Raw genomic sequence first — 72089 nt, 5'->3', positions numbered from 1 at the left:
GAGATGATCTAAAATTTATCTAGTACATGATTGTTTGGCTATTGTCTCCCCCATTAGACTGTGACCTCCATGAGAGCAATGATTATGTTTTCCCTTTCTTTGTATTTCCAGAACTTAGTATAGTACTTGGAATGTAGTAGCTGTTTGATAAATATTTGTTGACTTGACTAGAATAAAAGGTCTTTGAGGGCAGGTGACTCTTTCACTTCTCTATTTCTATCCCCCAACACCTACCTCAGTGTTTTTCATATCCAGGTTGCTTGCTTATTGCTTACTTACATGCTTGATTAATTGACAAGTAGTCATGCAATTTCTGCTTGCAGACCTCCACTGATGGTAAATTAACTACCTGCTAAGGCAGCTCATTCCATTTTTGAACAACTCTAATTACTATTAAAAGTTTGAAATCTACCCCCCTGTAACCTCTACCCTTTGGTATGACTTCTGCCTTCTAGATTTGAAACTAGCCCATAGTGACTAGGGCTTTGATCCACCAAGATGGAGATGAGGCATGCCTCTTCTTACCACTTCACAGTCCTCCAAGCTGACAACATCGTGCAAATACTCCCAGGTTGCCACCTCCAGGCTCTAATTCCTGTGGCACTCCTTCCTCAGGTCATTCCTTTTCCTCACGTTTCTACGGGAATATGGGATAGAATCTCTGTAATGCTCCAACTTCACCTATTGACATTTATATAATGACTTAATATTATCAACTATGTTATTACAATTGGAACTTTACAACTACCTTGGGATGTAGCTATTACAGGTATTACTATTCCCTTTTTACAGCCAAGAAAATTGCAACACAAAAAGGATAAGTGAAATGCACATGGTCGCACAATTAGGAAGCAGCAAAGGTGGGATAGAACCCAGGACTGACTGATCCCAAGGCTAGACTTCTGTCCAGCAGGCTTTTTCCTTTTGTCCGTGACTCCTTCCACACTAACTCCCCATTTTAACCAAGTTAATTATAATATCTGAGACAGGCCTTTCTGAGAATCTAGCAGCATGCATCCTTCACCTTTCTACTCACCAGGTTGTACATAATATGACTCAACAAGGCAGTCGCCGCTATGTAGAACAGTATGAGCAGCTCTTTTTTTTTCTTAGGTGAAGCACTGCAGCAGGGCCAAGTGTAGTGGAGGATGACACCACAGCAAAAAGAGGGGAAAGAGAACAAGAAGAAAGAAGCAGGGAAACAAGGCCTCGTGCTTCCCCATTGACAATGGCCACCTTTAACATCTTGGGGGGATGCAGCCATATAACCCCAATACCATCATGAAGGAGAAGCACATGAAAAAAGTCTAATGACTGTGGCTCTCAGTGCCTCCAGCTCAAACACATTATGTCCATACAGACCAATGCAATGGCAAGGGGGCTGTCACAGAATTGGGTTCATCATGTTTGCAGTACAGGATGAGAGCTAGAAATCAATGTGGTCAATGTAGTGGTCAAAAGAAAGCCTGAGAATCAGATGGTACAGCCCCCTAGTCCCAGGCTCTGTGGCCCATGATGATAGGTAATGCAAAAGGTTATGCATGGCCATCTAGCGGTCATATGCTTTGGTAGGCAAGAAATGGTCCACACAGCCCCCCAAAGCAAGAAAAACGTATCTGAGCTTTAAAATCATGAAAAGAGATGATTATTTCCTTGACTAACAAGGTTCCCAGAATCATGAGCAAAGTGACCAAGTTGAATCTCTGAGCAGGACAGGTTCTTGAGGCAAAAGTACATGGGGTTGTACAGGTGGAGTCAGTTGTATTGTCGGGATGCTGAGGACATTGCCCATAAGAGCAAAACAGTCAGATACAGTAGTAATAGAAGAATGGATTGCTCGCAATGCAGGCCAGAGAAGCTCACAAAGACAAATTCACCCACTGTTGTCCAATTCCCACCAGATTTTGGCCAGAACTAGTGCACTGTAGCAACCCCAGTATAGGGAAAGGATTTCTCTCAATAGGGTAGAGAAAAATAGAAGCCATAAGCATAAAGGTGAGAAGAAATTCCAGAAATTCATCCTTTTCCTGACCCCAGGAGGGAAAGCAACACAATTGTTAACATTACTTTGATGAGCTGGTAGTGGCCAATGTCTTCTTTCAGTGAGATGAAGGACCACCAGATATTACTATCTTCCCTTTTTCTATAGCCTCTAGATATCCAGACATTACTACCTGACTGGCTGAGGGTAAGAAACACTGACTTGCCATCCACCTCACAGTTAAACTCTCTTATTATAGTATGAGCTCCTTGAGAACAGGGACTCTATTGTTTTCCTGTTTATAGCCTTAGTACTTAGCACAGGGCTTAGCCCCTAAATTCATACATATTTATTCATTCATTCCATTGGCTCCCTTGAGATTCTTGATTTTATATTCCTTCAGGTGAATTTTACTCTCCTATTTTTAATTTTATAAAGTAATCTTTTAGTAGTTTTATTGCTGTGACACAGAATCAAGTAATTAATCTATGTAATATTTTTATTATATTAGCATGGCCCAACCATGAGCGGTTAATTCCTCTCTGATTAAGACTTTACATGGAGTGTTTTGTAATTTTATTCATATGATTACTACATGAGTTTTGGTAGGTAGACTATAATCTATTTTATACATTCATTTCTTTTAACTAAGTATAACTGACAGAATTTTAACACTGACTTTATCTAGAGTATCTCATTGGAGTTGGAAAAGATTGTATGAACTTGTTTTGAAAAACATTTTGATGACTGCATTTCAATTGTATTCATTTCCTTTGTAATCATATGTATTTTGTTTTATGCATTTAAAAACATTCTTTCAAGACGGCTTTATAGGCTTCAGCAAATTGCCAAAGGGACCCATGACACAAAAAGGGTAAAAACCATAGGCACCACAGGCATTATTATTCTCATTTTAACAATGAGGATTCAAAGGCAAAGAAAACTTAAAACGTTTAGCTTGGGATCATTGAGCTAGTAAATGACTTCAGTGGGACTTACACCCTATACTTCCTTTCTCCTAAGACAGGTCTTTAGAGATTCACTACATGTTGTTGTTGGGTCATTTCAGCTGAGTCCAACTCTTGGTGACCTCATTCAGAGTTTTCTTGGCAAAAATACTAGAGTGGTTTGCCATTTCCTTCTCTAGCTCATTTTATATGTGAGGAACTGAGGCAGACAAGGTTAAGTGACTTGCTCAGGGTAACACAGTTAGTGTCTGAGTTTGGATTTGAATACATGAAGATGAATCTTTCTGATTCCAAGCTGTATCCACTGTGCCACCTCACTACCCTTATTTACTACATATAGCCTGTCTTTTTGCTTCTGTGCCTGAACCTTCCCCTGCTTCCCTTTCCAAACAAATTTATTATAGTATCTGGGGGATGATGGTCTTTCATAGGGTCTAATGGCATGTATCTTCTTCTTTCTGTTCTCAGACTGTAGTCAATGGGGCTCAACATGGAAGTAAACATTGTGTAGAACAATGATAGCAACTCATTTTTCCAGCCTTGTTACACCTGACTGTCCTTCCCACACTCTACAATCCAGTTGAACTGGCTTTCTTTCTGTTCCTCACATATGGCACTCTATCTTCGTATCTTTGTGCCATAGTGCTAGCTGTCACCATGTCTGCAATCCATTAGATTTGTTCTTTGTCTTCAAGACATAGCTCAAAGACTATATTATATATAAGTCTTTTTAAAGACCCCCTTCCAACCTCTAGTGCTCTTCCTCCCTAACTACCTTGTATTTAAGTACTTTCTGTAAGGTTTGGTGCCTTTAAGGTGCTTCCCCTTCGTGTGGAACACTTTATAGGTTAGCTAAGAGTTCAGAGTTCTAAGAGAAATAGTTATTCTTACTCTGATTCAGATAGTTCTTACTTTTTTAAACATATAACATTCATTTTTAAAATTTTCAGTTCCAAATTCTCTCCCTCCCTAAGATGTCTTAGGCTGGGAAAATGTCTCCCTCTGACCTTTTATTGGCTCTGCCACTCCAAAACTTGATTTGAGGCATCATTTTTAAGTTTTTAGAGGGGAATGTTGGGAGATTTCAGCTGGGTAACTGCCTCAAATCCATTACCTGGGCTCTGCCTATTTCTTACATTTTTAGTGTAACAAGTTTGCAGAAGTATCATATAAAGATTTTATCTTCAATAAATATAAGGAGGTTGAGAATGGAGAGAGACAAAATAAATTATTTTAATTGAAAATATTAAAATAAATTGTAAAATTCAGAGAAGCATAAGAAGTCATAAATCATGTGGATTGAAGCAAGGAGAAAGAAAAATACAATATACATAGTAATATCAATGACATAGATGGAAAGATCAAAAAAAATGCAGTTGTACAATTGTTAATTCTCTAGTTATGCCTCAGAAAAAGAGTATATAACAAATAATTTCCTTTCTTCTTTAAAGAAACTGATTATCAATGTGGAATACTACATGGAATACTAGACATCATTGCTGTTTTTAATTAATTTTGCTTCATTGCTTTTTTCCTTTTTCTTCCAAAATCTTGGTTATAAGGAATAGTTCATGTTATAGAGAAAAGTAGAATAACATGTTCAGAAATTAGGTAGGTTCAAAAACGTAAGCAAATGGTAAAATAATAAAAAGTAATGTGTCCGGTATAGAACAGAGCATTGCAGATGTGGCCTTACTATAATAGCATATAAAGGCATGATTACCTTATGCATTTTTGACACTGTATTTCTACTCAAGGTAATCTAAAAGTAGGCCAGTTTTTTTTGTGTATTTCCTCCCTAACTTCCCAAAGGCCTGATCCTTTCTTTTTGTTCCCAAGCATCATTATACTATACCTGGTTGTTTCCCAAAGTCTAGAGTAGAATTTTCTGTTGTAATAATTCCACATTAATAAGACTCTATTCTAAAATCCTACACATTAACAAAGTTCTCATCTAGTTCTTTAAGATGATAGACACATCATGCCATGCCTCTCCCTATACCTAACACATATTACAAGTATACAACACATAAATATTCTAGGTATCACTACAGAGCAATATAAACATGTATTCACATGTTAGTCATAATTAAAAGGCTATTTTTTCATGTGGTAGGAAAGGATATAGTAACCCTTGGAGTGAAGAGACAATGCTATATTTAATGACAGTGAGACAGTCAGGATCTGAAGAGTTTCCTCTTTTGGCTACATTCTTGAGTGCCCTCTTCACATGCTTGTTCCTCAGGCTACAGATGAGGAGATTAAGCATGTGGTTTATCACAGCATAGAACACAGACACCAGTTTCCCCTGCTTCTTAGAGGATTTAGGTGTCATATAGTTGATGATTGCTGCCCCATAAAAAATAATGACCACAAGGAGGTGGGAGCCACAGGTGTAGAATACCTTGAGTCTCCTTGTGGTTGTCTTCATGCTTACAACAGTCACTATAATAGAGCCAGGATCCAGGATCAGAGTCATGGGGATGAGAAGAATCACCACTCCCATGAGGAAAATGGCCATCTGTGAGCTACAGGTGTCTGCAGATTCCAAGGTCAAGAGGGGTGGGGACTCACAAAAGAAATGAGCGATTCTATTAACTCCTTGGTAGGGAAGTCATGTTGTGAATGTATTGTCAACCAACATCACTAGAATACCACTGGCCCAGCAACCCAAGGCCAAGTGGCCATACAGTCTCCATGTCAAGATGAGAGGATAGTGCATGGGATCCCAGATTGCCAAGTACTGGTCATAAGACATCACAGCTAACAGTGCACACTCTGTACATCCTAAAAAGAGGGAGAAAATAAGCTGAGCTGTACAATCTAAGAAGGAAATAATCTTCCTCCTGGACAACATGTGGGCAAGAGCTTGGGGAACAATACAAGTAGAGAAGCACAGGTCAGCCAAAGACAAGTTGCAAAGGAAAAAGTACATGGATGTATGGAGCTGTGAGTCAATCAGAACTAGGGAGATAAGGAGCAGGTTTCCAAGTGCAGTAACTGAGTAGACTATCAGAAAGAATATGAAGAGTAGGAGTTGGGTTTGAAGGTCATCAGAAAGTCCCAGAAGGAAGAATTCTGTCCCCCAAGTCTTGTTGGTGTCCCTCATCTTGTTTTTTGGTTCCTTAAAAGAATTGCAAATGTTGGGTACAAGACTGTAACCTATAGAGTCATAGAATCCTAGTATTAGAAGGGATCTTCAAAGTCCTATCTCCTACCCAGCTATCAAAAGCTGTACTGATAGGTGGTCATTGAACACAATAATAAGCAGTAAACTATCACACCAGTAAGCCATTGTATTCAGGGGCAGTTCTAAGTGTTAAAAAAAAAATGCTTCTTATATTTAACAGAAATCTTCCTCAGTCTGACCACCCATGCCACTTTACCCTCTATATATGCTTTCTTGGTAATTTCATCATCAATGACTAACTATTATCTATGAAGATGAGTCCTACATCTATATATCTAACCCCAGTCTCTTAATTATGCAGTCTTACCCGTTCCCCTTTGTAATGTCTGAGATGCTATACAAATTCTTCAAAACCCTTTGCATGTTATGCAAATGAAATCAAACAATCAATAAACATTTATTAAGCACCTACTATATACTAGGCACTGTGCTAAGTAATGAATGCAGATACATACAGATATAGACAGATTGCCTAGAGTTCCAAACAGGAAGCTCACAAATTCCTTTTACATACAAATGCCTGGTTACCCTCAGCCTTCTCTGCTTCCCACCTACCCTAATACACTCCTAGCTCTTCAAACTGTTACGATGCAATTACCTCATGGCCAGTGTGAAGAGCTATTTGACACTATTCTCTTCCCTATCACTTCCTTTCTAACTACAAAGGAAGATCATGCACACTCAAGGCTCCCCAATTTTCCTCTGACATTCACTATTACACAACAATAAATTTCAATAAAGGTAGTATCTTTCTCTTACAAACATGTACTTCTTCTGGGATTTCCTCCTTCCTTTCTTGCTGAGCTGTTATTCAGTTGTCTCAGAAAATCCATCTCTTTGTATATCTGCCTGTTTCTCCATATCTCCCTTTTTCTGCCTGTCTTTGTCTTTATCTATCTTTGTTCCTCTAGCTCTTTTGTCTACCCTCTTCTCTCTCTCTCATGAAAACCCCTTTTATTTGTGAGACCAAAATTAGGACTAATGAGCTTATGAATAATACAAGTAGGTCATTTATGTCAAGCAAAAGGGAAGTGATTATATTTTGACATAAAATTAGATAAATCAGTGCCATCAACATTCAAAGCTCTTGAGACTTCCTGGAAAAATCTCCTCAGAATCTCCACAAGCATCTCTATCTACCTCCTTATCACCTTCTCATTAATTGTTATTCCTCATTCCCCAAGTTGGACTGAAAGAAGAGATATAAGAAGGCAGATATCTTTCTGTTTCTTTCCAACATTGGGGACTGTAAGTGTGGAACACTGAATATAATCTCAGACTTTCTGGTTTATATTGGTTAGTTTTGTTGGACTATTGTTCTCTCTTCTTTTTTTATTCTTCATTTTAATGAATAGTTCTCTGGGCAGAGGAAAGGAATGGTAGAATGCAATGGGAAATGAGAGTGATATAAAAACAAAAGCTCTCAATAACAATTAAAAATAAGTTGGTGACATAAGTTAAAAAAAGAAAGCAATAAATTGCTTTACTTTACAAATATTCTGCTGTTCAGATTCACTCAGGTGAAAGTACCCCCAATTAATTCAGCTAAATGAGATCTAATTGTCCTTACTAACCACATTATGAAAAGGAATTCTTCTTGGTGGGTAAACAGGATGGAGAAAGGATAGGGCAGTGTAGGAAAAGTTACTGAAAATTAGAAATCCTGGGTTCTGGTTCTGGGTCTGCCTTGGATTTGCCCCCTACATGAAATAATTCTCACCACTCCCTTTCCCACTTCTTCCTACTACTAATCTAAACTTAGCTTGATCAGAATCAAGGCTCTATAAAATCAGAAAGGTAGATCCAGAAGAAGATAAATCTCTAACTTGCCTTATCTCTCTGATATGATGTGAGGAAAAAGAACAGAACAAATTCATAGAACCATAGGTTCTCACAGTTTGATGATACTTCATAACACATCTAGTCCAATCTATATCTGGATAGAAATGTTCTTTACAGAATCTCCAATGAGTTATTAAATTCATGCAATTATGGAGAACTCACTATCTCATGAAACAATTAATTCCACTTTTGGATACTGTAGAAAATCATTACCAAGATTGAACAAGAATTTGCTTTTCTGTAGTTTTTGTCTATTGATCCTAGTTCTGCTAAGATTGAGTTTGAAAAAGGCATAATTTCTCTTCCACATGAAAACCCTTAAAATACTTGATAGAAGCCATCACTTCCTTTCTATTCCCACAAGTTTCTTCTCCAGTCCAAATATTCTCAGATCTGTCAAAATGTCCTCATATAGCATTGGTATAAGCCCATATTCCATCATGGCTAATTACCTCTAAAAATATTCCACCTTGTTAATATACTTCCTAAATGTAGTCCCCCCAAGTTGTGCACAATACTACAAATATAGTCTACCCAAGAAATAGTAAAGTGAGAGAATATGTTCTCCTGCTATGGACTTGTGCTTGTTTTCCATATCACATTGTTTAGTAATACTGAGGTTTCAATCCAGTAAAACCCAAAGTCTCTTTTCATGAATAACTTTTCAACTCATATCTACTTGTCCCTCCAATTGTTTGAACCCAAACATTAGACTTTAGATTTGTCCATATTAAAGTTCATATGAAAGTCATTTGTAGGGATCATGGGAAGGAAACTGGGATAGCAATTTGGTAGATATGGAGTCTTGCAATGAAGAACAAAGCTGAAGATGCTAAATCACATGATCAAACTCTCCCTCTTTCAGCAAACCTATTTTCTTTTGCTCTCCTCTTTCCTAAATCTAGTTTTCTCACCTGGAAAGCATTTCGAATGTTGTAAAGAGAATTCAGATGAGAAACATAGTACAAATGAATGAGAAATAGCCAATGAATGAGTTGGTTGACATAGAAAGAGCAGGGATCTTGTAGAGAAAGTAAAATGCTTAGTTTAGTCTTGCGAAAGGACCACTAATATAGCAAGAAGAGTTGGGAGAAAGAAGAAGTGTGGAAAAGTAAGTCAAATTATCCCTTTCCACCAGCAAGTCTCCTTGGTTCTTCCAAATACTTGCCTTTCTAATAAGGCCTGATTCTTTGAGGATGGTCTTGATATAATGGACAATGGTTTAAGACAGTGTCTAGAGCACTTAATATGCTCTAGAGAGGGTTCCTCCTCATTAGGTAGGCCTGGCGCTTTATGCTTTTTTCAGGGTGATTCACAAGTGATATCAAAGGGAGACATTTTTGTATAGCTGTTTCAACTCTACATCTTCAGCTCTAAACTCTCAATCTCCTCTCTTTTCCCTTCCTTGTAGTCTCTGTGGACACATGGTTAGGTATATACAAAGGCAAGTAAGTGACTAGGTATGCAGCCTCATATTTTTTTTGACATGGATTTATCACTTTTGAAAAGAACCTGTGAAATCCATATTTCAGAGTTGCAGGTTTGTTTTACTAAGAAAAAAAGTCAATTGAAAGGTTCCCAAATCATATCAACTAATGGAATTTTATTGCCTTGATGTTGTGGTGATATTTGGACATTTTGAAAAATGAATTAGAATCAGCAGATTCCAGTACTGAAGCTATTTTAACCCAAAGTATGAACCCTGTACTATTCAGCATTTTAATCAATAGTTTGGATGTCTGCAACATCCTTGACAAGTAATCATCTAGCTTCTGCTTAAAGCCTTCCAATACTGGCGACCTAATACCTGATGAGGAAGCTCATTCCAATTTTCCAACAGTTGTTGATTTCCAAGAAGATTATTTTCCTTAGACAATTGTAATTTATCTCACTACAGCTTCCATCCATTGGTTCTAATTCTGCCTTTTGATTGATGAATCTATTGTAGGGTGGGCAGGGCTTCATTCCAGGCACCCATAGGAAAGACATGTGCTTTATCTGTAATCATTGTGTCCACAATTCATTTCATAATCCTCTTTTAGCCCACACTGTAGCACAATCACCTCTAGACTTCTGGCCCCATGGTCTCATCCCATGATCTCCTTCTTCCAGGATCAGACTTGTTTCCCAATTCTAACAGAAGCTTAGGCCTGACTCTCCGAGGAATGCACCATCCACATTCCTGTAATAATTCCACCTGGGGTCAGTCTATTTGCTGTGGTCTCCCCTTTCTAACTGAAGTTACCACAAGCACAGATGTAGTGAGTTACAATCCCACCCTCCAGTACAAAAGACGCAGTTCTAGTCTCTCTTCCATATGACAACCATTCAAATATTCGAAAATGTCCCCTGGGGATCTAGGTGGTGCAGTGGATAGAGTGCTGGGCCTAGATCCAGGAAAATCTCTCTCCTGAGTTCAAATCTGTCCTCAGAAACTTACTAGCTGGGCAAGTCACTTAACCCTGTTTGCCTCAATTTCCTCATCTGTAAAATGAGCTGGAGAAGGAAATGGCAAACCACTCCAGTATCTCTGCCAAGAAAACCTCAAATGGGGTCACAAAGAGTCTAACACAACTGAAACAACTGAACAACAATAACGACAATCATGTCCACTAATTCTTTCCAAACTAAAGATGTTCGTATCTTTCAAATAACCCTCATGTGATATGGTTTCAAGTTTTCTCACCATCCTATCAATCTTTCTCTGAATACTCTGTACTTTGTCAATGTCCTTCCTAAAAGTGATGCCCAGAATTGGACATAAATTTACTTGATTTGGTCTGCCCAAGTACTAGCTATTCAATCATCTTCCTCACTCTGGGCACTATATCTCTGTTAATGCAGCCTTGACAAGATTCATCTCAGAGAAGAGGATGCATAACTATTTCTAGCTTTACCTTTGTCACAGAAAGCAAAATTCAAAATTCACTATCATCTGGCATTGGGATCCCATGTGACAAAATCTAGATAAATCTAGGAGTGCTGAATAGGGCTACAATGCGGTGTATGATACAGGCCTTCATTTATTCAGAAAAGGCAATAAAACAGAAGTCAGATAATCAACTATTACATGGCCTAGCCAGTAAAAATAGATCTTTTCAGATAAGGCCTGAGTAGTACAATCTTTATGCTGGATTCCAGGGAGCTAGTAGAGCACGTTTGTATCCCATCACTTATTAAACTTGTTCCCAGAGATCAGGTTAGATTCCTCCACCTTGCCCTACTACAGGAATTTCTACCCACAAATTATCCAAAAACCATCACTTTTTCACAGGCTAGTTTTCAAATGAAATGTTCTTTTCTCACTGTGTACCTTTCACTCATCTAGGTACAAAATTATGTCTTCGACATTGTGTGATCTTCCATCCTGCATCTCTTTCCTGGTTTTTTGTTAGTTTGAGAATGTTCACAGATGCCTTTTTGCAGATGAAAAAGCATCAGCAAGACAATAATATCCTTTATTTCAATAAGATCAAGTCAAACAATCTGATTCATGCAGTCTTGGAAAAGAACATCATTAACTACTCTGTCATTTGGGTTACTATTACAGTCATGAATGCAGCAATCATCCAGTGGTTGGTGATCACACTACCAGATAGTCTACTGGGCTACAATTGCTCTATTCTCATGTGACATTGCTCATGCCGTCACGTGTGGCTTCAGTGAAGAAATAATCCTCCCTCCCTCTAGGACACATAAGGGAAAGTCAAACCTCCAACTCATTGATTATGGTCCCAGAAAAGACCAGAGGCACAGTAAGTTGCCAGACTTCACTGCTCTTTACTAATGATAATGATCACAACCGATATTTATATAGTGCTTTTAAGTTTTCCCAATGCTTTACAGAGTTCATTACATGTGAGCCTCATAGCAACCTTATGATGTAGGTAGTACAGATATTAATATTACCATGTTATAGATGAGAAAACTTGTGCACAAAAAGGGTTAGTGACTTGCCAGTGCTCACACCTAGCTAGGAAATGTCAAAAATGTGATTTCAATCCACTAATCAATCAATATTTATTAAAAATCTGCTATGTGCCCAATACTGAGCAAAGCTTGGGAATACAACTACAAAGAAAAAAATAATTCCTGTGTCCAAAGAGTTCACATAATTGGAAAGACAACAAGTATGTATAACAGCATATGCATAATAAATATAAAGAGAATAAACATAAATTAATACACAATAGTTAAATGCAAGGTAGTTTGTGATGGAGGACACTAGCAATTTGCAAGAATCAAAAGAGGCTTCATGTAGAGAGTGGTAGTTAAACTGTATTTGAAGGAAGAGAGATTCTGTAAGGGAGAGGTAAAGAGAGAGTACATTCCAAGCTTAGGGATGACCAGTGCAAAGGTATAGAGAGTGGAGTACCATGCCAAATGTAAGTAACAGAAAGAAGGCTCATTTGACTGGACCAGTGAGTTTAGAAGGGGGAGTAATGTACAATAAAGTTGGAAAGATGGTTTGAGGCCTGGTTGTATTGGAATTTAGAAGCTAAACAGATTGGGAAGCTGAAAATACAAGTTGTCTCTGCTTTGGTCACAGCAAACCTTGAAAATCAGGAGGCAGCATCCAGCTGGATACAGGCTCTGTTCTCCATGATGACTAGATACTGTGAATGATCATACATGGCTACACAGTGGTCATATGCCATGATATGGCACCTAGCAATCCCAAGGAAAAAATCCTTCTGAGTTGCACAATCAAGAAAAGAGATAATTGTATCTTTAGTTTCAAGGTGACTAGCATCATGGGCACAACAACCAGGCTGAAGCTGCCAGGGAGGACACATTCTTTTTTTTAATAATATTTTATTTTTCCCAATTACATGCAAAGGCAATTTTTAACATTCATGTAAAAAATGTTTTGAATACCAAATTGTCTCTCTCCCTCACCTGCCCCCTCCCTAACATGGTAAACAATTTGATATAGGTTATATATGTACAATCATGTAAAACATTTCTATATAAGTTATGCTGAGAAAGAAGAAACAAACCAAAGAAAAAAAACACATGAAAAAAATGAGAATAGTATGCTTCAATCTACATTCAGGCTCCATCAAATTTTTTTCTCTGGATGTGGTTTGCATTTTCCATCATGAGTCTTTTGGAATTGTCTTGGATCATTACATTGCTAAGAAGAACAAAGTCAATCATAGTTGATCATCTCACAACGTTGCTGTTACTGTGTACAGTGTTCTCCTAGTTCTGCTCACTTCACTTTGCATAAATTCATGTAAGTCTTTCCAGGTTTTTCTGAAATCATCCTGCTTGTCATTTCTTATAGTACAATAATATTCCATTATAATTATACACCACAACTTGTTCAGCCATTCCCCAATTGGTGGACATTCTCTCAATTCCCACCCCCAAAAAATAGCTACTATAAATATTTTTGTACATATAAGTCCTTTTCTTTTTTTCAAAAAAATCTCTTTGGGATATAGACCCAGTGGTGATATTGCTAGATCAAAGAATATGTACAGTCTGATTGTCCTTTATGCATAGTTCCAAATTGTTCTCCAGAATGGTTACATTAGTTCACATCTCCACCAAGAGTTCATTAGTGTCCTAATTTTCCCACATCCTCTCCAACATTTATCATTTTAGGACACATTCTTGAGGAAAAAGTACAAGAGGTTATATATGGCAGAGTTAGCTGTGGTGCTCAGGATGGTAAGGAAGTTACCCATAAATGTTACAAAATAAGTGGTAAGATACAGCAGAAATAGAAGAATCTGTGGCTTGCACAGCAGGCCAGAGAAGGTAACAAGGACAAACATACTCACTATAGTCCAATTCCCCCAAATCATTCTCTTGGCCAAAGGTGGTGTGGTGTTCAATTCCCAAAAGGTGAAAAGACGCCTCTCAGTCCCAATAGGCTGGAGAAGTTACCAGCCACTGTCTATATCTCTATTATCCCCTCCATAAAGAAGACTTCGTGTGAGCTTCCATTACTCCACTGTCACTCTCACTCCTTCCTCAAGTGTCTAAAGATCCAAACATCTGCATCCCTTGAAAGATAAACATCTTTCAATGGCAAGAATATAAACTGAACGCTGGACCTGTAAAGCCTTTATGACCTAAATTCTGTCTCCACAGAAGATTAATGGGAATAGCTGCACCTTTGTTCTTTCCCCCTCCTTATCCCTCGGTCTGTCTATCAGCAGCGTGGAGAGATGAGGAAGCCCAGATTCAGGAAGAGGCTTGTGTGAAAACTGTTGAGATCAAGCAGGGATTCTTTTCTGTAAAACAAAAGTTAGGAAGCACAGAAATCAGAAAGCTTATTCATCAATCAGCAACAACATGTACTGAACACGCCCTATATTCAGAGCCTTAGACTAAATGCTGTGAAGGGTACAGAGGAAGGAAAGGGTAGATTTATTCTACCACAGAACTCTTTATTGGATGGAGAAATAGTTCATTCCTTCAGGAAGTGCAGTCTAATGGTCAGGCACATAAAAAAATAGGTGAATGATCCTTCGTTGTATCCGCATGGCAAGATGTACCATTGGACTCAGGAGGGAAACTGAGATACAAACAGAAGAATAGTTATTATTCACATCAAACAAATTAATATTAGTCCCAAGACCATGAGGAAAATTCATTTGTCCTGAGCAGCAGTCCTTCTTCATTTAATCTGCCAATCAATAAGAATTTATTAAGTACCAATTGTGATTGAGGCAATTTTCTTGATGCTACAATACAAAGAAAAAAACTAATCAATCCGTCTCACAGTTTCCAAGAGTTTACATACTATCATAGGAAATTATATATATATATATAAATAGATAGATAGATAGATTGATAGATATGTAAAGCACATATACCCAAATACTCAAATGGATCTATGATTTCATCATTACCCATCCTGTGTACTTCTAGTCCATGTCCTTCCAAAAGTTTGCTACAAATATGTTGCCACATCTGCAACATACTGGGAGCCTTTTTCCTACTCTCATAAAATTGCAAGAGTTTCAGAGGCCATTTACCTCTCATCCCTCACTTTTTCCATGTAACCAGCCTATCTTCTTTTTCTATCCCGCAATTCCTTATTGACATCCTTTATTGCTATTTCTCAAAGCTTCTCATTGGTTATGTGTTGCAGCCATTCTATTACTCTTTCTGTGATGCTCATCTTATATTCTAGGCTTCACTGCCACACAGCAATAATGCAAGAATGTTTGGATTGGAAAGATGGATCTGTGGTATCATGGAAGCTTTGGAGTCAACAAAAGTACTTTATGATTTCCCAAAAGCAATTCAGCACACTCTCCTTTTTTAGTTCTGAAACTAGATCACTGTCCATCTATACCATCTGTACTATGTGCCCCAGATACAGATTCTATTGAATCAGCTCTATAAGGGGTTAATTCAGATGGATGTTGAAATCTGGGTAATAGACATTGTTTATTCATTTGTTCTCATCTTGTGGATGGACAGGTCAGACTCCTTTAAGGGATTACAGATGTTTTCAAGGAATCTAAGCAGTGTATCTGGATTTGATGAAATCAAAACAATATCATCTACAAACAGGAACATCTGAAAGACCTTACGCTCCACAGAGATCCCTCCTTGATGTGGACACCATGATATATGTCTTCAACCACACTTTATTTTCCTCCAACTCATGAATAACTTTCACATTAGTAATAAGTCTTTTCCCATGTGTTAAAATATAGTCAGTTTTGTTCTTTGTGGTGTTGTTTAGTGTGTGCCATGTTCAGTAATTGTCAATTCTTTTTTTAAAGAAAGTGTTCATGATAAAGAGGCATGAGGCCACAGTATAATCTACAAGCTTTTGGTCTTTCATTTCTACCCCCTGAACTATACTTCCCCATACATTTTCCCCTAGCTTCACCTTTCCCAAACTTTGCATTTAAATCACTAAATATTAGAGTATATGACATTTTAATTTTTTTTAATCAATTCCTTCATAGAATCTCTCCACTTTTATCTTCAACAACCAAATGTTGTGCAAGCTGCAATTATTTTCATGGTGGCCTTTTTACAAATATCTCTGGAGAGTTCTACTCTGGTGTATCTTCCTGGCATGGAGATGATCCTGGAATCTCAAAGGCTATACAAACAGAACATGAGGTCTGGTAGGTTCCATCATGCTGGAAAGGTTCTGAATATAGGCCTAGGAAAAGACCTAGGTAATCATAGGCTGGTCACCTAGTAACTATTTTTAATTTTTTCAGCTATGGAAACCCATGAAACTAACTAAATAAATAAAAAGATTGCTCTCTATCCTTTGTGGCCCCCTTCTGCTTGTGAAGTGATGATGGTAGAGTGGTGGGGAAGAGGACAGAGAGGAGTCAAGGATAATATAGTCTTTAGACTCTCAGCAAAACTCAATTTGATTATTGGTACTCTAAATGTGAGATCCTTGGTAAATCACCAATGAATGGACATCTTGCTGGAGAAAGTGAATAATATCCACCTTGACATTTTTGCTGTAAATGAAACCAGAAGTAATATGGAAGCTGCAGTTAAATGGCATAATGGCTTCTTGGAGAGGCTTAAAAAAGGAGTTGGCAGATTTTTTACTTGCCCCAAAGCTACAAGAAATATAATTTTATAGGACCTTTGACCATTATGTATACAGTATATATGTGTATCTACATATACCTATGTTTGTATATTTACATATAAATGTAAAAACTGAAAAAGAATGATGTGTATGGGGAACAGCAAGTTGACAGTTTTAGGAGAACTAAAGAGAACGTAAAGGGTAATAACGTATAAGAGGCCTTGGGAGATAGAATGGAACCAGATTATGGATGGATTTAAATGTCAAATTGAGTATTCTTTATTTGACCCTCTAGGCAACAGGGAATCATGGGAACTTCTTGAGGAGGGGGGTGACAGTGGCAGAACTCTGCTTTAGGACTGTGACTTTGGCAGCTATGTTGGCTATGGATTGGAGAGGGGAGAAACTGGAGACAGAAAGATTAGTTAGGGGGCTATTGCAATAGAAGAAATAAATAGCAATGAGAGACTGAACAAGGGTTGTAAGTATGTGCTTACAGAGAATGTGATAGATAACAGAGCTATCTTGGAGGTTACAGACAATTCTGAGTTTGCAAACATGGGTTTCTAGAAAAATGATGGTACCACTGACAGAATTAGCAAAATGAAGAATGTTGTCTTTGGGCCAAAATATGAGTTCTTCTTTAGACAGGTTGAGTATGAGATGTCTTTGAAACATCCAGGTGAAATGTTCACTAAGCAGTTGCTAATGTAAGACTGGAACTTAGGAGAGAGAGTCAAGTCTACATATGTAGATCTGGGAGTCATCTACATAGAGATGATGTTTGAATTTGTGGAATGTGCTAAGATCACTAAGACAGAATATAAAGAGAATAAAAGAGAGCTCAGGACAGAACCTTGGTATGCTTCACCAGTTAGGATACAAGACACAAATGATGATCAAAAACTGAGAACAAGCATCCAGACCATTAGGAGGAGAAGAGAAGAGATATAGTCAGACCTGTGCTTTAGGAACTTCAATTTGGCAGCTATATAGAGGACAGATTGGAGAGAAGAGAGAATGATACATGATGCTTCATTGTCTCCTCCTCATAACATCCCTAGCTTTCTTCAAAGCTCATCTCATGTGTCACTACCACCAGGAAGTCTTTGGGGATTCCCTAAATACCAGTGCTATCCCCTGAGCATGCTACTTCACTACTCTAGTAACACCTCTTTGTATATTCTTTGTACATATTTTTAATTTACTTCTTTGTGTGCGTTTTGTTTCCTCCAACAGAATTGAAGCACCTTGAAGAGAAAATTGCGTATTTCTAGTCCCAATCATAGTACCTAGAACAAAATGGCTACTTTAACAATGCTTGTTCATTTGAATTGAATTGTACTGTATGGAATATGAATTACTATTAGCCACATGAAAAAGAATAGACTGCAAAAGAGGAGCGATATAATAATTTCTATAAGAAGATATTTATTTGAGGAAATACAAAAATAAGAGGAGGATTATAGGGGAAAGATGGAAGAGAGCATTGAGGACTAGAAAAAGAGAAGAAAAAAAGAGAAGTGATGCTGTGATAAAAATGACTTAGGCACAAAGAAGCGACAGATGCCTTCAAGAAATAGATCACCAAAGAACCATAAAGGTATGCTATATTAGTGATGAGGACATGAAGTATCTGCATATCTTCTGGAGCTTATTATCTGCCAAAATCAGGCAAATTAATAAATTATTAACTTCCTATAATAACCACTTCATGCTTTAAAAGGTAAAAAAAAATGCAATATGAGGAATAGCTATTCTCTATTCAATTCCGACTAAGAAGGAAGAAGTACTAGCTGCTATTTAGATGATGAGATCCATTGGGGAAAGGGACAGCCTCCTGACAAAGTTAAGTATAGAGAAGGAAATGGAAGTTTGATATCTGACATATACCCCAGGGTTGAGAAGAGTAGCTCCCAAAAGTCCTTCCCCTAAAGAATAAGTAGATCATTGACTAAAATTCTACAAAGGAATTCAGCTCACTTTTTCCATAGATATATGAAAAGTTCAAAAAATTAAATTCTGAAAAGACAATCACAAGTGATTCTGCTGAGGAAGAAAAGGGAAAATTGGATAAAGGGGCCATGGTGAATACATAGGTTAGTCACTGACCTAATCATATCTATAAAAAACAAGCATAAAAAAGGGAAGCAAGGTAGGAAACTGAGGATGAATAAATCTAGAGTGGCATGGTCCTTGTGTAAGAATAATGAGCTCTAAGACTCAGAATGAATTTTGGCAGGTGGTGAATGCTAAGGGTGACAAATGGATCTTTTAAAAAGAAATGGACTTGACTTGGAAGTCAAGAAGACCCTATTCAGAGTGAATACAACAATGATAATGGATTATCTGAATTAGTATTATCTGAATTCAGTATTAGCCTGAAGGGAAGTCTTTATTTTAATGTACAATAATTCATCTTTTGCCTAGTGCTATTCAGCCTTTTTTTGGTCAGCTACTTGGATCTAGTTATGCTTATCAACTTTGTAGATGACATAAAGCTATGAAAGATAGATATCATGCTGAATGACAGGGATATGACCCAAAAGAAATTTCTTAAGAAAAAAGATAAGCTATATCTTTTAGAATAAAATTTAATTAGGATAATATAAAGGTCTTGTGCTTGAGTTCAGAAAAATTAAATGCAGCAGTGAAGTCTATATTAGAGAAAAATTGTATGAAAAATACCTGGAGATTTTAATGAATTTCAAGTGCAATAGATATATACATATACATATACATATATACATTTATATGTATATGTATATATATATCAATAGTAAGAAATGGAAGTTCAAAAAACTGGATATATTTAGATAATAGGAGAAAAATTTAGATGGGGCAGTAAAACTGCTTACAAGTATTTGACAGATTTTCTTGTGGAAGAGGAAGTACACCCATTCTGCTTCACTCCAGGAGGCAGAACTAGAAGCAGCAAGTAGATGTTCCAGAGGTGTAGACTTTGGATAAGTATAAGAAAAAACATAATTGTTAAAGCTGTCCAGTGAAGAATAGGATGCTTTAGAAGGCAGTGTGTTTCACATTACTGGTGGTCTTCAAGCAGTAGTTGCTAGCATCTCAAAAATGTTTTACAGGGGATATTGTCTTAGGTGGATGTTAAGCTAGAAGATTCCAGAAATGTTACTCAACTAAGATATTCCGTGCTTCTTTCAATGAACCTTTGTATTCCACTTTTCAAGGACTCTCGTTATCACTAAAATTAATAAGAGTACGGATCATTTCATTCTTTGCATTTATATCCCCAGTGCCTACAACAGTGTATCTATTTACTAAATGATTGTTGATTACTTTGGTCATCTTCCTCTGTATGTACTATAACTTGGCAGTGTCTCTCTTTATATGTTGCATTTAGTACAAAATCTAGCAATGTAGAAGTGACCTTAGTGTAACAATATACAATGGCACCAGGACCATACACCTTTTGAACAATATGTAAATATGCATAGTAGTCTAAAATCAGGTTAGTCTTTATGCAGCTCCCTAATCACTTCCTAAATGCATGGCTGTCTCTATTTCTTCCAAAGAATCATTACAGCACAACTGGTTTAATATCCTGAAATGTAAAGCAGAATTTCCAGGGTCTATGATAATTCTATAGTAATAATATTTTCCCCATGGAACTTCAGACTAGCATAACTCCACTCAGTTCTCTAATGTGATAGATGTATCACGTCTATCCACACCTGAGGCATATTACAGGTATAGGATACACAGATGCGCAGCATATATGATTTCTCTGTGACTCAGTCATGAGGGAAAGTCCATTTCTTTCCCAGAGGCCATAAAACAAGCTTTGGAGGTAAAGGGTATTTTCAAATCCAATTATAGTTAGAGCATCAGAGTTTGCAGAATAGTCTCTTAATGGCTACATTCCTGAGTGCTTTCTTCACGTCTTTGTTCTTCAGGCTGTAAATGAGAGGGTTAAGCATGGGTGTTATCACTGAATAAAACATTGACACCAGCTTCCCCAGCAACTTAGCAGATTTGGGTGTCATGTATGAAATTATTCCTGACCCATAAAAAAGAGTGACTACAAGAAGGTGGGAGCCACAAGTAGAGAATGCCTTAAGTCTCCCTGAGGTTGTCTTCATCCTGACCACAGTCACTATTATAGAGCCATAGGACACCAGGATCAGGGATACAGGTGCAAGGAGGATCAATACACCCATAAGGAAAATGGCTGTTTCTGCACTGTGAATGTCTGCAGACGCCAAGGCCAGGATTGCTGGGGGTTCACAAAAGAAATGAGCAATCCTATTGTCTCCTTGATAAGGAAGCCTTAGTGTAAATGTTGTATCCACCAAGGACACTAGAATACCACTAGCCCAGCACCCCAAGGCCAGGTGGCCACACACCCTCCCCGTCATGATGAGAGGATAGTGCATGGGATCACAGACTGCCAAATACCTGTCATAGGACATCACAGCTAGCAGTGCACACTCAGTACACCCAAAAAGGAGGAAGAGAAGAAGCTGAGCTGCACACCCTATGAAGGAAATGTCCTTCTTCCTGGACAGCAAGTTGAACAAGGCTTGGGGAACAATAGTGGTAGAAAAAAAGAGATCAGCTGTAGACAAGTTGCACAGGAAAAAGTACATGGGTGTATGAAGCTGTGAGTCAGTCAGAACCAGGGAGATGAGGAGCAGATTTCCAAAAACAGTAACCAAGTAGACCACCAGGAACAATACAAAGAGCAGCAGTTGAGTCTGAGGGTCATCAGAGAGACCTAAAAGAAGAAATTCTGTAACCCAGGTCTGATTGGTCTGGCTCATGTTCTTTTCACTTCTTTAGAAAGGAGCCAACAGGAATTTGATGTGTGGATATAACCTGCAGAATTATAGAATCTAGTGTTGGAAGGGAACTAAGAGGTAACTAGTACAGTCTCCCACCCAATGACAAATCGGTGCCCTGATAAATGTCCATTAAACACTTTCAGTGATACTTAATACACTGTCCCAAAAGAAAGACATTCCATGGTTGCACAGTTCTGTTAGAAATTACTTTCAAACATTGAGGTCAAGTTTTCCACTCTATAATTTTCTACTATTGATATTAGTTCTGTCTTCAATCTTCTGGATAGATGTTCATTAAGTACTTCCTTTGAGAAGTAGTGTGCTGTATCATAAGGAAGGCTCTCCATTGTTGTACAGCTCCAATTATTGGACAGTATTTCTTCATGTCCAGCTGAAGTCCCCCATATTGTAATTTCTACCCACTGATCTATCTTCCATCACTTGATCCTGCATAGTCAATCTAACCCCTTTATCACATTATAGCCTGGAAAATATTTTAATACACTTTACATGTTTTCCCTTAGACTTTTTTCCAGGTTAATTGCCACTATTACTTGATATATTTCTAGAAATTAAAAAAAAAGACAAGAAAAGAATTTAAGGAAAGAAAAAACAAAATTGTCCCCATTCAGATGACATGATACCTTATATAGGGAGTCCCATGGATTAATTAAAATTAATTGAAAACATTAATAATTTCAATAAAGAAGCAGGGTGTAAAATAAATCCACATAAATCAACAGGCTTTCAGGATATTGTTACCAAAGCACAGAATAATTTATAAAAATAAATTTCATTCACAATAACTACAAAATGTATAAAATATCTTGCAGTTCACCTATCAAATCACATTCAGGACTTCTATAGATACAATCAAAAACATTTTTTCAGAAATAAAGGAAGGCAAATAATTTAGGAGATATTAATTATTCATGGTTAGGCCATAATAGTATAATAAAAAGGATAATATTGCCTAAAGTACTTTAATGATGTAATGCCAGACTGATCAAACTACCAAGGGGTTACTTTGTAGAATTAGACAAAATAATGACAAAATTTAGCTGGAAGAATAAGGGGTAAAAATAAATATGGGAAATAATGAAAAAGTAGGAATTAAGGTCTCTTAGTTCCAGACCTCAACTTATACTATAAAATTGTGATCTTCAAAAATATTCTATTTGTTACTGGTTTAAAAAGAGGAAGCATGGCATAGAGGTAGAAGAATCAGGGGGGAGGGACGGAAAGATTTGCAAGGAGGAAGATCGCATGCTTGTATGGGGAAAAGGTCCCATTGAAGAGCATTTCCATGGGGACAGGGGATGTGTAGAAGATGGCACTTCACAGTGGGTTCCATTTACGGTAAACTTTAATTTGGGAAATCACTTTCTTTAAAAGACATTTGCACTTCAACCAGCATTCTACTCAAAAGAAAAGATATATGAACTCCTATAGGCAGTTGATGCCCAGAATGTGTGGGGAATGAGGCACAGAGCTAGAGACAAAATAGCACACAACCTTTAAGAAGGATATTAACTGTGGTGAGAACAGAGTTGAGGCTGAGCAGTAAAATTTGGGAGTGAAAGTAATTTCTACCTTGCAACATTACCTTCATCCAAAACAGCTTCCATCATGAATTGATATTTCTAACATTGAGGCATAGCAGAAAACTGTTGGAGAATTTAGATATGTGTGAAAGATTTATGACATCTTCCCAATGGAAATATTAAGGAATGTACTTATTTTACAACATCATGTGGCACTTATATAAAAGTAGACCAAGTGCTATGACACATAGAAATCATGAATAAATATAAAAAGCAGAAATACTAAAAATATTATTTACAAACCACAGTGAAATAAAAATAGTGACTACTATGTAGAACACAAGCAAAAGATACAGACCTAAATGGAGAAATTATAACCTGATTAATGAATGGGTCAAAGAAAAAATGGAGGGCAAGATCTATAAAAGAAAAAAAATAGAAATTTTCCAGGGAGTCCAAACCCAATGTGTCAAAAACTTTTGATGCCAGCAGAGAACCAGAGAGAAGAAAGAAAGAAAATAAGGTTATAACTCACAAAGCAGGGGAAAAAAATCAAAATATATCAGATTGGCAGGAAGATAATAAGGAGTACAAAGCAAAGAAAAACTTCCTAAAATAAGATTAAATAAAAGAAAATTAATAATAATAAGCTATAGAGGATGAGGAAAAGATTTTGGTCACTTAACTGAGTGGAAAAAGAGAAGGGACAAAAAGGGATAGAAAAAGATAACTAAATATATTGAGGAAGGAAAATTTGATAATTTAAGTAAAATTTTAAAACTTGGAAAAAAGTTTTTAATAGGAATGAGAGAGGTAGGATGGAAGTGAGACAAACATAGAGACAAACAAACAAAAAATCCTATGGGAATCGATTAGCCTCAAAGTAGCTTAAACCTAAATAACCATGGGGACAAATTACCGATGAAAAAGAGTAAAGGGAATTTTTTTAAAAAAGCAATACTAAAGAAGTTAGTAGGAGAAAACTGAAGCCTAGCAACTGTAAAAATAAATAATTCAACAAAATGAAAGGGAATGACAAAATGAATAAGAAAATAACAAACTTGATAATCTATAATGTATGAGAAACTCATCTGAAAAGGAAAGATAAATATAGAATTAACATGGGAGGCCAGAACAAAATTGATCATATATTAGATGAATTTAGAAAATCAGGAATCTCAATTATGCTGTCAGATAAAATCTCACAATATCAATAGAGATAATCTATATTATACTTAAAGGAAACTATATTATACTCAAAGGAACTAAAGACAACAAATAAATACTAATACTCATCTTATATGCACCAAATAGCATAACAACAGAATTCATCAAGGAAAAGTTAACTAAATGGCAAAAAGATATAAGTAGTATTGCAATAATTGTAGGACATTTTAATGTTACTCTCTCAGAGTTATACAAATCTAATAGAAGGATAAATAGAAAGGAAAATAAAGAAACTAACAAGAAATGTTGGAGAAGTTAGATATGTGCGAAAGATTTATGACATCTTCCCAATGGAAATATTAAAGAATGTACTTATTTTACAACATCATATTGCACCTGTATAAAAATAGACCAAGTGCTATGACACATAGAAATCACGAATAAATATAAAAAGCAGGAATACTAAAAATATTGTTTACAAACCATAGTGAAACAAAAATAGTGACTACTACATAGAATGTGAGGAAAAGATACAGACCTAAATGGAGAAATTATAACCTGATTAATGAATGGTTCAAAGAATAAGTCATACAATTAATAAATATATGAAAAAGAATGATAATGATGAGACAACATACCAAAACTTCTGGAATGCTGAGTAGTCCTCAGTGAAAAAATATACATATATATGTATATATGTTTATATATAAGGTACATATGTATTTATGTTGAGAACATATGTTAACAAAATAGAAAAAGAGAGATTTAATAAACTGAACAAGCAATTAATAGAATAGAATCATGAAATAAGCACAAAAGAGGGATTTTTTTCAAATTATAGGAAAAGTAGATAAACCAAAAGACCAAATGCATATAAAAATTGACAAGCAAAGCCAAAAAGGACAATCTTGTTATTACCTTCTTAAATTTAACTATCTTTTTTTCATAATAAACAGCATAAAAAGAAATTCAGTTTTATATACAGTCCTCTTTTTTGTTTTTCTTTATGTATTAGAATGTTTGTATTTGTGTATATGTTCATGTTTCTGGATGATCATTAAGTTCAAAGAAAAAAATAATTTCAAAATGAAAAATTATCGAACTATGTGTAAGACCTTTTGAGGATACTACCCATGAGAGTTTCTGGGACCATTCCTTTCCTGTAAGTAATGTCTATAATAGTAGTAACGGAACCCTGCACAAATATCCTGAATACATATATAATCTGTCTTTGGCCATGCATACAGGAAGTAATGACTACAGGTACTGTGGAATATGCAGTTTTCCCAAATTCCTAATTTTCAGGATCTACTTTGATTTTGATCTTGAAAGAATTTGGGAGAGGAAGAAAAAAGGTGTTATGACAAGAAAGAGGAATTCATAGCAATTGGGTGGACATGGGGAAGCAGGTGGCACAGGAGATACCATGCTGTTCAGTAGGTGAGATAGGGACAAGTTACCCTTTGGAACAACTTGCTGAGAATTAAAACTGAAGATGTATGGCTGAGCTATGCTTTACAGAGCTAAAGTGAGTGAGAAGGAGAAATAATGAATCCTCTCTCTTTCTTTCCCCTCTCTCTTCCTCTACTAGAAAGAAAAGCAGGTTTCTGTGGCACTAGTGAAGGTCTTCACTACAGCTCCTACTATCCCATTAAAGTTGTTTGAAAAGGGCAGAGGGAGCTTTAGGAACATTGCTATTTCCCTGAATGTGCACTTTTCACTTCTAAACCTTTAAAATGCAATAATACTTGTTTACCAATAAAATCTAGGCTATATATTATATTTTAGATAATCTCCATAGGTAAAATTAAAAGATAAGACTGAGGACTTTTTTTTTAAAAGATGAGAGATATATGTGTTTGGTAAAGTTGGGCTAGAGAGTTGGAGTCAAATAGAGCTGTAGAGAAGCAGAGATCAAAGCCAGTGTTATATTTCAAATCACCAAACTAGAATTACTAGAAACCAAAGATGTCCCAGATCTATTATTTGTTCCTTTTGTGAAAGAGCTCATTAAGGGACAGCTAGGTAGTGCAGTGGATACAGCACCAGCTCTGGAGTCAGGAACACCTGAGTTCAAATCTGGCCTCAGACACTTGACACTTACTAGCTGTGTGGACCATGAGCAAGTCACTTAACCCTGATTGCCTCACACACAAACAAAAAAATCACTAATCCCAGCTGCTTTCTAGGAGTGAAAAATTATTTTCAGTCCAAGAAGATTTAGGAGGCTTGTCCCCATTGAGAGATTCCTTTAAGAAATTTCAAAGAAACATTACTAAGAGAAGAGAAAGGGACAAAGACCCTCACAAGCATGGTAGCCTAGAAGGATGGCTTCAATTGACCTTGTTTAGTTAGCTATCAGAATTTATCAGACTTTAGCAATCAGTAGCAAAAGTCATTCATTAGCTTTTCCTGATAAATAATTACATTGTGAAATTATGTTTCTGCCTTGATCTTTCTAAGTGCCTCCTCGATGTTACATGGATGAGGCTGAAACCAATACAAAATATTTCTGTCCATTTTGTCATCTTCTATTCAATGAGAATTGACTTTTGAAGTTGGTGACCAAGACATTAATTCCAAGGTTTTCTTAAGGACCAAATAAAATAATGGTTGTGAAAATGCTTTGTAATCTCTAAGGTGTTTTACAAATGCAAATACAGGCACTTCTCAGAATTGTAAAAACCGAGCTCCAAATGCTTAGTCCTTCTCTGCCTCTTCTACTCCTCACTCTTTCTCCTACCTTCCCTGATCTTCACTCAGTATAGCAATATTGCTGTCACAAGCCAAAAGCACTATCTGAAGGTCAGTGTGGGGAGCTGCCTAACACACTCACTTCCTTGAGCCTTCCTTTCTAAGCTCAAAGGGAGGTCATATACACATTAGGATCCTCTCTTTTGCTCTGACATTCACTATCACAGAACAATTCATATTAATGAAAACGATGGCCTCTCTCTCTTTCTCTTTCTCTCTCTCTCTCTCCCTCTTGAGCTCCCTTCATCTTTTCTCTCTCATTCAACTATTTTCTATTTCTCTAAGAAAAAAATCTCTCTTTTTCTGTATGTCGCTCTCATCTCTACCTCCATGCATCTCTTGCCATCTGTCTCTATCTTTTCTTGCATGTCTTTTATTGCCTCTTTTTTTCCTTCTCTCTCTTTCCTCATATTTGTGAGTGGAAATAAAATTCTTTACCTATGACTACTTGTGCACCTGATAGTTTGAACTGAAATGTAGAGCATTTATCCTTACTAAAATTCATTTTTTGAAATTCCTGTTTTAGTTTGCCAAGATATGATTGAATACCAATGATATCATTCAACATGCTTGCTACCCCTTTATGTTTTGTATTATTCAAGAATTTAATGATCATTCCATCAATAGCTTCATCAAGTCATTGATTTAACATTAATCATTACAGGATCAAGGGTAGTTAACTGAGACATTCTACTTGGAACCACCCCTGTCTTTCACCTCAGTGCTGACACTGATGTTTTAATCTCTTGTATTTGGTTCCAGATGCTTGACCAGTTCTCAGTTAATCTAACTGTACTGATCAACATTGTTCCATGTTGTCTACAAAGATATGGTAAGAAATTTTGTCAAATTCCTTGTTGAAATTGAGAGATCTAGTAACCCTGTCATGAATAAAAATGAGATTAGCCCATCAAGACTTGTTCTTCATAGAACTTAGAATACTTGGTGATCACTGTTTATCATTCTAAGTGCTCATAAAACACCCTTTTAAATAATAAATGAAAGCACTTGTTATTAGTAAAGTTTAGGTTCTTATTGTCAGAAAAGTAGCTTCAGGACAGGAACCCATCAAAGCAGCCTGTTCTCTGCATCTGCCTTTCTTGCTCTCCAACTTTTTTAGGGATAGGAATAATTGGGAGAATCCCTCAAAATGGTCTCCCACAACTTAACATAATAGGTTTGCCTTTCATCCCTCCAAATGCTAACCAGTTCTAACCTTATTTATTTTATTAGATCAGATGAGAACAGATACTTTCAGGGCATTATGACCATAAATGGATTTGTATTTCTTGACAGGGGCAAGCTTATGGGTTCTAAATGAATAGTGTGATTTCTTGAGCATGTGGAGAGCACTACCTGATCAAGAAACGTGGGATTGAGAGGGAATCAATATTACTCTGAGATAGCTATTTCTGACTGAATCCAATTTACTGAGGCTTTCCATTTTATATGAAGGACATGAACTTGCAGGATAATAAGGAGGTTAATTCCTGGCTTTGGCAGGTTAGTAAGAGATAAGAGTTACATTAACATCCATCTTTCTCTGGGGATGTATATTTGGAGAAGATCTTGATTTAGGTGCCTATGAATCTCTCCCCAGGTCCAGGATGATTCCCACAAGGATATTTTATCAAGCATCCACTTTCCTCTCACCTCATCCACCACATGTGACATCAATAGAACTGTAAAACTGTAGAATTGTAGATATGGTCCCAGTGAAAGAAGAGTTTGGAAAGCAGTGTAACTTTGATGTCTTCTTTGGTAAAAGGACAAGCTGAAACGAATATACAGAAACCAAAAGAGAACACTGAAGTTTTTTTTTTCTATTCTGAGACCTCTACTGCTCCTTACCTAATCATCATCCCCACTTTTGTCTTCCAAACCTGGATCCTTAACTTTTATTATCTATTTTATTCACTTTTATTATCTATCCACACCTGAAATTTTAGTCTTTCTTATGTCCTCCTTGCTCCCTCAATTCTGGCATCCATTTGTCCCCAGACAAGCCAGAGAGGAAAAGAAAACCTAAAGCAATTTTGAGAAATAGGTAAGATGAGAAAGAGCATAGTATTTATGGGACTTATGTCTGACATTTGGGAAAACTGTACCAGAGGGTCTTGATATCATTTAAACCACAATTTTCTCATTGGAATATCTTCAGACCCTTAAGGACTAAGTGACCCAAAGCTGAATACATTGGCTCTTCTTCAAGTACATAATATCTGAATATCTATCATAAAGGTTATATGGTCAGTTATCCTTTTACATAGCATCTCCATACTGAGCAAGAAAGGTGTGGGGGGTTTTATGGTATGGGGTGATGGTGATGGTGGTGGTGGTGATGATGATATGTGTGTGTGTGTGTGTGTGTGTGTGTGTGTGTGGTGTTTTCCTGAGGGAAATTAGGGGACTAAGTCCCTCAGTTTGCAGGGCAAACCTCTTCTTTGGCTAATAGCTAATGGAAATGAAAAGTCAGGGAAATGGTCATTATTCTCTAGACCAGTTTTATCAGAAAGAACAAAAGCATGGAAAATCCCCTACATTCTGTACTGCATCCTTGGTAATTAAGATAGTTTTGATTACTGTCTGAACAGCCACTCATCCTTTGATATAAGTCATCACCCAAATTCACTCTGGAAGATTTTGTGCTAGTGTGGAAATAACCTATATGGATCCACTGCCAAGGGAGAATACTGGTATGTCAGACTTACTGTTGGTTGATATTGAAACAGAAAGACAAAGACAGAGAGATACTGAATCTAAATTCCCTTGAAATATCCTATATCAAACTTCACTTCTTTCAGTAACCCCTTCCATTTCTCCCCTCTTCTGTCTATAACCTCACTTCCTTACCAGGAAGACAGAAAAGACTTGGAAATTATTTCATAAAGAGTGAGGATATTCCAAGTGTGGAACATATAATAGATCAATGAGAAGTACCTGTTGGAGTGGGAAGAAGTGGAAACAGTAGTATCTTCTGTGAAGGCAAAGAGTTCTTGTCCTGTTTGGGTATAAGTGTCAGAAACAGAGAAGAAACATGGGTTCTGAAAGAAGTGTGTTGGGGAGGAAAGAGTAGCAAATTGACTTAAATGCCCTTTTCCTATAAACAAGTGTTCCCAAGGACTTACTCTTCAAACAAAAAATGATTTTATGAGGACAACCCTAATGAAATGATTTGTGGTGTGGGATGGTCTCTGGAGTATCTATTATGCTCTGGAGGATTCTTAAATCATTAGGATTGATCTAGAAGTGTTGTTTCTTTTCAGAATGGTTCTCATATGATAGCAAAGAATACATACTTAGTACAAGTAATAAAACCTACATCTCCAGCTCCAAATTAAATTTCTTCTCCCCTTCCTTCTCCATATTCTCTGTGGCCATATGGGTAGGTCACTGTATAAGTAATTAAGTGAACCAATGTGGGGTCTACTAAATTTTTGCTTTGATAATGATAAATCAGTTTATTGATGAGTAAGTACTTTTTTAATCCAGATCCCATATTTCAAGGTTTGTTTTACTATGAAAAGCTTTTTAAGGTTTACAAATCATACCATTTTGTAGAATTTTATGCTCTAGGTGCTTTGGTGATATTCAGATAATTTGAACCATGAACTAGAATTAGAGGATCTCAAAATTGGGTCCTTCCATGTCATCTATGCCAATGCAAAATATGAATTTGACCCACAATATCTCTCAGAAAGTGACCTACTTTCTCTTGCCTGTATGTGACTTTCTATCTCCTCTGTTCATGCCGTTGCATAAGCTGTATCCCCATACCTAAAATGTTCTCCCTTCTCACCTTTACCTCTAAGGGTATCTATTTCCCTTCAAGACTCAACTCAAGTGCCACCCCCTTCCAAAGATCTTTCCTGATTCCCCTGGTTGTCAATGTAAGATCTGGCAGCACAAACTGATTTTCAAGACCTTAATGGTACTAAGAGATTAAAAAGAATTGTTAGAGTATCCCTTAACATATACTTCCTCTTATCTTCTCTGTGACCATAGTAATTATGTTGAGAGTTTGATTTTCCTTCATGATTTTCCTTCCCATCCTTAAGAAGAGGGATTCTATACAAACATGCACAATATTTACTTATTTGTTTAAATATTATTTCTCCCAACAGAATATAATCTCCTTAAGGGCAGGAACTATTTTATTTTTATATTTATATACATTAGAAGAAAGGCAGGAAGAAAAAGATCAGAAGTTTTAGAGTTACAAGAGAGCTTAGAGACTATAAAATGACTTGACCAGAGGTACACTGCTGGTATATGTATGAGGTGAAATTTGAACCCAGGTCTTCCTGATTCCAAGGCCAGTTTTTTTCTGGAATACACCTATTTAACTCAAATAATGATGGGTAAAATTAGACAGGGAAGTCTTGAGACAAGCTGTACAGTCCTTAATTTGTGAAGAGAAACCAATCTAAGAGGAGGTAGATATTCAAACTTTACCTGACATGTACATAGCTTTGCAGACCATGTCTTGAGCCACATAACTAACTAACAAAACAATAATAATTCCAACAACTGATGGAAGATGACCCTGCTGCTACAATGATTGTTCAGTTTCCCTAGAGTACTCAAAGATAAGAGAGTAGATCCTTATGGCCTCCCCTAGGAAACTTCTTCCCACAACCAACTTTAAAATATCCTATTTACTACAGATTAGTCTCCCCCTGGAATGTCCTTCCTTTTCTTCAGTGTGGGTGACTAGTCTTCAACTGCTCTGGACATACCCATGATGTCTTCAATTTTGTGCAGTTTTCTACCCTTATCTGTTTCCTACTAATTTTGGTAGTTTTGTAGTATTTACAGATTGATGCCTTTTACATAAACTAATCAATATCAATGTAAGACTTATTTCATTGGAATTGTCAGACATTTTCACTGTTGCATTCTTTGTAAGAGTCAGAAGTTAGGTTAATGAATGTGACAGTTTACTATTATAAAGACGAGTGAAGCAGGCATCAAGTAATTGTGCCTGAGAGATCATTGGGCTTAAGGAACTATTGCTCTCTCCTCATACAATATTGTGTCTATTTATTCTCCATGTGTAGTTTTGATGCAAAAACAACTTTCCCTCCTATAAGGACTCATGATGGAAAGTCAAACCATCAACATAACTACTGTGGTTAGAAAGAAGACCACATCTGCAAAGAGCCACAGCTTCTTCCCAGGTTTCATTTCTTTTTTTTCCTCAATTACATGCAAAAACAATTTTTAACATTCTTTTTTAAAATTTTTTTATTTCCAAATTATTTCTATACTTCTCCCCATTGCCCCTCCCGAAGAAGGCAAGCAACTTGACAAAGATTGTACATGTGCAGTTATGCAAAATATTTTTCCATATTAGCCATTTTACAAAAAAAATGCAGACAAAAATAATCCAAGAAAAATAAAATTTAAAAAGTATGCTTCAATCAGTATTCAGACTCCATCAATCCTTTCTCTGGAAGTAGACAGTATTTTTCATCACAAGCCTTTTGGAATTGTCTTGGATCACTGTATTGCTAAGAATAGCTAAATAATTCTCAGTTGAGCATCATACAATATTGCTGTTACTATGTACAATGTTCTCCTGCTTCTGCTCACTTTGCATCAGTTCATGTAAATCTTCTCAGGTTTTTGTGACACCATCTTGCTTTTCATTTCTTATAGCACAATAGTACTCCATTAAAATCATATACCACAACTTGTTCAGTCATTCCCCAATTGATGGGCATCCCCTCAGTTTTGAATTCTTTGTCACTCCAAAAAGAGCTACTATAAATATTTTTGTACATACAAGTCCTTTTCCTTTTTCTTTGATCTCTTTGGCATACAGACTTAGTAGTGGTATAATGCACCCCAAATGTTCATATGGAATATTTGTGCCCAACCTGTGGTATAGCATTCCTAGCTCATATTGATCTGATCAGCCACAGTCAGACACACTGTAACTTAACTCTAGCATGGAGATATCATTTTGGTCCTCTTTGAGAATGAAAGATAACAACTAACCAACATATGGGTCCTTTTCCTTTTTCTTTGATCTCTTTGGCATACAGACTTAGTAGTGGTATTGCTAAGTCAAAGGATATACAAAGTTTTACAGACTTTTGGGCATAGTTCCAAATTACTCTTCAAAGTGGTTTGATCAGTTCACAACTCTACCAATTGTGCATTACTGTCCTAATTTTCTCACATTCCCTGCAATATTTGTCATTTTCCTTTTCTGTCATATTGGCCAACCTTATGTGTGTGAGATAGTACCTGAAAGTTGTTTTAATTTGTATTTTTCTAATCAATAGTGATTATTGGTCAGAGGTCCAGGGTCACAGAGCTAGTAAGTATCTGAGGCCAGATTTGAACTCAGGAAGATGTGTCTTCCTAACTCTAAGCATAGCACTCTATCCACTGTGCCACCACTGTGCCTATATCCTTTGATCATTTATAATTGAGAAATGACTTGTATTGTTGTAAATTTGACTCAGTTCTCTATATTTTGAGAAATTAGGCCTTTTCCAGATAAACTTGCTGTAAAACATTTTTCCAGCGTTGTGCTTTCCTTCTAATCTTGGCTACATTGATTTTGTTTGTGCAAAAGATTTTAATGTAAACAAAATTATTCACTTAAAATACTGTAATGCTCTCTATTTCTTTATTCATCATAAATTTTTCCCTTATACATAGATCTAACAGGTAAAATATTCCATGTACCACGAATTTGCTTATGGTATCACCTTTTATGTCTAACTCATGTACCTATTTTGCTCTTATCTTGGCATATGGTATGAGATGTTGTTCAATACTTAGTTTCTGCCAAATTGTTTTCTAGTTTTCCCAGCAATTTTTGTCAAATAGTGAGTTCTGTCCCAAATCCTTGAATCTGTGCATTTATGAAACAATAGATTATTATGGTCATTTACTATACTGTATTATATGTACCCAATCTATTCCATTAATCCACCACTCTATTTTTTAACCAGTATCAGATTATTTTGATGATTATCACTTTGCAGTACAGTTTGAGATCTGGTACAACCAAACCACCTTCCTCCACAATTTTTTCATTGATTCCCTTGATATTCTAGACCTTTTGTTCTCCCAGATGAGTTTTGTTCTTTTTTCTAGCTCTATAAAATGTTTTTAGTAGTTTGTTTGGTATAGTGTTGAACAATAAATTAATTTAGGCAGAATTGTCTTTTTTATTATATTGACTCAGCCTTCCCAATGAGCAATTAATATTTCTCCAACTGTTTAGATCTGATCTTATTTACATGAAAAGTGTTTTGTGATTGTGTTTATATAGTTCATGGGTTTGTCTTGGCATGTAGACTCTCAAGTATTTTATATTGTCTCTAGTTACTTTAAATGTAATTTCTCCTTCTTTCTCTTCCTGCCGGACTCTATTGATAATTTATAGAAATGCCGACATGTTAGGTGGTTTTATTTTATATCCTGCAATTTTATTAATATTGTTAATTTCAACTAGTTTTTAGTTGATTCTCTAGGATTCTCTAAGTATACCATCATATGATCTGCAAAGAGTAATGGTTTTGTTTCCTTCAATCAAAGGAACATGGAAACAATAATTGATTCACCAGTATGGGGTCAGTTTTCAGATAAGACATATGGGTTGCTTTAGATGTAAAATTATGAGAAAAAAATATCTTGCATCAGTCTTCAGATCTGAATGGGTTTCTGGTCAGCATAACCTAGGTCCTTATTTATAGGTCTCTAAGCAACAAGTAAAGGTGGTACAGCTTCCCAGACACACAAGGCAAGGTTCCAACAACGTGATAAAATTTTCTCTCAATTTCCATAACTGATTAAAGTTTTCTCACAAGACAGAAATTGGACTAGACCCATAATTGAATAGAAAGGGAACTGAGGTAGATCCAGAACTGAGTCACAAGATAGAGTCAGTGCAGTGCACTCAATTCCCATAATTCCCTCAATTCCTCCCCTTTGATTCCTGGAGAGGGGATAGCCCTCTGTCCCACGAATCACTTATCTATGGGTTAAAACTATGAAATTTTTCATAATCAGACTAATTTGAGAAGGGAGATTTACATGTCACCAAGGTAACCAACAAAACTCAGTAAACATAAACACCATGAAACAAAAGGTCAAAGCAATATAATGATGATCATCAATATTAAATAACACCAAGTCTCCTTGTATCCTAGTAACCTATTCCCAATATTCCTTTAATCTTCACATTTTATCTTGAGCCTCAGGTGTCCCATGAAGTTGTCTGATTCCTAGAAATATCATCTCTTGGATATCCTGCACTAGACCTTGTCCTTAGGACAGCTCTGACAGGAGCTCTTCTTCTCTTGTTCCAAATCACTTGTTGAGATTCCTAGGTAAATCTGCTAAAATTTTCCAGCAACAAGATTTAATATAATTTGGTACAATCTCTTACATTTGGTTCTCCAAACCTGAAGCTTCAGAAAATTTCAGTTTTTATATACCATTTACTATTTCTGTTTGTACCTAAATCCTGTGTGTTATATAAGAATCTTTTTTTTAATATTTTTAAAAAAATTTGAATGTCTAACTATAAAAGGAACTCTTCTGTCTTTTATAACTATTGAGGGTAGGGGGAATTTCACTTCACAATTACAAATACAATTTTGGATTTAATACCCTTAATCCAATTTTGAGAATTTATTACTAAACATACTCAAATCCTGAATTTCTCATTAGAAACATTTGGAAGCTAATTACATGCATATGTTTCTAGTCCTTAGAGAAAACTGTTGCTTTCTCAAAATTTACTATTCCATTTCATTAGAAAACTTTTATATTACATCTTTTTCTTATTACTTTGTCTAATCCCCCCTTAAATGGATGTCATCTTTATATTATAATTTGACTACAAATACAGATTAAAATTGAAAGATTTTTCATACTTACATCCTGTTATAGTAACTTAGAGATGTTCTGGTATCTATTAATGAATAGATTTAGTATAGCACTTAGAAAACTTCTACTACTCACATGTCCCAATTACAGAAATTTTCTATGAAAGAAAAAGGAGAGACATAGTTATAACAGTGTCAAGACTCATTCCTTCAAAGGCACAGACTGACCTGACATATACTGTAACGGGGTAAAAACTCCTCAGCTCTGTTTAATTCCAGGTATGAATCATATCTGAAATCTAATCATGTAGTCACAGGTGTCATAAACCAGGCTCAGAATTAACCAAGAGGAGAAATTTCCTATTCCGAGAGGAAATAATACAATGGAGAAACTGAGTCAAAAGAATACTATCTTAGGCCATGCCAAGGTCATCCCCTCAACTTTTCCCAGAGAGAGACATCTACCTATAACAATTCTCAGACTGCAGCACATGCCATTTTCTCCTTCACTGGTGGCCTATTGGCTGCATGACAATTCAGGTAACCATTACTGTAATCAAAACTCAAAACAGTATCAAATTATATTCCCAAGGGTATTTTCCTCAAATAGCAAAATTTCACTAATTATGGCTTAGGGCTTGAACATTATTTATTTTCTCATGTTTCCCTAATAATTACACTTCATTTATCCTTTACTTATAAATTAAAACTAACCACATTCTGAGGTTTCAGACATACAGTGAATATCTGATAGTTAACTCATATTGGTGTATTAGAATAATATCTTTAAACAACCCTATTTTAGTCAACTTATTTTGCAAATAAGTTGGAGGGCTGATAAGATCTTATGATCCAGCCTGAATACAAAGTCTCAAGGGACTCCTAGAGAAAGATATGTTCAATGGTCTGTGCAACGTTTCCCCCAAGGAGTAAATTACTATGATTATGATTGTTATTGTTGTTGTTATGGGTTTTAAAACAAAATATACCCCATTAAATATTAACAGATTTAAATCTTTTTATTGCACTTGGTTTTTTATTAATTAATTAATTTTTAGTTTTCAACATTCACTTCCACAAGACTTTGAGTTCCAAATTCTCTCCCCATCTCGTTCCTCCCCCCACCCCAAGATGGCACGCATTCTTAATACCCCTTCCCCTAATCTTCCCTCCCTTCTATATCCCCCCCATCTCTTATCCCCTTCTTCTATCTTCCTGTAGGGCAGGATAGATTTCTATACCCCATTGACTGTATATCTTATTTCCCAGTAGCATGTGAAAACAATTTTTAACATTTGTTTTTAAAACTTTGGGTTCCAAATTGTCTCTCTTCTTCTCTCTCCATCCACCCTCATTGAGAAGGCAATCAACTCAATACAGGTTATATATGTGGAGTCATGCAAAATACTTCCATAGTAGTCATTTTGGGGAAAACTAACTATATTTTCCTTTCATCCTATCCTGACCCTGTTAATTCTCTCTTTTGACCCTGTCCCTCCTCGGAAGTGTTTGCTTCTGATTACCCACTCCTCCAATCTGGCCTCCCCTCTATCATCCCCCCTGTTCTCTTATCCCCTTCCCCCCTATTTTCCTGTAGGGTAAGATAAATTTCCATATCCAATTGAGTGTGTATGTTATTCCCTCCTTAAGCCAAATCCAATGAGAATAAGATTCACTGATTCCCTCTCACCTTCCCCCACTTCCCCTCCACTATAAAAGCTTTTTCTCTTCTGTTTTATGTGGGATAATTTACCCCATTCTACCTCTTCCTTTCTCCTTCTCCCAGTATAATCCTCTCTTACCCCTTAATTTTATTCTCCAGATATCATCCCTTCATCTTCAACTCATCCTGTGCCCTCTATCTATCAATCTATATCTATATCTATATATCTATATCTATATCTATATAATTTTTTCCCTCTAACTACCCTGATATTGACAATAGTCTCATGAGTTACAAATATCATCTTTCCATGCAGGAATGTAAACACTTCAACCTTAATAAGTCCCTTATGCTTTCTCTTTCCTGTTTACCTCTTCATCCTTCTGTTGAGTCTTGTATTTGAAAGTCAAATTTTCTATTCAGCTCTGGTCTTTTCATCAAGAGTACTTAAAAGTTCTTTATTTCACTGAATGCCCATTTTTCCCCCTGAAGGATTATACTCAGTTTTGCTGGGTAGGTGATTCTTGACTATAATCCCATCTCCTTTGACATGCAGAATATTGTATTCCAAGCCCTCTGGTCCCCTAATGTAGAAGCTGCTAAATCGTGTGTTATCCTGATTGTGTTTCCACAATACTTGAATTGTCTCTTTCTGGCTGCTTGCAATATTTTGTCCTTGACCTGGGGACTCTGGAATTTGGCTACAATATTCCTAGAACTTTTCCTTCGGGGATCTCTTTCAGGAAGTGATTGGTGAATTCTTTCAATTTCTATTTTACCCTCTGGTTCTAGAATATCAGGGCAGTTTTCCTTTATAATTCCTTGAAAATGATGTCTGGGCTCTTTTTTTGATCATGGTTTTCAGATAGTCCAATGATTTTTAAATTTTCTCTCCTGGATCTATTTTCCAGGTCAGTTGTTTTCCCAATGAGATATTTCACATTGTTTTCTATTTTTTCATTCTTTTGGTTTTGTTTTACAATGTCTTGATTTCTCATAAAATCACTAGCTTCCATTTGCTCCATTCTAATTTTTAAGGAAGTATTTCCTTCAGTGAGCTTTTGGACTTCCTTTTGCATTTGGCCAATTCTGCTTTTGAAGGCATTCTTCCCCTCATTGGCTTTTTGGACCTCTTTTGCCATTTGGGTTAGGCTATTTTTAAGGTGTTATTTTCTTCAGTATTTTTTTGGGTCTCCTTTAGCAAGTTGTTGATTGTTTTTCATGATTCTCTTACATCACTTTCATTTCTCTTCCCAGTTTTTCCTCTACTTCTCTTACTTGCTTCTCGAAATCCTTTTTGAGCTCTTCCATGGCCTGGGACCAATTCATATTTTTCTTGGAGGCTTTAGATGTAGGAGCTTTGACTTTGTTGTCTTCTTCTGGTCGTATGTTTTGATCTTCTTTGTCACCAGAGAAAGATTCTATGGTCTGACTTTTTTGTGCAGTTTGCTCATGTTCCCAGCCAATTACTTGAGTTATAAACTCTTTGTTAAGGTAGGGGTCTGCTTTCAGTGTGGAGAATGTACTGCCCCAAGCTTTGGAGGTTTTGTGTAGCTGTTTTCAGAGATACTTCTAGGGACCTGTAAATTTTCAGTTCGTCCAAGGTAGTATGGTAAGGGGCAAGGTGTTTACTCCTTTCCTGGCCTGTGCTCTGGTCTTTTCTACCTTGGAACTACAAGCACTCTTTTCTACCTTGGAACTGTGAGAAAGATTCCCTCTCCACTGCCACGACAAGCCCCACCATGCCAGCACTCTTCCTCACCCCAGGACTGCCACCCAGAACTGTGACCCAGATCCAAGCATGGGCAAAGCAAGAGAATCCTGCCTCAGCACCAGCCAAGAGATCCCTGCAATCCACCTCTGACCAGCCACTCGATTCCCCCTGGGTCTGTGGGCCAAGAGCAGCTGCCGCCCCGGGTGTGCTCGAGGACTGGGGCTAGGCCAAAGCTTCTCTCTCACCATGGTCACAGACCTTTCCTACCGACTTTCTAACTTGTCTTTGGTATTTGTAGGTTGAGAAGTCTGGAAACCACCACAGCTGCTCATGATTCAGTCCCCTGAGGCCTGCTCCAAGTTCACTGAAGCCTGGTCTTTGCTTACGCACCCACGCTGAACTACACTCCTCTCCCAGCCCGGCACAATATACCTTTCCAATCAACCATCCAGGTTGTCTTAGGCTGGAAATTTGTTTCACTCTGTCTTTTTGTGAGTTCTGCTGCTCTATAACTTGTTTAGAGCCATTTTTACAGGTATTTAGAGGGGTTTGGGGGAGAGCTCAAGCAAGTCACTGCTTTTACTCCACCATCTTGGCTCCACCCTATCACATTCTTTTAACAGCTCAATTTATAATCTAATAGCAGCCAGATTAAAAGAGAAGTTTATCTGACAGCATTTCTAATACAATGTTTCTCATAGCAATTCACAATATAACAAAATTTTTTAGAAACACAATAATATCATGTACTTAAAACATGAAACAAAATTTATTACCAGTCTGATGATGTCAATTCATCCAAATGCATTTCCTAAATTATTTTACATAGAAAATCATTAATTTTTATTTCCTTTGACATTTTATACTAATCACATCTAAATCCTGGTGTAATGTTATATGTAACAATTACATCCAATTAATAATAATAGTAATAATGTCAACATTTATATAGGGCTCACCAAATGCCAGTCATTGAGTTAAGCACTTCATTATCATTTGATCCTCAAAATAACCCTGGAAGGTGGGTACCATTATTATTTTCCTCTTTACAGACCAGGAGAGAGAGGTAAGCAGAGATAAGATAACTTGCTTAAGATCACATAGCTAATAAAATTTTAATACCAGATTGTAACTCAGGTTTTCCTGCATTTTTCCAGCATTTTTTTTTTGCATTTGATGCCACAAGTAATAGACAAACACATTTCCCCACATCATGATTTAATTATAGGATACAGCTCAACCAAATCAAATCTAGATTTACAAACACAAATCAAAGTCTCAAGATTTGCAGTAGTATTTTTACTTTTCCATGAACTTTTTATTCATTTTTTTTCAAAAATTATCAAAAGAGCCAAATCAATTCATTTCATTTTCATGACCTAGCCCCACCCTCTCCTTCCTTTAGACTTTTTCCATTTTAACCCTAGCAAAAGATAGGGAGCAATTCCAAGTGGCAGCCTTACATTCCCAACTCTGAGTTGACATTAGATGGAGTGGGGCCAGAAGAAATCTATTCATCTAGGTTGGAAGTTTAGAGAGATTCTAGCTCAGAACTTTTGGAGAATGCTGGGGGGACCTTGGGGCACCACAGTCCTATTTGTGCTCCATCTAGATGGGATGACAGGAAAACCAGAATCTTCTGGAAGCCTCTTTCCATTTTTGTTTTTTCTGTACATGAAGTTCCTTCTGCCTCAGTCCATCTCTCCTATTGACATCTCCCAGGACTACATGGTCATGACATGGCCAGCCACAGTGCTGTTCTGGAGGAAGACTATTTGGAGTAACATAACAAATAGGCTGTTCTGAGGGGATGTTCTGACAGTAAGATTCCAGCCTCATGAGAGGGAATTCCCATCTGCAAGACACTTCCTCCATTCTAACAATTCCTGACCAACCTGCTCTTCTCTGGGAATCAGGAAGTTGACCAACCAAGGGCCCTTTCCATTCTTTTCCACTTTCTGCTTTTCCACTTTCTGGCTTTTCCACTCACTGCTAGCGAGTTCCTGGCAAGTTCCCAACCTCCATTGGCCTCTCCTGGCTCTTGCTTCTTCAAGTCTAGGCCTGGGCTTGGCTCCTTCTGCTGCCCAGGGCACTCACTCCCAGGCCTCACTCAGCAGAAGGGAAGCCACCCTTTGAACAGAGGATTTCCACCAGAATCCTGCCTCCTTTTCCCCACTACTCCAAGGTATCCTCAAGAGCAACCTCCATGTGATGCGTAGACAAGAAGCAACCACAGACCCAAGATAAAATTTATTATTACATTGGCATAAATTACAATCTATTGATTAGAAAATAAAACTAAGGAATTAAACAGTAGCCTTTGTGATGGAGAAGAGCTAAGCACCCATCTGTAGAGTCCTGTCTAGGGCTGCTCAGATGCCAGTTTCCTGGGGAAAGGGACAAAAGGGCTAAGAGGCAGCTAGTGTCAGCCCCATACTGACTGTTGCTGGACCCTGAAACCTGCAGAAGAGTGGGCACCTCTGCTGGCTTCAGGAACCAGCGGCCAACCCAGTGGTGTGAACCCCTGCCTTCCCTCCTGATAGTAAGAGGCAGAAAGGATGAAGATGCCACTGTGGGGATCAGTGCTTGCTTGACACCCTGCCCCCTCTGCCCCTGCTGGGGCTGGAGGGAATATCACCCTGTGCCCCATAGCCAGGAATGAAGCCCTTAGCTTTTCTATCTGATAACAAAGAACCATGAAATATATCTGTGTGTAAATATAAATATACATATATACATACAAACATACACACATAATACAATTGGCCCACAAGGCCAAAGACTTTGCCTTCCCCCTCCCAATCCAGCCTTAATTACAACAAGCTCCCCCCCAACCCTATCCCAATAAACTTAACACCTGCCCCTGTGCTACCCAAGCCAGAAAAGAACTAGAATCAGAGCCCAGAGTGAGAGCCTGGTGAGCCTACAAGGTCCTGTTTCCCTTCAGAGGTGCCTGGGGCATGTCAGGTCCACCCCAGGGAAAGAAGGCAGCATAGGCTCAATGCCAACCCTAGACAGGACCAGGGAAGGGCCCTTCTCATCAGAATCCCAGACAGTCTTTTTGCCCACCATACCCACAACAGCATGAGCTGATGGTCCCAAAGGAGAGCCCACAGTGACTGAGCTCCAAGTGAGGAAGTAGATGAAGGTATTGCTAGAGTGGAGAAACAGGGCCTCTGGGCCTGTGAAGGGAAGGAGAAGAAACCTGGTAACAGTAACATAAAAGAAGGCCCTCTCCCCATGGTCCCTGGATGCACTCCAAGTCCCACCTCCCTTTCAGCATTATCTAATCCATGATTAATGCTGTATCTAACACTGCCTTTCCCACCCAGCAGAAATGCTCCATTCCTCTCTAAATTAAGCCCCAATGGGTAGAAGGGGCCTCCCAGTCATGGCTACATCCCTGGAAGACATACAGTTTCTAAATGTCACCCCAGGTGATCCTGGGGTCAGAACTTCCTCCAAATCGAGATTGTTGACCTTGTCAGAATAAAATGTCTAGGGAATTGTGGTCAGTCCCAGGTGCTTCAAATTTCAAAGACTGTACCCATCATGCCTCGTGGTGAAGAGAACCATGCAAGGTAGCATGGACAGGGGCTTTAGTCATCTTCTGTGGCATGCCCATGACAGACTGGCTACCAATCTGCCCTTTCCAGTTGCCCAATTGATCAGTCTTTAATACACCAAATTCCTTGCCCTAGAGTAAGGTAAGCCAAGGTAGCATTAGCTGTGGTTCTGTAGGACTGATGCTGAGCATAGCAAGGCCCTCACTTCAGCCCTACCCACATCCCTAACATATAATACATAGCTATATATACACCTCCTGGGGGTGGGCAGGGCCTGGCATGGAGCAGGGCCACCTGACCCTCCAGAGGATGGGGAGTGAAACAGAAATAGTTCAGCTGGTGGTCTCCTCCATATCAGAGAAGGCCTGGTGGGGCAAGACTGCTCCACAGAGGTGGGCTCCCACTTTCTATCTCTCTCCCAGAAGCCATAGTGCCTATAAGTGATTAAGCATGGGGGAGGGAGGAGAAGATGGGGAAGCTGCTTGCTAGTGGAGAGGAGGTAGCTGAAGCGGGAAGGGGTGTAGGGACCCAGGGAGGAGAGGCTAATTGGCAGGCCTCCCATGGACTTGGAAGGGGTAAATGCCGGAATACACAGGGTGACCCCAGTTGCTCAGGCTCTGAAGCTCTGCCACATGTACGTGGCTGTGTCATTGCCTTGTGGGAAGCGGAGAGAGTGGGATCTGGAAGGCCTGAGATCCCTTGGAGGATACCCTGACCCTGGAGCCCTTCTGCCCCAGGCTTCCTTCAAAAAACAGTGGCTGAATTAAGCCACCATATTATCCCTCACATTCCTGTCAGACCCACAGGGTCACCCATGGGGTCTTGGCTTCCTCTGTAGCTGCTTCCAAAGCCACAGCATTCCTGTGATTGTTGAACGGGTCCTCGAGACCACTGGCCTGCCTGGGTCACTGGACAAATGCTGTTGGACCAGCCCTCCATACTTCAAAGTGGAAGGTTTGAATGGACTCCCCAGCCTCATCACAGGTGAACTGCTCAAGGGCCACCCGCTCTGACTGTGAATCTTCATTTAGCTCCTGCAGAGAAGAAAAAGCAAAGATGGATGGACAGATGGATGGATGGATAGATGGGAGGTTAGAGTAAAGATCATGTTGTTAGGACATGAACTCAAAGGGGGCGGGGGGGGGAGGGGGGGGGGGGGGGGGGAGAGAGGAGGAGGAGGAGGGATACATTGGAGCGAGTAAAGGGAAGAAAAAAAAACCACCATGATGTTTTTTTCCTTGATGGTTTCTCCCGCGATCCCCTCACCTTCTAGCAGCTTCCTCAATAATTCAGTAGACAGATCCTTTCCCCTCCAAGCCCTTGGCTTCCTTCTCGGCCTCTTCCCCTAAGCTGCTGAATGACTTGGGACAATCTGCTTAACCGTGGGTGCCTCAATTTCTTCATCTTTATCAGGATTTAGGTCCTGAAGCATTCCCCCCTCCCTGCATTTTTCGCCTTCTCCTCTGGCTCCATCTTTTCTCCCAAATCCGCCTTATGTGGGCATTTCATCACATAGGGAATAGCGATCACCATCTCCACCCAGCTCCCCCATGGGACATCTGGACCATGGAGGCAACATTCTTTCTAACAGCACCCTAAGGCAGCATCTAAATCTTGGTTGTTTTTGCTGCTATCATCGTCCTTTCCTGTCTCCTCTCTAAGAAGAGAGGGAGGAGCAGAAGGGTTGACTGTGGAGTCAGGAGACCAGCTTCAATGTTTCATCTGTAAAATGGATACATCCTTCCATTCCTCCCCTCACATCAGCCCTTCTAACTTCCATATCTTGTAACAGGCATCCCAATTTTCCAATCCATCATGTCCCAAGCCCTCTGGCTTTCTACACGCCACCTACCTGACAACTCCATGGCACAATCCACCAGCCAGACTCAGTCTTCACTGTAGCACTTCATGTCCTACTTCACAATCTGGTGCACTTCCTAAAAGATAGTCATGGACTGGTGGGTCCCACAGCTCACAGGACTGGCCCAGTGTGAGTGCTACTCCTTCAGCCTGGGCTTCCCCCTTCCACCCAGGAGGCTCTTCTCAGGGCAAACCTGTAGCCTGCCTCCCAGTCCCTACCCCAGCCAGACCAGACCAGGAATGGGCAGGCCTCACTGCCTCTGTCACCCCGGTCACTCCTTCCTTGAGAAGGGTGAGCTTTAGGCTGGCAGCAGCCTTGCAGGTAGACTCACATGCTCCTCTACCCCATGAGTGAGGATTCTGTGTCCCAGGTCCAGTAGCTGGGCCTGCACCTCATCTAGCTGAAGGTCCCCAACCTGAGGACCTTTGTCTCAAAGAAGGAACAGACTGATCCAGACCAAGAACTGAGGCTCAGCCTAGAACCCATCAGAGGAAAGAGTTCAGCAAACACCAGAGAAACAGCAGAGGTAGGGAAGAAAGAGGGAGTGGACAGGGGCCCTGAGGTGTCTAGAGAGACACCAAGATCTCAGGGCCAGCACATGCCTACCTGGTGCCCAGGAAGGGATGGTTGTAAGCCAAATGACTGGCATTTATCCACTGCTTTGAAGTCTGCAAACGTGATCTCATTTGACCAGTTGGGGGGCTGTTATCCTGTTTTACAGATGTCCAATCCATGTCACAAAGTCCACCCTTTAGGCCCAATCTTTGGGAAGCTCCCAGTGGACACCTTAGAGGGTTGGACCTCCCTGTGCAGATGCCCCCACAGCAGCAGCCTGACTTGGAGCAAGGCATGTGTGTGGCCTAACCTGGGGACCCAAGGACACAGACTTACCTCACTGTGCAGGACCAACATCTTCCATGACCAAAGGTATATTTGTTCTGCCACTACAGCCTGTCTCTAGCTCAAGGCCACGGCTCCTCTCAGGTTGGCCAGCTGGCCCATCTCTTTTAGCATGTTTTCCCAGAGGGCTTCTTGGGCCAAACTAGTCAGTGACAAAAGGAAAGGTCAAACTCAACCACTGGATAGTCACGTAGGATAGAGTTAGGCAGAGGCCAGGAAATGGAACAGGCTCACCTGAATAAAACCACTACCCAATGGAATGAACAGAGGCAGAGACCTGGGTAGAAGTCCTTGCTGACCTTTACTCCCTATGGACATGCTAGCCCAAGAATTATGGCTCCACTGACCCCTACCCACCCAGAGAATGTCAGTGGTGGCTTCTCTGGTCTAGCTTTCTAGCCCTCCTTCCCTCCTCTTCTCTTTGCCAGTCAGGTCTCTGTTTGGGGCCTTACCTCTGCCACTTAGACTTCAGCTGGAGCACCCAGCCCTCTATCTCCTGTAAGAAAGAAGAGGACACAATGAGACTGATGAAAACATCAGTGCTGCACTTTGAGGACTCATGGTCTCCTCTGGGTGGGCCCTTTGCTGAGGAGGATCTGAGTCTCTGCAAACTGCTGGGTTCCAGAAATCTTGACCTTGGGTCTGGGCTAGACCTTTCAGAGACTGGGCTCTTCTCCTACCAACCCACCAAGAGGAGGCATTTCTTGTCTTGAGAAAGACCCAACCTCAGCTGGGATTAGGCATAGAACCACTTTTCTCAGAGTGATAAGGTCACTTCTCATTCTCCTGAAGATAGTTTCAAACCAACTCTTAGTTACATTCTTCTCATTGACAGTCTTATCCCTCCCTAGTCTTCATGCCTGTATGTGGCCAACACATATGAGGGGTTCCAGAGAAGAGCTGCAGGAGGAGGCCTAGGTTTGTTTTAGGTCAGTTAGCTCCATACTCATACTTTAGACAAGGAGGTCCAAGGTCCTCAGGCAGCTCTGCTAGCAAGAGACCATCTCTCAGCGAGATTGGAGTCTTTGTAAATCCGAGGTGCTCCCAGACAAGTATGGAATCTGGCCAGAACTCAGTAGGGAAGTACCAGGCCCCCACGAGAGTAGCATCAACCTTTCAAGGATGCTGATTCAGCCCAAAGTGACTTCCCTCCAAGATGTCCACCCCCACTATCTCTGACTCCAGAGGCATTCCAGTTTTTGTATTACCTGGGATACCTGAGTAATCTTCAGAAGATTATCCAAATCTTGCAAATGTTCTGCCCTAAGGGTGGTGAGATCTTCCTGGGAGCACAGAAAAGGAGACAGGGGTACAACAAGACCCAGGGAACTTTCCTGGTTCTGGCAAGCCCATAGTACTATCTTACCTCAAGACCTCCATGCCCCATGCTGGCTGGTCCTGGTGACCTGGTCTTATCAGAAGAGCAGGAGGGGCAGGTGCTGCTTTCTCCTCATCTGGGTGTGGGCAGGGGTATCCCTTCAGAAGTCCTCCTCCAGGATGGCTTCCCATCAGCTCATCAGGCCCTGCAGGACAGTGTCCTCATGGCTCAGGCCTTTCCCACCTCCACTACCACTGGCCCCTTGCCATAGCTCCAGGTACTGAAGCCTGGTGGCCTCCTTCTGCCAATGGGTAGAGTATTCAGAAGCCAAAGTTTCCTGCCCCCTTTCCAGAGCATGAGCCCTTGACAGGACACCCTGTTCAGCCTTGGGAACAAGAAAGAAAACACACAAAGATGAAAAGTCCCTTAGGAGGAGGAACAAGTAACACTAGGCACTAGAGACTAGAGCATTTATTAAGTACCCACTGTGTGCCAGGCACAGGGGTGGGTGCTGGGAACACAAGGACAAAGAATGAAACCTGTCTTACCCACCAGGAACTTCCATCCTAATGGAGGAGACAAGAACATTCCAAACCACCAGGTATTTAACTACTGTGTGTGTATTTATTAATTTTACCTTTATGCTGTTTACTTTTTTGTATGCATTTTTGGTCTTCCCCATTAAAACATAAGTTCACTGCAAATGGGAATTGTTGCATTTTTGTACCTATAATCCCCTAGGCCAGGGACTGGCACATAGTATGTGCATAATAAATACCTGTGGATTGACAGGTTGATTAGAAGAAAGGGCACCAGGTTGGGGGGAGGCAGTGCACAACTGGAAGTGGAAAGGGAGTACAGAATGAATTCTCACCATGGGGGCAGCCATTTTGGCAGGGTCACAGAGTGTGGAAGGAGAAGTGAAGCCCAATGAGGCTAAGGTTGGAAAGACAGGGTGGGGCTATCTTACCCTGGAGGCAAGGAGGGGCCCCTGGAGTTGGCCGAGGAGGGAAGTCACATGGTCTGCTCTGTGCTTAAGGAAAGTTCCTCTGGGAGCAGAGTGAAGGACAGACTGGAGGAAGAGAGGCTGCTCCGGAGTCTGCAGTGACCCAGGAGAGAGTGATGAGGGACTGAACTGCGATGACCAGGGTTATGAAGGCAGAAATGAAAAAGAAGCTAAAGGAACTCAGGCAGAAGGCTGGATCAGAGACCTCCCCAAGAGATGCAAAGGAGGCCAATCATGCAGAAGGTCCCCCCACCCCACACCTTAGTATTTGTATAGCACAAGGGCAGAGCCAAGGTAGCAGAGGTAGGGTCAGCATTTTTGCTGAGCTCAGCTCACCTCCTCCATAACCATCTAGAAAATGTGCCAGGCCACATTCTGATCAGGAACGCCAATAAAAAGTCCCTATGAGTTATTTTTCCAGCCCAGGGAAGCTTAAGAAGACAGAGATCTAAGGACACTGGGGTGGGGGCTAGCCAGGAGCCCAGCATAATGGCAGCCATGATAGTGGGAAGCATTTCATTGCCCAAGGATGATAAAGGGACTGGGACTGAACCCCTAAGCAGAAAGAGATTCCCAGGTGACTCCTGGGAGTAGGAACAGGGTCCAGCTGGCACCTCTGGGCCACAGACATAGGGCAGAGAGGAGCAGTCATGAGCGAGTGAGTGAGTGAGGCCCTCGCTGAGCAGTGACCAAGGAACACATTCTGCAAACAGAGCTGTGGGGCCTGAGCCCCAGAGCACAGTGGGGTGCTCAGTGCTAACCTTTAGTCCTACATGTAAGCCTGCACAAAGACAACTGGGGCAGGAGACCCAGACACAAGGAGAGTCAAGAAGCTCAGCCCCTCTGAACCTGCAGAATCTCCCAGTGGGCTAACTACAGAAACTCAACCATGCACCAGCCAGCAGCCCCAAACCTAGGTCAAGAACTTGCACAGCTAAGACAAGGACAGCAGTGAACAGGTCACACCACTTTGGAAGCACTGAAAACTTGCAGAACCCCAAACTGAGTTGAGAAAGCCTAGAGGTGACCAGAGCCCAACACCAACATAAAGTTCATAGTCAAGAAATAGACTGGAAGAATGAGCCAACAAAAAATGAACCTGATTGTAAAGAGCTTCTGTGGTAACAGAGAAGCTCAAGACAGAAAGACAGGAGACGATGACTTGGAAACATCTTTAAGCAAAACTCAAAGAAAAAGTGCAGATTAGACACAAGCTGAATAAGAATTCCTAGACAAGCTAGAGAAAGAGATAAAAATGGGCAAAAAAATATTTTAAAAACCAAATAAGAGTGGAAGAGGAAAAATTGAAAAAAGAAATAAGAGCAGTGCAAGAAAGATGTGGAAAAAAGAATTAATAGTTAAAAGAGACAAAAATGCTGAAAACTTTAAAATTAGAACTGAGCAAATAGCAGTTGATAACTGAGACAACAAGAAAAAATAAAACTAATTCAAAAGATTGAAAAAAATAAGAGAAAATGTGAAATATCTCAAAGGAAACACAATGACCTAGAAATAGATTGAGGAGAGATAATTTAATAATCACTGGACTACTTAAAATCCAAGAACAAAATAAAGGTGTTTGACATAATATTTTAAGAAATTATAAAGGAAAAATGCTCAAATATCTTGGAATCAGAGGACAAAGTTGAACTTGAAAGAATCCACCAATCACTTCCTGAAAGAAACCCCAAAATTAAAACTCCCAGGAACTGTAGCCAAATCCAAAGCTCCCAGATCAAGGAGAAAATCCTGCAAGCAGTCAGAGAGAAATAATTCAAATATTATCAGGACACATGAGACTTAGCAGTTTCCACATTAAAGGAATACAGGACTTAGGATATGATATTCTGGAATGCAAAAGATCAAGGACTAGAGCCAAGAATAAACTACCCAACAAAACTGAGCATAATTCTATAGGGGATAATGTACACTTAATGAAATAGAGAACTTTCTACCATTCCTGATGAAAATACCAGAGCAGAATAGAAAATCTGACATTCAAACACAGAACTCAAAATAAGCATAATAAGGTAAAGATGGGTGAAAAATCATAAGGCACTAAACAAGAGTAAATTATCTACATCCCTTGTGTGGCAAGATGATACATGTAACCCCTTCAAAATTTTATGATCACCAGGGATCTTGGAAGGACTCTAATTAGATTGCAGTTTGGCTGTAATTCTATTATGTTGTGATGATCTCAAAAGAATGGAAGGGTGGGGAAGAAAAATGCACTGGAAGTGGGGAGGAGGGAAAAGTGGGGAAAACTATCTCATATAAATGGGGTCCACAAGGAAGAGTTTATACAATGGAGGGGAGAGAGAGGAGGGGAACAGGCAACATTTGAACCTTATTCTCATCTGAGCTGGTTGAAGAAGGGAAGAATACACATACACACACAATCAGGAACAGAAATTCATCTTAACCCAAAGAGATATAAGAGGAAAAAGGGGTTAAGAGAAAGGTAAGGGGAAGGGAAGAATAACAGAGAGGGTAGATTAAGGGAGGCAATGGTCAGAAGCAAAAGACTCTTGAAGAGAGGACAGAGTAAAAAATAAAAGGAAAGTGTAAAAGAATAGGATGGAGCAAAATACACATTTGGCTATCATAACTGTGAATGTAAATGGGATGAACTCACCCATAAAATAGAAGAGTATAATAGAATGGATTAGAAATCGGGATCCAACAATATGTTATTTATAAGAAATATGTTTGAAACGGAAAGATACACAAATAGAGAAGGGGTTGGAGCAAAATCTGTTATACTTCAGCTGAAGTAAAAAAGGCAGGGGTAGCAATCATGACCTCAGACTTTTTGTCTGAGCAAAAGCAAAAAGAGACCTAATTTAAAAAGATTAATAGGGAAATTCTGTCTTACTAAAAAAAAAAGTACCATAGACAATGAATATCAATGCTGAAAATATACACATGAAACAATATAGTATACATAGTGTTAAAGTAAAAGTTGAATGAATTACAGGAAGAAATAAATTTATAGAGAACCTCAATTTACCCCCTCTCAGAGCTAGACAAATCTAACCATTAAACAAAGTGTTAAGAAGATGAATAGAATTTTAGATATGTTAAATAAGATAGACCTCTGGAGAATATTGAAGGAGAATAGAAAGGAGTACACCTATTTCTCAGCTGTTCATAAGACCTTCACAAAAATTGACCATGTATTAAGGCATAAACCTCAAAAACAAATGTGGAAAAGCAGAAATATTGAAGGCTTAGCCAACTCTCTCTACTGCTTAGCTCCCATTTATCCTGTTATATCTTGTTTGCAACTAGTTGTCTCCTCATCAGACTGTGAGTTCCTTGAAGCCAGGGACTGTGAGGCTTTTTGTTTGCTTGGTTTTGCCTTTCTTTGAATCCCCAGTGCTTAGCACAGTGCCTGACACACAGCAGGCCATGCTTAATAAGTGTTAGTTGACTGAGTAACACTGGGGTCAAGAGGAATGAACTCGATTGTAAGTGGGTTGTCTACCTGTCCTACGCAAATTGTTCCTGGCACTCATCTGGGCACTCACCTGGAAATATGGGACAGATTCTCCTGATTACCACACTTTTTCTTTCCGGCTGCTTCCATTTGCTGCCCACCAGGACAACATCTGGACTGAGTCAGGCAGTGTCACATCTATGCAAGCTCAGGCCCCAGCCCTGTGCTTGGGGATCCTTCCATAATAAGCCTGTCTCTACACACTGTCCTGGAGTTGCTCCACCTGGGCCCAACATGCCCTTGCATAAGAACAAGGAAGCTCTTATGGGTGCACAGCAGGGACTTCCCTGGGCACTGTGCCCACCCACTCCCAGAACCCACCTGGAAAAGTGATTGCCATCCACAGGAAAGCTCCAATTTTGGAGGAAGCATTCCTTAATATGGATGCCAAATCAGGTTGGTCCATAACTGCATGCCTTGCAGGGAAGGGAAGAAATGAGGATCCACCCCAGAGGGAGAGATAAGTGAGCCTCGAGCATCCCACATTACCATGCTGAGGCTTGAGCCCCTCCACCCTCCAAACCCTGCATCTGGAGCCAGACTTCAGAGTTCTCTCTTCCTCTTATCTGAGAGATACTTGCCCCCCCCTTATGAGGCACCCTTCTCGGGGGGATGGGGCTCCTACTTGCACAGTCATCCTCAGAGGAGCATCCTGAGGAAGATCCGCAGGTGTCATAGATGACTTTGCCTTTGCTCAGTCCATTAATCTTGCTGCTCTCAGTAGCTCCTGTGCCTTTCCTCCTCCTCACCAACAGGTCCCCACCTGTGTACAGAGCATGGGAGGTGCCTAATGAGTGGGTAGCTTCAGGCTTTCAGCAGCAGCTGCTGCCAAAGGCAAGATGCCTGGAAGAACTTTTCAGAACTCAGACATCTCACCCCTTTGGTGGGTTGAGGCCAGAAGCCCACCCCACCTGGTCTAGGGCCAGAAGGGAATTTTGCCCAAGGGCAAAACCTGGCCCACTTCCTGTTTCTATATGAGCTAAGAATGGGTTTTATATTTTTAAGTATGATGAAACTTTATTTAAACACATAAAGACCATTCTTAACTCATTGGTCTTAAAAAAAAAAACAGGCAGCCTTCTGCCTTAGGAGATATGGTTATTCTCTCATGGACTTGTAAAAGTGTCATCTATGGGGCACACAACTGTGGCTAGCCCTCCCGCCCCACAAACACACACATGTACACACACATGCTCACACTACTAGAAAAATCACAATTTTGGCCCAGAGGGAGGTGGAAAGGCGTGCCTTCTCTTCAGGGCGTGGCAGCAAGAATGGCCCCTGGGTTGTGGAAGGCTCTTCCAGGTGGCCACCAAAGCAAGGCCCTCCAGCGCTCCACTTCTGTTTTAAATGGGGGTGAAAATGGAAGAGACAGCCCTGTCCCCTTCACTCCTTTATCTCTTTCTAGTGCCCCCTTCCCCTGAAAAAGGAATACCCAAAGTGCTTAACTTTTAATTAGTAGGTTGGAAGTCTTCAGATTAGCCTGGTTCCCATTTCTCAACCTGACACAGATGACTGTCAGTTTTTTCGCCATTAGAGACAATCCCCCCTTTTTCCTCCTCACCCCATTTTGGCAACCCCAGAGTGAGCCCACCCTCCAATCCTTGTGTGTGGCATGTTCCTTGAAGTTGTCTTTGGCTTTGGGGATTATAGAGAATTTGCTTCTTCCCCCTTTCACTCTGGCATAGAGATGGGACCTTTACCTTGCCTAGGATCATGTTTATGAAGTCCCCTGTGGGCTAGGGGACCCCTTCCTCAAGTGGGTGAGCAGCTGCTTCCATTGCCCTCTAGACCCATCTGCCCTTCCATCCTTCCTATCCTGCACCCATTGTGGCTGCTACTAGATCTGATTTAAAGCTTATTCCAAGGGTATGGAAGTCCCTGGCACATTGGGGAAACTCTGGGTGCTGAGAAAGGGAGTGGGAAGGGCCCTCCAAGGCTTGACTCATGGCCTGCAGTTCAGGAGGGTCTTCTGTGTCTCAGAGATGCCCAGAGTGGGTATGGGACCCAGCTCTGGCAGCAGCCTTGGGATGCACTTGCTTATTCTTCTCTTTAGGGAGGACCCACAACCCAGGTCTGTTCCCTGTCCTAGCCAGCATCTCCCTTAGCCTCTCACTCTCTTCCCACCCCTAGTTCCCCCTTTCCCACTATAAGACAAAGCCCCTTCCCCAGACTTGTCTTAATTTCCCTCTCCTGCCCCCAGGTGTTTCTCCTGGTAGTCACTGACCAGCATTTGTGGACTGGCCAGATTGACATCCAAAATAAAAGTTTGTTTCAAGTTAAATATCCTCACATATTCCCTTGGCCAGCCTGAGCGCACCTCCTGGGGGTCTGTGAAGGCCATTGAAAAGATGCTAGGTTATGGCTGCCCCACTGGTGAGAAGGCCAGTACCTTGTGTAGTTTCAGAGAGTCCCAGGAAGGGCAGAAAGAAACGAGGACCAGTCCTGCCTTTCCAGGCCTGAGGCCAGTGTCAGACCTCTTGCCTTTGGAGGGCATTGGGCAGGAGAATTGTGTGGTCGTCTGAAGCAAGACATCCCGCATCACATGGAAAGTTTCCCCAAGTTGTATTGCTTGATCCCACTTTGTGATTCATCACATTGAGAGCCACAAAGGACCTGCAAGAGTACCTGGGCCAACCCCGCCTTGCACAGATGAACACATGCAGGGCCAATGAGGTGGCCCAAGTGAGCTGTATGGGCAGAACCAGGATGGAAACCCACCTCTCCTGATTCCGGGTCCTGGGCTTGATTACCCCAGGGATCTCTCCTTTTCTCTGTGCCTGCTCAGCATTTTTATCAATGACTTAAGTGAAGCCACAGATGGCTTGCTTGTCCAAATGTGCAGATGCCAGAGCTGGGGGGAAAGGGTGGAGATGTCAGATGACAGGCAGGATGGAGGAGGTTTCAGCTTGCTAGAATGAAGGGCTGACTCTATTGAGATGAAAATATTCACTGGAGGTAAATGCAGAGTCCTCAATCTAAGTTAAAAAAGAAAAATCAGCAAGTACAGAGTTGGGGAGGGGGAGGCAGCCACAGCTCCTCTTAAAGGATCTCAGGGATTTTAGGGCATATCAGGGTCTGTGTGAGTCACTAGCTGGGACTCACTAGGAGCTGGTTTTATGGAAAGAAGAACATAAAATATATAAACTATTGGTTAATTTTATTTTTAAAAAAAAAGAAAACCAAATTATCAATAACAAAAATAAATAGGGTTAATATTTGACCCTCTCTGGCTATGCGACCCTAGGCATGTCCCTTAACATCTCAGTGGCCTCTGCAGCTCTCCGTCTGCATGGATGGGCCTCCAGTATCCCCATCATGGGACCTCCCTGCAGCTATAAAATCCCAGATCCTGTAGGCCAGACTCCACCATCACCACCACCGTCATTATCAGCTGGGACAACTGGAGAAGATCTGAAGAAAGATCCTAGGATGGTGGGTCAGCCCGAATGAAATGTAAAAACCTCCAGGCTAGCTCCACTGAAACAACAAGCAGCAAGCCCTGAGGGCAGCTAGGTTGGAAGGCATCCTCAACCTCAGCCACAGGAATTTTCACCTCCCCAACAGTGAGGGAGGCTCTGCTGACAAGGGATACACCACCCAGCTGTGCTGCTGAGACTTGGCCCTAGGTGAGAAAGAGCCAGCACATGCAGGTGAGTGCAGAAGCATTGGGGCAGGGACACTACTGGCTGTGGGTACTTAGAGGAGGGCCGAGTTCTTGGTCTCTGTTCCAAGTCAGAGGGGAGAACTGAAGATCAGAGCCACTGGAGGTTTCTCAGGGAGCAAGAGCATTTCCTGTATACAGCGGGCCAGGGGATCTTAGCTGTGGCTTGAAGGGGGAAAGGAGTCCAGCGGTTGGGCCCAGGACAAAGTTAAAAAATAACAATAAGAAGAACAGTAAGAAGAACCTGAGGCCAGAGGCACCATCCTCCACACCCCAGGATTAAAGATGATCATAATAATAAGCTGTTAAAAAAATTTTTTTTTAAATGAGCAGTAAAGGGAGAAAGAACCCAATCATAGATAGCTATTATGGGAATAGAGAAGACCAGAGTTCATCTCAAGAGGAGGATACTGAAGCAAAAAAAAAAAAAAGCCTCTCCTGCCCCAAAGAATAACGTTAAATGGTCACCTGTCCAAAAAGAATTCATAGAACTCAAAAAAGACTTCAAAAATTAAATAAGAGAGATTGAGGAAATTTAAAAAAAAGAACAATCCAAGAAAAACAAGAACATTATGAAAAGGAAGCTAATTAACTGGAAAAGGAGATCCAGAATCTTAAGGAAGAAAATGACTCCTTGAAAATTAGAATTAGGCAAGGGAAAGTCAGCAAAGTTGAAAGAGACCATGAAATAATGAAACAAAATATAAAGATCAAAAAATAAAAGAGAATGTAAAACATCTTATAAGAAAAACAACTGATCTGGAGAACAGATGAAGAAGAGAAAATATAAGAATAATCAGACTACCTAAAAGCTATGGGGAAAAAAAAGAATCTTGACACAATAATACAAGAAATAGTTAAAGAAAATTGTCTTGAACTGTTAGAACAAGAGGGAAAAGTAGAAATAGAAAAAAATCCACTGATCACCACCTGAAAGAGATCCTCAGAGGAAAACCTACAGGAATATTAAGGAGAAAATATTATGAGCAACAAGGAAAAAAATTCAAATATGGCAGAGCCACAATTAGAATTACACAAGACCTAGCAGCCACTATCTTAAAAGACTGCAGGTCTTTGAATACTGTACATTGAAGAGCAAAAGAACTGGGGTTATGGCCAAAAATATCATACCTAACAAAGTTAAGTATGATCCTGAATGAATTCCATGAATTGACAAACTTTCAGGATTTTAATTGCAAAAAGTCCAGAAATAAATAGAAAATTTGACATGCAAGATCCAAGAGAAATATAAGGTAAACATCAAAGACTAATTACAAGGGACACAATAAGGACAAATTGTTTACTTTTTATATGTGGATATTGTATGCCTAAGATTTTCATTAGTAACTGAGTAGTTCAGAAAAAAAGCAGGGGTAGAGTCAGCTATGTATCACATCTCAGTATGATGTGATTTTAAAAAACAAAATTATATAGGAAAAGTTAAAAAAAAAAAGCTAAAGTAATCACCTCATACAAATAAGGGACAAGAGGAAGAACTGATATAGAGGAATTAGATGGAAAAGGAGGGCAGGTAGTTCTGGAATCCTACTCTCATTAGGAATGAGTCAAAGAGGGAACAGTATATACATATGCAGAAGGGTTAAAAAGTCTTCTAAATTCAGAAAAAAGAGGGCAAGGGGATGGAAGGAGGATAAGGTAGGGGTAAGGAATGGGATAAGGGGGGGTTGTAGAAAAGTGTGTAGATTAATGGGACTAGAAGAAAGAAGGAACAATAGATATATTTAGAAGTGTATAAAAATCTTCTAAATTCAGAAAGAAATAAGAAGGTAAGGGGATAGGGAGGAGGAGAGGATAAAGAAGGGATTCTCGGATGGGGGTAGGTTAAGAAATAGGAGGGCAAGGTAGGGGGTAAAGGAGAGGAGTGAGAAGGGATAGGAATAGGGTGAGACAGATAATGAGGAAAGTAGGAAGGAGGAAAATATACAAGTAATTATAATTTAGGATGTGAATGGGATGAATTTACCCCTAAAATGGAAACTGATAGCAGATCAAAAATTTGATTTCAATAATATGTTGCTTTTAGGAAATGCCATAAAAAATGAGAGATACACACAGTCATACAATAAAGGTCAGAAGTAGAAAAAAACAGGGATAGTAATTATGATCTCAGAAAAGTTGAAACTGAAATTAGATTTAGTCAAAAGGTAAAAATAGGGAAACTATACTATGTCAGCAATATTAATCAATAGTTTTAGACCATATAAAATAACTAGACAGTAAAAAAAAATGATAATCTACCTGCCAAAACAAACACAGGAACTATATGAATATAAGCACAAAATATCTTTTATACAAAATTAGATCTAAATAATTGAAATGATATTTACCATGCAAGGTTATTTAAAGCTAATATAATTTTTTAAATGACAATTTTACCTAATTAATCTATTAATATAATACCTTCCCAATTAAATTACTAAAAATTATCCTACTGAATCATGAAAAATAATAACAGGGTTCATTTGGGAGAACAGACGTTCAGGAAATTGAAGGAAACCAGGGGAAAAAGATATAAAAGAACTAGATTCAGTGTTATCAGACCTTAAAACATATTCTAAGGTATGAGCAGCATTGAAGTGTATAATGGATAATTTTGATTATTTTAAATTAAAAATTTCCTGTATATTCTGCTTCTGGAAGCCAAGAAGGTGGAGTAAAAAGGTAGTTGCTCTCACCCTCCCCTATCAACCTATGAAAGCCTAGAAAATATCACCCCAGGAAAAACCCTGGAACAGCTGAACCATAAGAAAGATGGGGAGCAGCAGTGCAGTAGCCCAGGTTGCTTGAGGGATTAATGGGAAAGGCCCCTCTTGCCCTGGGGGAAGGGGAGCAGTACAGAATGGGAGGCTTCCCAGCCAGCTAGCAGAAAACCCCACTTTAACACACCAGGAGGAGATCCTGGTGCCTCGGCATTCTACAGTAAAAGGGTCTCCCAGTGCCTCAGCAAAAATAAGGGAAGCGGCACTACAAAGGGCCCCAGGCAGATAAATACCCTGCAACATTCATCTGAAAGGAGAAGAAATCAACCTAGAGTTGCCTGAAAGTTCCAGCCTTGCTGATTCCAGCCCAACACCAGGTAAGCTGCCAGAACCCTACAGCCTCCAATTGCCAACATCGGAGGCCCCAACACTCAAAGCCAGTGATCAAGCCCTAGGCTCCCCACACAAGAAGCTTAGGTCAGTGCCCTCTGCTCCCCAGCAGGAGAGTTCAACCTCTTTAAAGGCCAGGGAATAAAGAAACACCATGAGTAAAAAGAAATGTACCATAGATTCATATTATGAGATGAGTGAAGATAAAGGCAGAAATTCTGAAGAAGATAACATTGTCAACAAATCCACATCTGCAACCTCAAAAGGATTATGAACTGGTCTGAAGCCCAAAAAGCCTTCTTAGAAGAACTCAAGAAGGATTTTAAAAGCCAAATGAGAGAAGTAGAAGAGTCCTTTAAAAATACAATTGACCAAATGGGGAAGGAGGTACAAAACCTAGTACAAGAAAACAATTTGCTAAAAACTAGAATCAGGCAAATGGAAGCTAATGACTCTATGAGAGAGCAACAATCACTCAAACAGAAACAAAAAATGAAAAAATAGATGAAAATGTAAAATACCTCATTGGTAAAACAACTGACCCAGAAAATCAATCCAGGGGAGACAATTTAAAAATTATTGGTCTACCTGAAAATCATGGTGAAAAAAAGAGCCTGGACAGTATCTTTCAGGAAATCATAAAGGAAAACAGCCCTGAAGTCCTAGAACCAGAAGGTAGAATAGCCATAGAAAGAATCCACCAGTCACCTCATGAAAGAGATCCCAAATTGAAAACACCAAGGAATATAATAGCCAAATTCCAAAATTAGCAGGTCAAAGAGAAAATACTGCAAGCAGCCAGAAAGAAACAGTTTAAATATCATGGAAGCACAGTCAGGATTACACAGGACCTTGCAGCTTCTACATTAAAAGACCATAGGGCATGGAACATGATATTCTATAAGGCAAAGGAGCTTGGATTACAACCAAGGATCAACTACCCAGCGAAAATGAGCATGATCTTTGAGGGGAGGAGATGGATATTCAATGAAATAGGGGACTTCCAAACCTTCCTGATAAAAAGACCAGAGCTCAACAGAAAATTTGATCTTCAAGTACAAGACTCAAGAGAGACATAAAAAGGTAAATGGGACAAAAAGATACAATATGTTATTAATAAGGGCAAACTTTTTACATCCCTACAAGGGAAGATGACACTTGCAACTCTTGAGAATTGTATTGTTATTACACCACATTAAAGGAGTATACATAAAGGGGGTGGATATAAGTTGACTTTGATGTAATGATAAAAAAAAATCTAATCAAGTGGGTTAAATGGATCCAAGTAAGTGGATTAGTCTGATCTAAGAAAATGTACTGAGAAAGGAGGAGGCAGACAAGAGTAAATTACATTACAGGAAAAGACACAAAAACCTATTATGGCAGAGGGAAAGAAGGGAGGGAGATGAGCATTGTTTGAACCTTACTCTCATCAGATTTGGCTGAAGAAGGGAATGACATAATCAGTTAGGTATAGAAATCTGACTTGTCCTATAGGCACTAGGAGGGAAAAGGGGAAAGAAAAGAGAGGGGGCATAGAAGAGAAGGAAGAAGCAGTAAGGGTAAAGGGGAAGAAAAGGGAAAGAGCTAATAGAAGGGAGGAGGGACCGTGGGAGGCAGTGGTCAAAAGCAAAACACTAGTGAGGAGGGAGAAGGAGAAAGGAGAAAGAAAAGCATAAATGGGGGGGGGAAAGATGGAGAAAAAGACACAGATAGTAATCATAACTGTGAATGTGAATGGGATGAACTCTCCCATAAAACAGAAACGTATAGCAGAGTACATTAAAAACCATAATCCTACAATATGTTGTTTACAAGAAACACATTTGAAAAAGAGTAATACATGCAGGGTAAAGGTAAAAGGCTGGAGCAAAATATATTATGCTTCAGTTGAAGTAAAAAAAGCAGGGGTAGCAATCCTGATCTCAGACAAAGCAAAAGAAAAAATAGATCTTATCAAAAGAGATAAGGAAGGAAACTACATCCTGCTAAAAGGCACCATAGACATTGAAGTAATCTCATTGCTAAACATATTCACCAAATGGTATAGCATCCAGATTCTTAGAGGAGAAGTTCAGGGAGTTACAGGAAGAAATAGACAGCAAAACTATACTAGTGGGGGACTCCAACCTCCCACTCTCTGAACTAGATAAATCTAACCACAAAATAAACAAGAAAGAAGTTAAGGAGGTGAATAAAACATTAGAAAAGTTAGGTATGATAGACCTCTGGAGAAAGCTGAATGGGGATAGAAAGGAATATACTTTTTTTCTCAGCAGTACAAGGCACATACACAAAAATTGACCATGTACTAGGGCATAAAAACCTCACAATCCAGTGCAGAAAGGCAGAAATATTAAATGTATCCTTTTCAGATCATGATGCAATAAAAATTATATGTAATAAAGGGCCATGGAAAGATAGGCTAAAAAATAATTGGAAACTAAATAATCTAATCCTAAAAAATGATTGGGTCAAAGACCAAATCATAGAAACAATCACTAATTTCATTCAAGGGAATGACAATAATGAGACAACATACCAAAACCTATGGGATGCAGCAAAATGGGTTCTTACAGGAAGTTTTATATCTCTAAATACTTACATAAATAAAATAGAAAAAGAGGAGGTCAATGAATTGGGCATACAACTAAAAAAAAATAGACAAAGAACAAATTAAAAGTCCTCAATTAAACACCAAATTAGAAATATTGAAAACCAAAGGAAAAATTAAGAAAATTGAAATTAAGAAAACTATTGAACTAATAAATAAAACTAGGAGCTGGTTTTATGAAAAAAACAATAAAATAGAAAAATCTTTGGTTAGTTTAATTTAAAAAAAAGAAAGAAGAAAACCAAATTACTAGTATCAAGAATAAAAAAGGTGAATCTACCACCAAGGAAGAGGAAATTAAAACAATAATTAGGAACTATTTTGCCCAACTGTATGCCAACAAACTTGACAATCTTAGTGCAATGGATACATATTTACAAAAATATAAATTGCCCAAATTAACAGAAAAGAAAGTAAAATACTTAAATAACCCCATCTCAGATAAAGAAATTGAACAAGCCATTGATGAACTCCCTATGAAAAAATCTCCAGGGCCAGATGGATTTACAAGAGAATTCTATCAAACATTTAAAGAACAATTAATTCCAATACTATATAGACTATTTGGGAAAATAGGTGAAGGAGTCTTACCAAATTCTTTTTATGATACAAATATGTTGGTGGTACCTAAACCAGGAAGAGTCAAAATATAGAAAGAAAATTATAGACCAATTTCTCTAATGAATATAGATGCAAAAATTTTAAACAAAATATTAGCAAATAGATTACAGCAACTTATCACAAGAATAATACACTATGACCAGGTAGGATTCATACCAGGAATGCAGGGCTGGTTCAATGTTAGGAAAACTATCAGCATAATTAATCATATCAACACCAAAACTAACAGAAACCACATGATCATCTTGATAGATGCAGAAAAAACTTTTGACAAAATACAACACCCATTCCTATTAAAAACACTAGAGAGCATAGGTATAAATGGAGTCTTCCTTAAAATAATAAAAAGCATCTACCTAAAACCTTCAGCAAGCATTATATGTAAAGGGGACAAGCTAGAAGCATTTCCAGTAAGATCGGAGATGAAACAAGGATGCCCATTATTACCACTGTTGTTCAATATTGTACTGGAAATGTTAGCTTGAGCAATAAGAGAAGATAAAGAAATTACAGGTATTAGAATAGGCAAAGAAGAAACAAAGCTATCACTCTTTGCAGATAACATGATGATATACTTACAGAATCCTAGAGAATCAAGTAAAAAACTACTTCAAATAATAAACAACTTTAGCAAAGTTGCAGGCTATAAAATAAACCCACATAAATCATCCACATTCCTATATATTACCAACAAAGCCCAACAGCAAGAGACTGTAGACATTATAAAATATTTAAGAATCTACCTCCTGAAACAAACCCAGGAATTATATGAATACAATTACAAAACACTTTTCACACAAATCAAGTCAGATCTAAATAATTGGAAAAACATCAGTTGCTCATGGGTAGGCCAAGCCAATATAATAAAAATGACAATCCTACCTAAGCTAATTTACTTATGTGGTGCCATATAATCAAACTACCAAAAAATTATTTTATAGAGTTTGAAAAAATAATAAAAAGATTCATTTGGAAGAACAAAAGGTCCAGAATATCAAGGGAACTAATGAAAAGAAATGCAGGGGAAGGTGGCCTAGTCATTCCAGATCTGAAATTGTATTATAAAAGCAGCAATCATCAAAATTGCTTGGTACTGGCTAAGAAATAGAGTGGTGGATCAGTGAAACAGGTTAAATATGCAAGACACAGTGGTCAATGACTATAGTAATCTATTATTTGATAAACCCAAAGACCCCAGCTTCTGGGATAAGAACCCACTCTTTGACAAAAACTGCTGGGAAAACTGGAAAAGAGTATGGCAGAAACTAGGCATAGACCAAAATCTTACACCATACACCAAAATAAAGTCAAAATGGGTTCATGATTTAGATATAAAGGCTGATGGTATAAGCAAACTGGGAGAGCAAAGAATAGTTTACCTATCAGATCTATGGAGAACGGAAGAATTCATGACCAAACAGGAGATAGAGAACATTACAAAAAGCAAAATGGATAACTTTGATTACATTAAATTGAAAAGCTTCTGCACAAACAAAGCCAATGCAACCAAGATTAGAAGGAAGGTAGAAAATTGGGGAAAAATTTTTACAACCAGTCTCTCTGATAAGGGCCTCATTTCTAAAATATATAGAGAATTAAGTCAAATTTATAAGAATATAAGTCATTCCCCAATTGATAAATGGTCAAAGGATATGAACAGGCAGTTCTTAGATGAAGAAATTAAAGTCATCTATAGTTATATGAAAAAAAGCTCTAAACCACTATCGATGAGAGTAATGCAAATCAAAACAACTCTGAGGTACCACATCACACCTATCAGATTGGCCAACATGATGAAACAGGAAAATGATAAATGTTGGAGAAGATGTGGGGAAATTGGAACACTAATGCATTGTTGGTGGAGTTGTGAAATGATCTAACCATTTGGAGAGCAATTTGGAGCTATGACCAAAGGGCTATAAAAATGTGCATACCCTTTGACCCAGCAGTAGCACTTCTAGGGCTATATCCCAAAGAGATCATACAAATGGGAAAAGGACCCACATGTATAAAAATATTCATAGCAGCTCTTTTTGTGGTGGCAAAGAATTGGAAATTGAGAGGATGCCCACCAATTAGGGAATAGCTGAACAAGTTGTAGTATATGAAAGTAATGGAATACTATTGTGCTATAAGAAATGATGAACAGGCTGACTTCAGAAAAACCTGGAAAGACTTGTATGGTCTGATGCTGAGTGAAGTGAGCAGAACCAAGAGAACATTGTACACAGTAACAGCCACTTTGTGCGATGACTAATATTGATAAACTTAACCCTTCCTAGCAATACAAGGATCTAAGACATCTCCAAAGGCCTCATGATGGAAAATGCTATCCACATCCAAAGAAAGAGCTATGGAATTTGAATGCACACAGAAGCATACTGTTTGATATTTTTTTTTCTCTTCTGTTGAGTTTTGTTTCCCCTTTCTGGTGGTTCCACCTATTGTTTCTCATTTTTACTTACAACATCACTAATCTGAAAATAAGTTCAATAACAATGTATATATATAGCCTATATCAGATTGTGTGCCATCTTGGGGAGGGTGGTGGGGAGAAAGGGGGAGAAAAATTTTAAACTCAAAAGCATATGGAAGGAATTATTGATAAATCAAAATAAATTAATAAAAATAAAAAAATTTTCCTGTACAAATAGAACCAATATAGCCAAGAATAGAGGGAATGCAGAAAAATTGAAGAAAAAAACTCTCATAGACAATCTCCCAGATAGAATGTGGTTAGGTCAGAATATTGTTGTGGGTGTAGGAAATGATGAGCTGGTGAATTTAGAAAATATGGAAAGACTTGAACCTATGAAGGAAGATTCTATCCACCTATAGAAAAGCAGATGACAAATGGAAATATGGTCTTATATATATAGGTGTGTTTGACTGTATATGTGTATATATGTGTATGGATATGGATATCTATGTGTAGGTATGTGTGTATATGAATATATGTGTGTATGTATATGTGTGTGTGCACACAAATACACACATATAAATATATCCATACTTAATTGTAGCTTTCTTGGGCGAGGGGAGAAAGGGGAAAAAATTAAGTAAAAAGTGCACAGCAGAGGACAAAAGAAAACATACAAGGAAGCAGAGAAAAGCACAGCTTTGAAAATAATATGCAGTATTTATTATATAGATTTTCTTGAAATGGAAATGTATTGCTTTATATTGAATCCTCTTTTGTTCTGCTGTGTACATGGTAATGTTTTCTTTCTTTTCTTATTTTATATTTAAGTTTAAATTCCAATATAATGAAAAAGGGACAGCTAGTTGGTACAGTGGACAGAGCACCAGCCCTGGAGTCAGGATGACCTGGGTTCAAATCCGGCCTCAGACACATAACACTCACTAGCTGTGTGATTCTGGGCAAGTCACTTAACCCCAATTGTCTCACCAAAAAAAAAATTACATACATATGTATATATAAATATATAAATGTATAAATATATACATGTATACATATATATATACATTATATATAGAGAGAGGAATAAAGATAATATTTACCATTTCAAAAAAAGCTATAGGTGACAGTAAAGACTATCACAGGACTCAAGATAGACAAGTGTTCTTTTTCTTTATTTTGAAAAAAAGAAGAGTTCAAATTATATATGGGATATTACATTCTTGAGTACGTAAATGTAGATACTATTGTGCTATAAGAAATTACAAGAAGGATGCTCTCAGAAAAATCTGGAAAAACTTAAATGAACCAAGGCAAAGTGAAATGAGTAAAACCAGAACATTTTACACAGTAACAGCAATATTGTATGATGATCTACAGGGAATAACTTAGCTATTCTCAGCAATACAATGATCCAAGACACTTCTAAACGACTTATAATGAAAGGTGCTGTGCATCTTCAGAGAAAAAACTGGTGGAACCTGAATGCAGATTGAAGATACTTTTTCTTTATTTTTCTTGGAGGTTTTTGTCTGTGTTTTCTTTCACAGCATTACTGAAATGGAATTGTGTTTTGCATGACTACACATGTATAACCTATGTCAAATTGTTTGCCTTCTAAATAAGGGTGGAGGAGAGGAGGGAAAGAATTTGGAACCCAATTTTTTTTTTTTTGCTTTTTGGTGGGCAATTGGGGTTAAGTGACTTGCCTAGGGTCACACAGCTAGTAAGTGTCAAGTATCTGAGGCTGGATTTGAACTCAGGTCCTCCTGACTCTTAGGCCATTGCTCTATCCACTGCACCACCTAGCTGCCCCTGGAACTCAAAATTTGAAAAAAAAATGTTAAAATTGTTTATACATGTAATTGGGAAAAAGTAATATGTTAAATAAAAAAGAATTTGATAACAAATAGGTGCTTATTGCTTGGGAAATGACTGAACAACTTGAGTATGTAAATGTAATAATGTATCATTATGCTATAAGAAACAGTAAATATGATAAAGCTGGAGAAGCATGGAAGGACTTAAATTAACTGATGAAAAATAAAATGAGCAGAGCCAAGAATCCAACATACAAAATGACTGCAGGTATATAACTGCAAAAAGAACAAAACAAAATGGGATTCTGTTATATCATAATGATCAAGCTTTTCCCCCAATAATACACAAGAGAAAACATATACCTATTCTTTGCAGAGCTGATGGACTATGGATATGTAAAACTACATATTTTAGACTTTCCTAATGTGATGGTTAGTTTTGCTGACCTGTTTTTTTTCTTCTTTATTATGAAAGATGGCTTGTTGAGAAAAAAAAAGAAGATATAGTGAGAAAGGTAAATAATTTAAAAGTAAATATTATCACTAGAAATATCTTTTTAAAATCTAAATACTTAGACCTTAACATCTAATTAGATTTCCCTCAAGGAGATGAACTATAGAAATAATAATCAAAACAGTAACAATAATAATAATATTTCCCACATATTTCATAATATTTATAGCAGTGTTTTTTGTGGCAGAAAAGAACTTGAAACAAAGTAGATGCCTTGTAATAGTTAAATTAATTAAAATTTATGAATATAATGGAATATTACTGTACCCTAAAAAATACAAATAGGAATTTAGAAAAAGAAGGAAGATCTATATGAACTGATAGAAGATTTATAAGCAGGACTATAAAAACAACATTACCAGTGACTATGTGAAAAGAAAAAGATTTATTTAAAAATGGTGAATGCAGTGCAATTATAATGACCAAATAGCCTGAGAGAATAGCTAAGAAAATTTGCCTTCCTCCCCTAGTAGCACAATCACAGGACTACATCTTAGGGCTATTCCATGTACTATCCAACATGATTGTGATGTTAGTTGGTTTTGCTAAAAAGCTCCCCTCCCAACCCACTCACTTTGTTACAAAGGATTGCCCAAATGACAGAGGAAAAGGTACATTTAATCATAAATATAGGTCAGAGGTGTCAAATACAGAGTGCACAGGCCATTTGTGGCCTGGAACTTCCCAAATGCCACTAGAATGAGATTAAAGTATAATTGGGAAATATGTAATAAAATAAATACAAGTACAATGTTCTATTGTACTTGTTAACTGTTAACTGTTAACTGTACTTGTTAACAGTTAACTTTTCCTGTACTGTTCAATTATGTCTGACTCTTCATTACACTATTTGGGTTTTCTTCAAAAACATACTGGAGTGGTTTGCCATTTCCTTCTCCAGTTCATTTTCAGATGAGGAATTGAGGCAAATAGGGTTAAGAGACTTGCCCAGGATCACACAGCTAGTAATTGTCTGAGGGCAGATTTGAACTCATGAAAATGAGTTTTCCTGACTTCAGCCCAAGCATTCCATCTAATGCCCCAGTAAGCTGCTCGCAGGGATCCCTATGTATTAATAGTCCCCATTTTAATTTGACTTTGACATCACTGATGTAACTAGCATATGTGTATGTGTGTATACATATATATATATATACACATATATACTAACATATATAAACTAGCATATCTGTATACATATATGTACATATACCCACAGACATGTATATATATATACATATATGTACACACATATAAATATATATCAATAAAATAACAAAAAATACTGTATATTCAGCAGAAAACACATCCCTACAAATACAGTCATTCCATGAGAAAGTATAATGGCACTATAGCTTTACAAGTTCTGAACACTGCATTTCTATTAAAAACAATCAATATAAAGTTAGTTTTTTTTGTTTGTTTTGTGAGTGGATCACCTCCCAAAGGTAATCTGTTGAATCTTTTCTTATTCTTAGGAGTGCTTACTTCATATGTATCTCTGTCCCCAAAAGTTCAGTATAGGATATTCAATTGCTATGATAATGCCATGCTAATTAGACTATTTCTTAAGTGTTCCAGACTAGCATGATTCCACTCACATCTCCAGAGGGGTAAATTTATCATCTCTACATTTCTCCCTTTACTTCAGACCTAAGGCAGGTATATAATATGTAACCATACTATGTATCTATAACAATGTAAATATGTATCACTGCCTCCTAATCCTGATGATAAGAGTCCGGTTTTTCCAAGAGCTTAAAGACTAAGATTGGAAGAGTGAGATAATGTCATATTCAATGAGAGGTGAGAGAATCAGGTTCTGCACAATGGTCTCCTGTGGGCTGCATTCCAGAATGCCCTCTTCACATCTTTGTTCCTCAAGCTATATATAAGGGGATTAAGCATAGGGTTTATCACAGCATAGAATACAGATACCATCTTCCCTAGTTCCTGTGAAGACTTAGGTGTCATGTAGCTGATGATTGCTGATTCATAGAAAAGGATGACCACAATGAGATGGGAGCTACAGGTGGAGAAGGCTTTCAGTCTCCCAGAGACTGTCTTCATTTTGACCACAGACACTATGATAAATATATATGAGATCAGGATCAGAAGCATTGGTGTAACTATAATCACCACACCCACAAGGAAAATGACCATCTCTGTTCTGTGAGTGTCTGCAGATGCCACAACCAGAAGAGCTGGGGCCTCACAGAAGTAATGAGAAATTTTTTTGTTTCCCTGGTAAGGGAGGGTTAGTACAAATGTATTGTCCACCAAGGATACAACAAAGCCACTGCACCAGCACCCTAAGGCCATGAAAATACACATTCTCCATGTCATGATGAGGGGATAGTGCATGGGATCACAGATTGCCAAGTACCGGTCATAAGACATCACAGCTAATAAGGCACACTCTGTACATCCAAAGAACAGGAAGAGAAAAAGTTGAGCTGCACAGCCTATGAAAGAAATGAATTTCTTGCTAGATAACATGTGGATTAGGGTTTGGGGAACAGTGGTAGTTGAGAAGCAGAGGTCAGAAAAAGATAAGTTACAGAGGAAAAAATACATAGGTGTATGGAGCTGTGAGTCAAGCAGAATCAGGGATGTGAGAAGCAGGTTTCCAAGTATGGTGCCCAAGTAGACTGCCAGGAACAACACAAAGAGTAGCAGCCGAGTCGGAGGGTCATCAGAAAGTCCCAAGAGGAAGAATTCTGTCACCCAGGTCTGGTTGGTCTGGTTCATGTTCGCTTTCCTTCTTTACAAAGGAGTCCAGAGATATGGGTTGTTGAGATGTTGCCTAGAGAATCATAGAACCTAAGTTCAGGAAGGACCTTAAAAGTTACCTAGTGCAACCTTTAACCATCGCTAGCTTCCTTGATGTGTGGTAATTTAACATATCTATTGAAAGTAATGCCCTATATCACAAGGAACACATTCTATTTTGGAGACAGTAGTTTAAAAAATGCTTCCCTAAATTGAGCTAAAATCTTCTACCCTATATAGTCACTTCTGCTAAAACTCACAAATGTGTCCTAAAACACACCAAACTATAAAAAAATCACATGATCAAAAGAATGGGACTTATGCTTTTACTTGGGGTGGGGGGGAATACAGTTAGGGCTACAACACTCCAAACTTTCATCAGTTATATAAAAAAAATAGTAAACTAATAAAAACACAATAGCATAGTTTAAAATAACAATAGCATAAAATAAGCTAACAGTAGCATATATATGCTAAATGATCAAAATACAAAATACTACAATGTATAATGACAGTTTTTCTTTTTGCAAGTTTCTAAAAAGACTGTACCCTGGGCCATGGGTAGGAACATGGAAGGACTGGGGCAAAACGTGTGGGTGAGGGCCAGTACTTTACAATCCACTTGTCCTCCTGAAGCAGAAGATATAAAACTAACATGGTGCTTTACCTAGAAGTTTGTTTGAAAAAGACCTAGATTTTGCTAGCTGAAGTGTGTGCCAACATGGTTTTTGCAATTTATTTTGAAGTGATTGTTTTCTGTGTACTTGATGAAATTGTGCGTAAGCAAATGTGAAATTCTCAAATTGCTCCCTAATATAATACTTTGGATATGATAATTTCTGTGCATTGATCTCTCTTACATCCCCTAGAGCAACACAAACTAAATCCAATTCCAGAGCTCCAGAGGTCAAGAACTGAGCCCAATAATCTATATCTAGTCTGATTATCACACAATTCAATATATTTTAGCTGATTTGATCATCAATGATAAGACATTTAAGGGAGATATTTGCTAGATGCCTTTGAATCTCTTCTCAGGGCCAGACTTACTCTTGAAAACAAAATGGGTCAATAGTCTTCATATCTCTGACCTTGTCCATCACAGCATCATTCAAGCTATGCAGTTGATTAATATAGCCCCAGAGAGAAGTACGTGAGTTCTGAGATCAGTTTTCACTGGTATCCATGCCTAAAGTCTCTCTTCTCTCCAATTTGTCTTTCACACTGGCTATCAAAGTCATATTCCTAGAGGACCAGTCTGACCATATCTTCTGCTCAATAAATTCCAGTAGCTCCCTCAAATAGACATTCCAATATTTCTCACTTAAAATCCTTCACGACCAATTTCCACCTATGTTCCCAGGCTTGTTATATATTACCCTCCAACAGGAAATCGATGAGTAATCAGATTGTAGTTCTTGCTGTTCCTCACACATGATGTTCATCTCCCAGCTTCCATCTTTGCACAAAATATCTTCCATGCCAAGATTGCACTCCCTACTCTCCCGCATTTCTAAGAACCCTCAGATTTCCTCAAAACTTAGCTTAAATGCCACCTTTTACATGAAATGTACCTGAGAAAATTTGGGGGGCCCTGAAGAGGACAGCATTAGAGATCCATGCCAGCACCCAAACCTACAGGTGCACACTGAAACTTGCTGACATCCACCATAGTTGAATGGCCCAAGGATTGAACACATAATTTCTTCCTTGTTGATGTTATCTTTCTAATTCTAGTATGAGGTATGTTTGTTGTTTCCTGAGTGGTGCTAGGGGATTAACTCCCTTAGGAATCAGGGTTTGCCTATCTCTGGTCATACACCTGAAAATGATAATTCCATTTCGTACTAGCTATCATCACAAAATGAAAAGATGAAATGGGTCCCTCAATATCTTTCCCCCAACTCATGAAAGTGTGTACTTGTACAGTGTTCATAAAACCCATCTGCATTAGAAAAAGACATTCTGACATACAAGCCATTACCCCAACCTTATTCCATGTCGTTTCCTGAGAACCTAGTGTTGCTGAGGTGCGAAAGAGATTCAACAGGGAAGTCTCCTGTGCGGATTTATTTCCAAAGGAAAGCATTGGCAAATCAGATATGGTTGACAAAGGCTATTGAAACAAAGAGAAAAAGACATAAAAATTCTAAATCCAAATCTACGCAAAAAATCCCATATCTAAGCATGCATCTTTAAGTAACCCCTTAGGATTTCTCTCTTCTCTATCTATTACCTCACATTCTTACCTGAAAGACAGAAAACACTAGGAAAGGATCTCATAGTCAGAAAGATACTCCAAATAGGGAACATTGAACAGCTGTATGAAAAATAGCTGCTAGGTTAGGGAGATGGAAACTTCAGGTAACAAATACTAAAGCATTGAGTTTTCATCCAATCTTTATTCCTTGACAGGAACAGGGTTTGGAAGAGAAGGGGAAGAGTGATGAAGTGGATTAAATCCTCCCTTCCCCCAAACAAGTCTCCTTGGTGGTTCTGAGGAATTGCTTTATAAACAAGGACTGTTTCTATGAAGACAAACCTAGTTACATGGTCTGTAGTGTAGGGATGGTCTCTGGAGCATTTCACATGCTCCAGGGGATAGACCAGGAAGAGAATGTTTCTTTTCAGTGCAGTTCTTTCTTGGGTAGAAACAAGAAATACCTTTTATTCCAAGTAATTAAAATGTAAATCTTTAGCTCCAAACTTTCAATCTAGTCTTTTCTCCCATTCCATTCTCCCATTCCAACCTTCTCTTCAGCAATACTGGTAGTTGTATCAATGTGTGATTGAGTGTCCAGATGAGGAGCCTATACATTTTTGGCAAGCTTTAAGAAATGTGATTGTTAGCTTATGGGAAGAACATGTGAGATTTTTAGCCTTTATTTCTGGATTTGTTTTACCAAGAAATAAATGTCAGTTCAATGCTCAACAGCATATTAACTAATGGAATGTTATGACCCGAGTGCCTGGTTACGTTAAGATATTTTGAATCATAAGTTAGAAATGAAGTAGCTTAGACTTGGAGACACACAGGTCATCTAGATCAAATGAAAATATAAATCCTGTCTCCGTCTCTTACAAACTGGTCTGCTTTCCTTTTCCTTCACCTAATATTTCATATTCTGCCTTCATGCTTTTGCCTTTTGACTCTCCTCCATCCTTAAAATGACTCCTCATCAGATTTTGGAATCACTAGTTCTACTCCAGACTCAACTAAAGTGCTACCTCCATCAAGAGGTCTTCCTGATCATCCCTATTTGTTAGTAATCCCCGTATTAGTATGTATTTTTTTGCCATATATCCCTTAAGTATTTTTCTGTAAAATCTGAGAAGTTATATCCTCCTAGTATAATATCAGATCTTCAAGG

The 72089-nt window shown here is 38.6% G+C and overlaps 2 protein-coding genes and 2 pseudogenes across 2 annotated transcripts; all 4 read right to left on the bottom strand.

Moving 5' to 3' along the window:
* Positions 1–5038: 5038 nt before the first annotated feature.
* On the bottom strand, positions 5039–6058 carry LOC114047281 (annotated as a pseudogene).
* Positions 6059–20377: 14319 nt separating this feature from the next.
* LOC114047359 (olfactory receptor 2D2-like) lies at positions 20378–21313 on the bottom strand. The gene has a single exon (XM_027868170.1). It carries the CDS (start codon positions 21311–21313, stop codon positions 20378–20380), a length of 936 nt encoding a protein of 311 aa, XP_027723971.1.
* Positions 21314–44181: 22868 nt separating this feature from the next.
* LOC114047280 lies at positions 44182–51296 on the bottom strand (annotated as a pseudogene).
* Positions 51297–67761: 16465 nt separating this feature from the next.
* Positions 67762–68697, bottom strand: LOC114047279 (olfactory receptor 2D2-like). Its single transcript, XM_027868055.1, has one exon. It carries the CDS (start codon positions 68695–68697, stop codon positions 67762–67764), a length of 936 nt encoding a protein of 311 aa, XP_027723856.1.
* Positions 68698–72089: the final 3392 nt, after the last annotated feature.

This window comes from Vombatus ursinus, unplaced genomic scaffold (genome assembly GCF_900497805.2).
Source record: "Vombatus ursinus unplaced genomic scaffold, bare-nosed wombat genome assembly UNPS02014786.1, whole genome shotgun sequence".
Taxonomy (NCBI): domain Eukaryota; kingdom Metazoa; phylum Chordata; class Mammalia; order Diprotodontia; family Vombatidae; genus Vombatus; species Vombatus ursinus.
The sequence above is the reverse complement of the archived record's forward strand: the minus strand, read 5'-3'. Positions and strand labels throughout refer to the sequence as shown.

What these genes read in the sequence shown, in the direction of transcription:
- LOC114047359 (XM_027868170.1), bottom strand. Translation starts at nt 21,313, where the DNA reads ATGAGCCAGACCAATCAGACCTGGGTTACAGAATTTCTTCTTTTAGGT.
- LOC114047279 (XM_027868055.1), bottom strand. Translation starts at nt 68,697, where the DNA reads ATGAACCAGACCAACCAGACCTGGGTGACAGAATTCTTCCTCTTGGGA.